The sequence below is a fragment of the Anopheles ziemanni genome, chromosome 3 (assembly GCF_943734765.1).
Source record: "Anopheles ziemanni chromosome 3, idAnoZiCoDA_A2_x.2, whole genome shotgun sequence".
NCBI lineage: Eukaryota > Metazoa > Arthropoda > Insecta > Diptera > Culicidae > Anopheles > Anopheles ziemanni.
In genome coordinates this window covers 2,411,203-2,478,040 of record NC_080706.1, presented here as the reverse complement: position 1 = coordinate 2,478,040, position 66,838 = coordinate 2,411,203, and the positions used below count along the sequence as shown (strand labels likewise).

The following is a 66,838-nucleotide window of genomic DNA, read 5'->3' as shown; positions in this document are numbered from 1 at the left end:
CCGATAACTTTTCCAAAAAAAGAAGAAAAGAAAAGAGCGTGTGGTTCGGTGGGAGCTTCCTCACTCCGTGCTACCTTCTCTTGTCGTAATTAATATGGTAGCCAAATGCATGCTGTTTCTCCCACCGGCTGCCACCGCCGGAAATTATTTTCCGTTCTGTTTTTCCCGCGTGGTTGGATAACCGGAACGAAAGCACACCACGATCGCACCACGATCGACAGGGTGCTTCTCACTTTCGTGGCTTCCGAAGTCGAGCCGAGTTTTCCACCCCGCGCTGAGTGGAATCTGGGAACATGGCCCCTAAAACCTTCCGGATGAGCTTTCGAATGCAACGCCATTGCTTCCACCGGTCCATATGTTGGGGAAGGTTTCCCGTACAAGCGAACGAATGCCCTCGCCACGAGACGGGACGAGGTAAATTCATCTCTCACATTTGTCATAATGCGACACTCATTATGGTTACAATATAGCCACTAATGAGACCGTTTCATCCGATAAGCAAACAACGATTTACTATTGGTCTCCGTCAATTTCAGTCCTTTTCTTCTGCCTTGCATCACATCCTCCAACAAGCTTCGGTTTGCGATTTTCCGGAGGACGCGAAGAATGTGATAAATTGATTGATATAATCAAGTTATTTTTGTTTAATTTTTATTCACATTCACGAGACGATGGCAATCGTCCGCACCGTCGTCGTTGACGTCGTTTCTCCGTAGTGGTTGGACATTTTCCTCCTTACGTTACTGCATTCACCGGATCCAGGCCCGAGGATGAATATTACGCCTGCTTGATGATGATGTCGACGACGATTGTAACGATTAGGGTGTATGAGCCGAGTTGTCACAACGGCTATCTCCGCATCTTCCTGCTGGCGTCTCGGATCGGAGGGATTAAGATGTCACCGAGTTCTGCGTGGCCCTTTCTGGTGAGATTTCGATCTTACGGTGGGAAATTGGTATCATTTCCGGATGCTTCGGACATATTTCCACCCATGGACCGTGGAAGTAAGACTCGTGGAGACGTTCTCAACGTTTTGGGACTCGACGACTCGCGGCGAAGATCTTCTCGCGCTGATAAAATTCCCCAATCCCATCGAGAAATGATTTGTGGATGTTCACCGTTTTGACTTCAGCTTCCTACTGGAGAGATTATTAGAGTTTTCGGTTATGATTATGTGTGTACGATTTCCTTTGAATTTTTAACAGACCTCATCTGCCGTTACTGAACGAACGCTGGCCATCGAATGCACATTCCGTCACAACGGGAAAAAAGGGTGTAAAAGGCACGCCGTCACAATCGGCACGTGCTGTGCACGGAGTCCTCGTACTCGTAGAGGGAGCTCGTGCTCGGCGACGGAGGGCATTTGGATGCTGAAGTAGTCACTTAGCCGCAGCGCCTCCCTCGATCACCCGCACTTCGCCTACCCCGAATCCGAACCCGTACCCGAAAACCCCCAGCTGTGGAAACCCTTTTGTTTTGCGCCGGGTAGCCTACGCCCCGGGAAGGCCATCGCAAGCTGGCCGACTTTTGGAACCGTTTTACCGCCGCCCCAAGCCCGCTGTGAGGACACGTCAATTTTTCGCAATATCCGTGGCCATTGAGAGGTTTTTGAATCCTTTCCCCCTTTTTTTCGGGACGCGACGGCGAACTCACTCTCTTGCTCGTCAAAAACAAAACAACAAATGGCCTACATTGGCGCGCTGTCACATTTGACTGTCGGAGTAGTTAGTGGCGTTCCCGTTTCCTTCCTTTTGCTGTTCGGCCGATCTCTGCAGTGACGGGCGTTGTGTTCCACACAGTCTTCATGTTGTTCATCACAAACCCTTGTGTTTTTCGTTTCAGATTCATCAACGAACATGACTTCCATCCGTCGTTTGGCAGTAATAACATTAGCGGGAACCGTGCGCTATGTTCTGGCAGCGTCCCGGTGGACGTTTCCCGCCACTGTTTATCGAGAGCCAAGGGTCTCGGATTCGGCCTGAGACCTCACCCCGGGCGCGGCTGAGGAGCGTCCTTTGAGATCATTATACTTTGCGTAATTTTTCGGTTAGACCTCCCTGGACGAATGCTTCCGGGGGGTGTGTAACCTCCCGGCAGGAGGGTGTACGGCGTGACGGAGTGTGTGCACCTTCCGGGGGGGGAGAGACAGAATCTGTGTCGTGTTGGCCCGCTCTTGGGGTGATGTCAATGGTGCAATAAACCATTGTTAGAAGTCGATTCTCGCGTTGGTCGGGAGATTTTTCCCGACTCGACATCACGCGGCTAACGACCTCCCAGTGATAATAAAATAAATACGTTACATGATGATATAATAATCATAATCAAAGTCCCGCGCGTACTATGATGATGATTGCGCAAAAAAAAAAAAAACAAGCGAAAACCCACCGCGAGGAAGAAATTGGAGGCCTTTCCTCGCAGCGAGTGGCGGCGCAAGTAACAATCGATAATTGTTCGCAGTTCGGTAGCCCGCTGATAGGCCGGACGGATTTGCCGCTGGCGGACCAGATGGCCCCGATGGGTTTTGGAGTTGTACCGTATTTGCGAAAGGCCAAACCGAGGTTAAATGGCGGCTTCAAAGGTACAATCGAAGCGCCAACGGTAACGTTTCTTCCACGTGAAGTATTTTTGGCGCTAAATCATACTCCGGAGTAAAGGTCAGAGAGGTGGTTTGAAACGCATCCGAGGCCAATGGAAGGTCGTGACCACTATTGAACTGGAGTGTACCTCCATGCAGCATCACCGAATTTGGTCGCATATAAATCCATTGGTCCACCGCATTCACATTTAATTAAAAATACCACTTCTGTTTATTCATTTCCATTTACATACATATAACGCCACTAGAGAAATCGCGAGCTCGACTCGACTGGTCAGTATTTCGCGTGGCCTGCTAGATCAAAGAAATTCGTACAAACGAATGAACTGGTTTCAGAAAATCCCAGCACACGAGAAGATGAAAAGAGGTTGTTGTGCTAAACAACATCACGACCAACTTCAATCAACTGCGGGGTATTGGAATCGAATTTTCCTACACGAATTTTCCAATGGGAAATATTAGGGGACGTTCTTCAACGGAAATATTTATCGCATCGGAAAATGGGATTTACCAAGTTGCGTGATGCAATAAAAGGGAAGAATATGTCGTTCCGCAAGTGTGAGCTTCCTATACGAAAGGTGCGCACATTGATTGTCGGATGTTCTCAATTCAAAACAGCTCTGTTGTGTAGGGCTATTTTATTCTAATTAAACATTCCTTACCAATAGTTCATGAAAATGTTCGGTAGAGAAGAATAGAGTGTGAGAATTTGATTTTCGATCCCTCAAAAAAGATCCTTTTTCCTGGAGTTCTACATATACGGATCTTTGAAAAACTCCAAAATTACATCACAGGCAAGGAAAATCAACTCCGAGGGCGGGCAGTACTTGGTTCTATAATTGAATTGGATTCAACAATTCAACAAGAAACAAATTTCAATAGGCTCAAAAAACTTTCGGCTACGCGTAAAGGATGAATGAGGGTTTTCATTTCGCTTTGAAGTGGTTTTCGGCTCCTTGAACCGAATGTTCGAATCACGCTTAGAATCACATTGTGGGAGTTCTGATGGAAGAAAATGGAGGAATCGACAATACCCGAATACAGAAAAAAAATATATACACCCGAGATGTACAGAGCCACCGTTTGGCAGGGCGGACAATGGTGGAAATTAAAATGGTGTCCGACCGGGGGGCCAATTGCGCACTTGCCGCTTGCGTACTTTTCTGGAGGCTTCCGAACTCCGAAAGCCAACGGGGCCGGAAAGTTATAAGTTACGCAGTACGAAACAAATTATCTTCTTTCGAAAGTAAATGCTCCGATGGGCTGTTTGATCGATGGAGCGCTTCGGAAATCGGGAGCACGCTGTTGGACAACTTGCGGTAGGCCGCACGGTGTTTTGGTTCACGGTTCGGTGATAGGAAAATGAAGAAATCTATGCCTAATTCGCAGGGCACGAAATTCTGGGACACCATGCGGCGACGATTGAAAGTGTGCTTCCGGCGATGCACGTCTTCCACGTCGAAAACTCTGGAGTACTCGAAACCGTATTTCTTGGGTTGATTATTAGGCGTAAAGATAGAGAGAGAAATCGGTAATTGCGTTCAGCCTTGGTAAAGCGAAGGACCTTGGTATAGAGCGTCCCGAAAAACGGATCTTCCTTTGCCTTCCATGAATCGACTTTTAGTGACTTTCGAGACTTTCGCCTAAATAGTGGCCAATAAAAGCCGTAACCCATAAAAGTCCCAATACACAGCTCACACACAGCGGCACAAACACCCTGGTGGTGCGGTGTGGTCTGTTGGTTTTTGCGAGAAGTTGTGGGAAGGATCCTGTTCCGAGACGTAGGAGGTCAATTACTTCCCATCCGCTCGGAGCGGATCGTCGGAGACGGGTTCTCGGGTGTATGATATTGTTTTACAACACTGCCGGGGTTATTAGGGTTCTCTCGGGGGTCGCATTCGTTTCGGCTGGCAATGTAGGAATGTGTCAAAAGTCAAGTAACAAGTTTGTTTTGGGCGTTCGCGCCTTTCGGCCTTACGGTTGTTCGTTCTTCTCCCTATCCAAATCTTTAGCAGCAGAAACAATAAGAGGATCCGGAATCGGGTGTACGAAGACCTCAAGCAGAAGATGGGAGAGAAATAAACAGGGCCAGAAAAAGGCCTGCAAAGATTGATTTGTGACGAAGATTTGTGAACATGCCCAAAATTTTCCCTCACTTCTTGGGTCGATAATTTACAACCCATTATGCAGTTGTTAGTCCTTTGCTGAGATTGCATAGGAAAAGGGGCTTAGGGGTCTACAGGAGGCTGACGTACAATGTTTCTGTACATAAAATTTGTACCTCTTTGGAGCTTGTCCTTGAAAGGCTCTTGTATACTCCATGATCGTACTGTCGTTAAGTTCATTTCATTATGCAAACATTTATTTTTGTGTTATTTAAACTTCAACCACCCTGTTTGAATGATGCTTTTCTTTGCAAGATAAACGTTTTTATTATCAAATCCGAATGAAACTGTAAGTTTTCTTTCCTTTCGCTCCCCAGAAAGTGTCAAAGAAGGTGTCGATACGAATTATGGAACAAATTAACAAACACCGCCACTGAGGTGGACGAGGGTGTCCAGAAGAATAATACCACCACCATTGGGGAGCATTGCCGGTGGCAAACTTGGGCGTCATTTGCTCGCATTTAGTGTCCAACATGAATCGCGAACGGGGTTCAACGAGGTCCCGACGGTAAGACAGCGCTAAGTGAACATAATGAGTTGGCACCTACCGATCGCAACGCCGAAGAAATGAAACAAACAAGGCCAACAGTTCGCGGACATCAGTGGCATCGAGCAAAACAACCCCCGGGGGCCAGATTTCGCCAGACTCCGGTCGAGCTGCCCAGTGTTTGCCAATCAACCTAGCTGGTAGTAAAGTTTTCGCACAGCCAGCTGTGTTCGCTCCGGATCGGAAAAGGGTATAAGAAGTACATGGTAAGGCTTTAATTGATAAAATGCGTACTCCTGGAGTAGGCGTGGGTAGCGTGTGCAGGCACAGCAGGAACTTGCCTCTGGTGCGGTGGAAAGTGTGGGACAATTCAGTGCCCTTGGGGCGATTCATTTCCGTTATAGCGATAGCTCATCAACGATCAAGTTTTGTTTTCAGCATTTTGTAAAGTTGTGCATCTCCTCATAGACATTGACAATGAGTTTTTAGTTGGTTTACCTTAAGGTTAATTAGTAAAATTGATCAATTCTAAAAATTTCCATCCTATCGTGCCTTGAAAATGAAACCTGCGACTCATAGATTTTAACGTAGAAGGTATGAGGGCAAATATTTCTTATAACTGCATCGCAACTCTTTGGAATATTTACAAATGATTTACTGTTGCACTCGGGTTTGCGGACGAAACAGGACGGTTTCATTATTAAATTTTAATTATTATTTGTTGTTGGCGCACGCAACACGGGGCCGTCGTCTAGGGCCGCCTCGGTGGGCGGTTGGGGGAAATGAGAAAAGAATTCCTTTTGTGTACCCCTTGTGTGTCGTCTTTTTCACCGCACGAAAGTCAAAGAGGAATCTCTTCAGCCTTTGGTTTCTTTTCTCACTCTCAGAACGGCGTTTTTAACCGGGAGGAATTAACAATATTTTAATTAAAAAACAACTTACAGCTACCCCATACGGAGTTTTCGGTTCATGGGCCCGGTTTCTCACCTGCAGTAAACAACCGTGTCTCTCGGTCGGAATGTCTTGAGAAACTGTCTTACGTTTCACGGCGGTAGGGTTTCGGCTTTTGTTGATGAAAGTTTTTAATCAGGAAACCACCCACGACCGTATTAATAACAATTAGCACAAAGAGACCCATCCTTGGAATAAATGAAATGCACAACTCATTTCGTTCCCTGATTTGCTCGCCATTCTCTGTTTGCCTCCAAAGCACGGACGGAGTCGGACTCCTGCGACGGGGACATATTATGCCGATCTCCTTTCAAGTACCTTCCCTTGGAGATGAGCGTGAAATGTGTATATCAAAATGGTTACATCAATTGGCCGATGAAAAGATGATGAATTTCCGAAAGTGTACACAAACATTTGAACGACGACCGGGAAGCGCGTGTGTGTTCCAGTTTTTTCCGATTGTTTGCGGACTACTGCCTCCATTTCGGGTCAGAAAGGAAACTATTTCGGTTGATGCTCTTCAGAGGCAAAAATGGTTCCATTGTACGGGAGGTTGAGCAAATGGGTCCTAGTTCCAAAGGTGAACCCAATTTCGCCTACACCACTTCGTTCTAGGACTCGTCAGCCATCATTTATCACCACACCATTCTTTTCGGGACCAGGGTTCGTCCTGATGACGCAGCTGTTTTGCTTCCCTCTGGAAGGTGGAACCTAGCGAAAGGTGTTCGTGTCATTGGTGAGATGCTCATTTGAAGGCGATTCCAGTTTGGTTCTTGGTCAAGCGTTATCTCTCTATTATCGGGCCGAGTCCTAAATGTCGGTACAAACATTTTGGAATGGAGTTCGTCCCGAACCCGAAGTCACAAAATGGGAGATTGATGACGCGCTTTTAGCATATGACAAATGATGGTTTTATGTGATGTGTGTGGATGTCAGAATGGAACACTTGAAACATTTTCAATTAGTCCGTTTAGAAAATGTTTGACATTTATTCATTTTCTCAAAAAATTGTAGGAAAAATTAAAAGTAGAAGCAAATAAGGTCTCTCTAAACATGGTTTAAAATTATGCTGCAACTCTGTTTTCTCAGAATATATTATATAAACTTGTTGTACGTGGTTTCACTTCCATCTCCAATTCAGGAAAAAATGACGCTTGCATTCATGCGACCAGGAAAAAATCTGGAACCGGGCAGCAAAACGAAGCTTCCGACCGGAGTGGAGTGAATAAATCATTTTCTGGAATAAATCAACTCAAATGCGACCGGGTGGGTGTGGTGTTTGCTGAATTACGTTCCCGAATGCAACCGTTCAGCCCGGTCCTAATGGTGCAAGGTTCGTTGCGTGAATGGAGGCGAACCACAAGACCCATTTGCCATCGAGATCGTAAGCAGACGATCGCCGAAGAAAGATCTCCACTTCGCGGCCGAGACGTTCTTGTTCGGCTGCTACTCGCGAAACACCTCGGGACGGTTGATATGATTTAGCGCAGGTTTATTTACCCATTAAGATTAAATATATTACGAGCTTTTGCATGGCAAAAGAGTTGTGGTCAAAAATAAAGCAACGTGAACAGCGAGATCCATAATTCAGACGAGCGACTTCGAGCCGAGGGGCTTGGACTTGGGAATGCAAGGGATGAGATGACAAAAAGGTGAGCTCCCCGAGGTACATGGATTCACGCTGGAGTTGTTTATACCGTATAAAGTGTATCCATTCTCAATATTTATGGTAATCACTCTCGCTAATATGGGTTCGCAGAGGTAGCCGCGAGTATTTGATTTTATGTTTCCGTGAAAAGGTTAGAAACTATCTTTAAAGCGTAGGAGTAAACTGTCATAGATCGATGATAGATGCAGTAATTGCAACTCTAAAGACAATTCTCCTCACAGAGAATCCTTTGTTCTTTTGATAAACCAACGATCGCTATTAGTCGCAACACAAAGAACTTTTTCCGTACACGATGACGTCTCGGAAGATGTACCATTCCTTCATTGATGATTTCATTCTGGTCGGAATTCTGGAAAGGATACCCTCAGATGTCTCCGGGGCCGGGTGGAGAGAAAAGTAGTAAAGTAAATTATTTCGTTTACTCCCTCCCTCTGGCATGGCTGCACCCGGCAAAGTGGTGTGGTGTTTTATTTATTGTTACGTATATCCGGCCAATATTGCACGCGCCTCCTGGCGGGAGATCACCAGCGGCGTTGGCATCTGCCTCCCTTCTTAAACGTCCCATCCCTTCTTCCGTTCCGGAGTTCCGTTGCTTCCAGTTCCGAGGGCCGTGTTGATACATTGTACAACATGGTAGTGTACACGACCTGGTCGAACATTTCGAGAACAGGGCCATCATGTCACACACGCTCACATCTCTTTGGCTCATCGTGGATTGGTTTGTGCCGGTGTATATACCAGTCCACGGGTTGGGTCTGTGATTTGTTCAACTTGTCGAGAGAGTAATTACCTCGAAGCACTGGTTCAACATCTGCATTCGGTACCGGTTTGGACAACCTTGGGAGGAACTTGCTGCCAGATCATCCCAAGCACAGACAAAGAATCCCTCCGAGCAACACAAAACGATTCACGGAATATGCAATAATGTGCAATGTGAGTTCAATCTTGGCTGCGTTATTTATAACAGGGCGGTTTATTAGGTCCACGAGAGGGACACAAATGACTCCCAGACCCTTTCGATGTGATGGCGCAAGGGACTGTCGGCCACCTTTACGCCTTCTTTTCTACGAACGAATTGCCAACGAATCGGTCAATTGTCTCCTTTTATTCGCTCCAGACTTTCTTGCACCGTCGATCATCTTCGAATTGATCTATTTGCCTTCTCCCCGCATTGACAATCCTAAATGTTCGATGTCCTGGCGTGCCTACACAAACCGCCCGTGCCGCCAAAGTGTTCCTCCGTCGCCCATTGTCGACCTCGGAGTCATTTACCAGCAATATATTGATGCGTTTCCTTGCGACGGGTTTGGCACAAGGTGTGAATTGGCCGGAAAAGGTGGACGCCGTCTGCAATGCACAGGTCGTTTCTTGCCCTCCCGGTGCGCTGCGAAGACAAAAGGGAACACTTTTCCACAAAACCAAACGTTAGAAGGTGGAAGAAAATTAAAAGACAATAAAAGAGCCTTCGCAAATCGGCCAAAGTACCGGACGATATGTTTGCACAAAATCTTCAGCTGTCCTGCCCATTTGTAAGTTCTTTCTGAGGGCATGTGCCGTTGAATGAAACTCAGGTATGGTAACGGTCGTATGGACAACAGTTTCGTCTAACCTACGAGAAAATAGAAATAACCGAGTTCCCGGTAAGAAATGAGGCAAACACTTGCGGGTCGCGTAGATCGTCTGGTTAATGGAGGTCCCAAAGACCAACCGGGAATTAAGGAATGCTGGAAGGGAGGAATGATACCGATCCGGTAGTTTTCGCCTGCGCAGCCAGTTTCGCTTCTCCAGCAGCCTCCAGCTTCGTTAATTAATCATTTAATTAGAAGGAAAACAAACACCACGTGTAAATGCCACACCACAGTGGATCGATGGCGAGTTTCCCAAACCACGGACAGGTTGCACGATTCCTCCCCGATACTTTGGTCAGCGTCTTAACACGCTCGAGCCCGGGACCTATCGTGACCGTTTGAGGTTGAGCTTCTTTCCATGTCGTGGCAAACTTGCTAAATGGTTCGAGAACTTCTTGTTCCAAAACACCCGATGATGATTTATTAGCTGGGAGCCTCCTAGAGGGATCTCGATCCCGATGTACCTGATCAGGGTGAGTCAGCCTCTGAAGCTTCGGAGCTTACCGATGCGCGCTTGCCCATCGGTGGGCTGGTTTCGTGATAATCCTTAATTAAAACACTAAGCGGACTGGGACGCGCTAACATATTTGTGTTCGCTCTTGGGCTCGGGGTCCAGGGTCCAAGACCGTTACTGGGTGTTACATTTTGTGCTCTCATCTTCCCTTTATCAAAGCCCTCTTGTTCGGGGCTTCGATCCTCGAAGTCCAACACCCTGACCTAAGGAAGGATAATTAATTGGCCTTCGAGTAGAGGAATGCTTTCCAAGAACTCGACCTCGAGGACGACCCACGGGCCAGGAATCGGGAAGGAATCGGGTAAGCAATCGAAATCCAACAATCCTTCCACCTTCAACCACCTTCGCCGAGCTCTCTTCAGGGTCTTGCATTCCACGTGTGCTTAATTTAAATGCAATTAATCATGCTCACAATGTAGGTCTCTAGGGTCGGCCTGCTGCAGGATCTCGTGGATTGTGTCCGAGCGGGCAATTAGTAACGGCCGGTCGACCAGTTCAGGGAGGGTCAATCGATCGAACGGCCAAGCGAATTGGCGATCGCAACCGTCGCAGTACTTCGTACCGTCGGATGACAGTTGAGATAAATCGACGAAACTCGATGAAATCCGATGATCCGCCGATCGACCCCATCTTTTCCCGGCAAACCGGGCGCCAGCTTGAAGTATTCTTATACGCATTAAGGCTTTGAAGGGAACTGGAAGGCCCGTTAGTGGTGGTAATTAATTCGGAATCCAAAATATCAGATTACGCAGTGTCTCGTACAGGTTGAAAGCTCAACACTTTGGCGCCATCGAGGCTACCGGCCCGGACTTACGGAAAAAGAACCGTTCATAAGCAGGTTGTCGTCGTTTCAGGACCGCGTCGCGACTAGTTGCTCGACTCGTCGAATAGTTTCTCCGGCTACCAACGTTGAGGGCGACCGCAAAAATGTGCATCGCCCCAAGTGCACTTCGCTGCACCGGCCCGGCGGTGTCAGTGCATGGACACAAGGCGAATTGTGTAAACAGGCATTAATCATGGGAGCGATATCTGGTCGCGCGGATCGGGACCGGAGCGAAGGTTGTTACGGTCGCGTAATGACCGTAATTAATAACAATATCTGTCCGGCGGAGTGATTGGAAATGCAGATTGCATCCGGATAGCGGAATGAGACAAACGTTGGGGTGGTTCCTCGAGGCTCTTTTATCTCTTCACGTAAAGGAGGTCTAGGAGACAAACGGAGTTTAAATTTAAATAAAATTCAAACTTTTCTTTGTCTTTCCTAATCCAATCCAAAACATTCACAAAGCTTTGCCAGAATCATTCGATACCATTTTTCACCAAGAAATGGAATTTTATTTCACGCTATTTTTACCCAAACAAATCCTTTTACACTCTTCTCTCGATATAAAAGGATAAAAGAAAGCGCTCACCCTTTTCCTTTCGAATCCTTTTCCACTTTGTTTTTGTTCCTTGAGTGCAGCTGCCAACCGTGCGGTCGGCTGGGCGAAAGAATGCGGGATGACGTCCTTCATTTTTCAACATGGCTCATCCTTGCTTTGTGAAATCGAGTGGCAGGACGAACCCGAACAAAATGGTCATTTGTCTCGATTAGATCCGTGGCCCCGAAAACCGCCTTCATTTCCATGGTTGGTGTGTTGTTTATCGATAACAACATGAAATAGAAAGGATAAAAGAAAAGGGAAAAGCGGTTCCGACTCCGGACAGTCGCAATGTGCCAAACCCCCAACGGTGTCGTAAAAGTGTTTTGTTCGTCTTCGATAGTTGATTGGTAACATTAATAATTCCGCCCGGCTGGCCCTTCGTGGTGTTTGAGTCCTTTTGTTTTTGTCCACCAGGATCAACGGAACATCCGAGTATCTTCTTTTGATCGTCGGGATCGATTCCTGTGATCGTAAAATGCAGCAGGACATGCGTCCTTGCCTTCTTTAAGATTGTTTTGGGACGGTGATGCTGGTACAAGTTACGGGAAGGAGTTACGTAGACCCGTTAGGTGACATCACGCGTCGTGTGCAGCTGGTGTGGGAACGTGACCCTTCCACTCACTCTCACAACTTTTTTCCTTCCCTCCCCTCCGCTGAGGGTATCCTCCTTTTTTTATGAAGACATCTCTCACGGCGAGTTGTCACTTTAATAGCGCTTCGATCCCATCAATAACCCGAACCCGTCTATGGCCGTTTAATGTGGGAGTGAGAGGCAATAGGTGTGCGATGCTCACCATAAAATTGTTTACAATCCTATTGCTGACTTCTAACAAATTTACGAGCTCGAGCACCAATTTGTGTCCGAAGGCGCGCCTTTCGGGCGCAATCGCGACGATTCCCATGCTAAAAATGCTAATCCCCGTGTGCGTACCGAGAGGCTCAAGATTGGTTACTCCTTTGAAGGCCACATCGCAATGTAAAAAAGCTAAAGTTTAAACGAAGAAAGAATATGGGGAAAACGCTAACGAAAAGGAGACAAAATAGCCCCGGAACGATATATTCCAATAAATTCGTTAAAACCTAACGTGTCTCGTACCAATAATCATATAAAGCGAGTTGTAAACAACGACGGCAAAGGCAACGGAAAAATGAAAAGTAAAGCTGCTAAACCCACACTCAACTGCTTCGCTCTCGGCTAGCTTTCCCCAAGGAAGGAACTTCCAACGTAGGCGCGAGACGAAGGCTCGTTTGACGGCTCGGCCTACCGTCGAAGGACATTGGTTTCGCCCGGGAGTGGAAGGAATGTTAGACGAAATAAAATTATATTGTTTTATTGCCTTATTGCGTGTTGTTGTCTCTGTTAGTGAAACCCCCGGTCTACGTGGAAAAAGGGGGATGTAAAAAAAGTAAATAAAAGACATCGAGTTGGCTGTGGACAAAAAAAACAAACACACACTTCTCGGCAGATTATTGCACGGGCAAAAATGGTGGTAAAAACCTTCGAAACATAAAACACGGAACGGAGTGATGGTACGTAACATAACAAACACTCACCCCCACTCAGCTGGCCGGTCGGCAAGGACATGGGACTTTGGGAAGGGAAATTAATAACAATAAAAACATGACCGAATGCATTGCAGCAGCCGTAAAAAAGGCAGCAAATATTTTCAAGACGTGCAAAACAAATATTTTCATAACCACCGAATCTGCCTCCCAGGGTTTCCCATTAATCCCCCATCCGGGCGCGATCGTGAAGGTGATACGTCGGTAGTAATTGTTAGCATGGCGTGTGTTTGCCCGTTTGCCCGTTAATGACACTTGCCGGCGTCCTTGCGTTACCTGAACCTTCTCATTAAGCCGAAGGTGTGCGTCGGTGAGGAAGAGGTCAGCACAACTCCTTCGAACAATGTTGGCCTTTTTTGTGAAAAGAAAACGCCGCATGGCACCGGGCATTAAGGGGTGTCAAGCGAGCGGAAGAATCATCGATCGATCGATCGATCGTGAGGAGTTTCAAAGAAAAAGAAGTGTATCGAAGAAAAATGAACGTCGAAAAAGGAACAAAATTCGAACACAATAATGAAAGTCACAGTCATCTTTCCACAGCCGATTTTGTTCGAGTGTTTCGTTGCCGTCGAAAATCGTCCACCCTCGATGCGCTGGCGACGTCCAGAAGAAAGAACACTTCAAATGAACAAAACTGAAATAAAAATAAAAATTAAATAAATCCAATCCCTCGCGCGGTCCCGAAACGATTTTTGGGGGGATGATATATAAAGTTGAAATATGAATAAAATTATCATAAAAATTATGCTGATCGGTTCGGTTCCGAAGCATGCCGGAATGGGTGTTTCGATCATCTGCGGAATCATCCTCGGGAAGCGGGCCGAGATCATTCGTTTTTTTATTCTTCTCCGCGGTGCGATGCGTTCGTACGTTTTCTCAAACCCTCATTTAACCATTTATCGTTGTCCCGGCGATCGTTCTTGTCATATTGCTCCGAGTCGTTGGTTTCAGCGAAGTTTTTTTTTTAGTTCTGTTTTGGATCATCTTGTCGGTTTCGAAGGCCTGGAAGGACGACTTTGCCTTGTCTGCCGAACCACCGACACTCGGAAAGACGGGTTCCAATAATTTCCGTAATCCAAACCATCGGGGCTGATCGCGCCAAACTCGGTCCAGATTTGACAAACTTTTCTTGTTCTACATCTTCCTCTCTTTCTCGTCCATTGGTCGATTTGCTTGAAATTTATGATTGCTCCGGCGATGATGCAGGTTTCGACGCTTCTCGCGCTCTCGGAGGATCTCGTCGGGCTCGTTAAAGTTATGTGGCATTTTTGTCGTTGTTGTTCGCCCCGAAAGCCGGTCAGCCGGTGTTTGGTTTGTTGGATTGCTGTGAAGAATTTTAAACGGTCACCCCCTGGAAATCGTAACGATCTGTTGGCTATGAGCGGCCGGATTGTTTGCGGATCGTTTCTCTCCCCGACACAAAACCGATCACCATTTCGCGTCCACCAACCCTCCGCCGGGTGGAAAATAATCTTCCCGAAGCGCAGCGACAACAACGAATCGATTACGGCGGTGTTGATGATGATCCGAAGGCGAGCCATTCTTTTGCCCAAGCTGGCCAAGAGTAAGCCATGATGCTGAGAGAGAGGGCCCCGAGATTGAGCTGCTTAAATTGTCAGCGTAAAAGTGGAAGCGGCACGAGTACCACTTCCCTGGTCCAGTTTGATCCCAATTTATGGACTTCCGTGGGGGAAACTCGCGCGGTCAAAGTGTAAGCCGTATGTTGTCAAACGTTTGGATGGACTTAAACGACCGCCATAAACGGAGCCCCAATGTTATGGGCCAGTTAAAGTGCCATTAAATGTGAAGCTGCTCTCTCCGCCTTCCGTGGGATGGTGGGTGTGTGTCACCATCCAGAAAGCGATCCGCTTTTGGCTCTGTGTTACGCGGATTTGTTTCGCAAATGACTGTTGTTGAGGCCTTTTGCCTTTTACCAGCCGAAGTTCACGTCGTTAAAGGAGGTTCATACACAATGACGACAATCATGACAATCAAAGAGCAATTGGTTTACAGAGAAGGCTCACCCTTCGTTTGGATTATGGGTTTCCATGCTGGAGAACCACAACAGGGCAAAGGGAAATTGGTTATTACAAAACGGGACCTTGCCTATTTGTTGACAAATTTGTTCGACCATCAACAATTGTGTCCATTGATTCAAGTTGATTATTTAGGGTGAGGTAATGAGTGACTTTGTATGAACTTTGATTGGGATTAGAGATTGGACTTAAGTTGAACTAGGAGAGGGAAATAAAAGTCAATGTATTCCAAGTATATCTTTCTTCAAATTGGCGTGAAAGTGTAATCTCTTCCTCAAGGTGATAAATGTAAATCCTGGGATACAATTACTTTGGCAAAACAGGATAAAACTCATTGCACAAAGTCTGTGAACGCTAAGCCTCGAGGTTTTACAATCTTTGCCAATAAATCAAATCGTTACGGTAGACAACTCAATAAAAGGATTAAAAGAAGACAGCAGTACAAATTGATAGCTTTCGTTCGAACCATCCTGAAAATGGTTGTTTGGAAGGTTTCCCTGCTCTGAGGACTTGCTTGTTTGTCGTTCCGGTCCGAATTCGTCACACTGGCTTAGAACGTGCGACCTGGCGACCAGGCGACGACAGGTTCGGCAACGAGGGGTACGATGGGTCAACGATCGATCGTTCGGTTCCGCCGGTTCGGGTCGACCCCATGCTACGTTCCTAACAGGATTTGCCGGATCGTCCCGCGTCGAGAAAGGGTTAAAACAACAAATATGTCTGTACCAATATTTGCAAACTACGGTTGCCCGCTCGCTGGGTTCTTCCCATTGTCGCACCGATCTGTTTTCCCTCGGTACTGCGACGAGGATCGGTGGCTTCAACCCCCGAGCGAGGGGTTGAAATATCGGTGTCGGCCGATTGTAGGTGCGCCCATAAATAGATTAAGTGTTAATCCTTTCGCCTTTTGTTCGAACCCGGGGTTTACCCTCGATCGAATGGCTTAACCCTTTAACTCTCTCCGAGGATGGGAAAATTGTGCGAACCAGCCAGCGTACCTACCCTCACGGGCTCATTCGTTACACCGCCCACCAAGCACGCCTCCGGACGGGAAAACTTCGGACGACTCGGTTGGTCAACACACATTCGCCAACCGCTCCCACCGAATTGCCTGCGATCCTAAAGTGTTTGACTTTTAAATGCTCCCATAAACGTGTCCGTGCCCTAAAATCGCCAAAAATGCTTGTGTATAATGTCCCACTCTCTCACGAACTCGAACTCTGACTACCTCCCGCGAGATCCTCCGACTTCCTAATGGCTTCATTGACGCACGTTGACTTTCATCTTAAGTCTGGAGGCTTGAGAAGGTAATGGGGCATTAGCATGTAGACTTTACAACCCATAAGGGTAAGACCCTAGGTCTGTGCGCTTGCTTACAGACGGGGACGACCTGTTCCATTTGTCAGATCTTTCCGGGCACCCCCAAATTGAAGTAATTTGCCCTCTCCGAGCTAATTATACAGGACAGTTTTTGTTGCAGGTTGATTCCTCTGGAAAGGAACGATTTGGATTTTATAGAACCTTCAAAAATTGGTTTGAGCATTGATGAGTAAAGATATGAATAAATTCCAGCTTTTCATGCACAAAGAACGTGACTTTCGTTCGGTGTTTATTGAACAAAGATGAAAGTATGAAAGCCACATATTTGGAGAGCACACCTAGACGCGTACACAAACTCAAGGGTATCATTTCATGCGTGCCTCTCCCAGAATGTCTTCCTCTAGTTCATGTCCTACCACATTTCCTGCCCAGTACCTTCGACTTGCCAGTTTAACCAGACTCACAAACCACGTTGCCTTCGAAGTGCATATATTTCACCATTTTATGAGCATTTCGGAACGGTTTTAACATTTTATCAAATATGTTTATTGCCATGGCGTTCACTACCTTCCGTTTCTTCCTCCTAACCACTCAGATACCAAGTTCCAACGTTTAAATAAACTGTCTTTACATTGCCAGAACCTAGTCGTAGTTTGGTAGGGTAAAAATAATGAAATGTAGAAACTGCTTCCACCTCAGGGCTTGTGGTTCGAGGGCTACACATACATACATGCACACACACACACACGCTCCAGAAGTAATGCTAAGATGGCGAGACAAGCAATAATGATAATAATTGGCGTGCTTTGTAATTATTAACGTAGCAAGCAATGCCACAGTCACACATACAATTTGTACGTTTCCTTCGTTTACAAATGGCGTTTTATTTGTTACCGACCAGCCTCGGCTTTTCTGGAGTCTGGTTTTGGTTTTTTCCTTCCAACCGATACCCAGAAGGGGGGTTGGAAAAAAATTAAACATATTTATTATGGCCACTTCGGCCACATTGCCCAACGCGCCGAACGGTGAAAATGTGCGTATAAAAATACCATTTATCCATTCGCTGCGGATTGCGAGCGAATCAAAATATAATTAAAATTCGGTATTAATGGCCACCGAAAGAATTGCGGCGTCTTCTTAATGTTGCTCTATCCCTCTTTTGCTTATTTGAGCAGAAGAAGACGTGCCTTTGCATTTGCTTGCAACTAAGTCAGGTTTAACTCAGGCCGAAATACTCCAATCCGCTTATGACGCCAGGTTTGGCTTTAATCCAATCCAAGCCGAAAACTCTCGTCGTACTCCGCTTGGTGAACAAACTCCCGGAGCCCTTACTTGCGCCGGCGCATATTACGAAATGATTAAGCAGCAGCTCCCTCCTGTCGGCAGTCGGTATCCCCATCCCCTCCCCCCTCCCTTATCCTACCCTTCTTTCGCGTGACGTTTTGTGGAGGAGTCTTGGGGGCAGCCGATGTTAAAGACCTACCAAAAGAATGAGTGAGAAGCTCGTAAAAAATACATATAACCGAGCCTCCATGCGGTTTAATGGATGCTCGTTCCATAATTTCTGTGTAAACACGACACAAAAGCGAACGAACCAGCGATCATCATCTCGTCGTTTGTTTTGTATCCCCGCTCTGCTCTGGGAAGATGGCTCTTGGCCATCTTGGATACAGCGTCAAGTCAAGTGTCCCAAAGGGAAAGAAAAGAAAAGTCGGCGCTCGGGTGGACTAAGCATGTTTAAGTAGGCTATGATTTACTGGCCGTTCGTCGAGCGACTTTCGTGAGGGGGGACGCGTCGCTTGGGCCGAAAAGCTGACAATTTAGAACGCGGCCATCCCGAACGAAACAAAACCGAGATGATTAGAAATTAAATGGATTAAAAATGGACAAGATTTTTATCAGTTGATTATGGGCTGGAAACGATAAATTATCCAAACACCAGACACTTGCTCGAGACTGACCGGTGGCGTCAGTGGCGGCGACTCCTTTCGAGCCCAGAAGAAAAAAGCGGTTGTTTTATGGGGCCTTTTCCATTGGGGCGTTGCGCATGCGACAAATCGTCTCTAGGAGTGGCCCCCGGGCCAGGAAGTGGAGGATCATCTTTCGTCTAAATTTCCTGCGTATTCGATTTCGACTTCTTCTACGATCTTATTTGGCATCAGGCAGCGGCTTCTTTGAGCAGCACAATCAATTCGTATTCAACGAAGCGGCCAATCAGAAGAGTATAGGATTTCATAAGCTTCATAATTGATTGCGTAGGAAAAATGTCATCGTGCAACAGAGAAATGAAAGATAAATTTGGAGCACCAGAAAAACAAGAAAGGATGCTCAGATACAGAAATGATTAATATTTGTTGTCTATTGATGTATATTCTTCAGCTATTTGCAGCAGTTATCTTAAATAAAATTATACCATAACGAGTGGTATGCTTAAACTAATATTTCCTACGCTAGAATGGTGCAAATAAAATACGAAATATTTCAGGCAATAAATAAGGCAACACATCCAATTAGAAGTTGTGTAGAATTTATCAAATTTGACTCGCTGCAGTAAAACCCCCAGCCCAATCGAGATGCACGTTATCGCCAGTGATTGCCAATAAACCGATAAACATCAGCATCGATTGGCTCATCAGCATTTCACGCCGGCAAACTCCAGATCCTCGGACGGCAGGAACAACGTCGGTCTCTGACCATCGGTGGTAAAACGGAAAACAGCAGCAAAGGTTCGTCGGTCGCTCGCTGCCAAAAGAAGCAACAAACAGAGTAGCCCGGGCGATAAATATTTACATAAGCTCAATGTCAATCAACGGTATATTTTCCTTTCATGCATCTTTCGTCGTCTTCAGGTAGAAGGAAAAGGTAAAGAAGCCGATCGAGATCCTAAGGTACGGAACGGTGGAGGTAGAATTGTCTCGAGTACATCGGTATGTCCTTGGTGAAAGGGAATTTTCAAACTTCAATTGTAGATATTTCTGTAAACTAAACTTTCTAAACAAAACCGTTCAATATTTTCCGAAGGACATCGTGTTTCTTAGTTGCAGTTCGTTGTTTAAAGTCGCTTCTCGTTTCGAGTTCGTTCGGTATGCCGTAAAACAATAAACCGATCATAAAACACATCTTTTTGGCTAACTTCGTAGCGGTCTTTGATCAGATCTTTAGCTATTTTCAGATGCTTCTCTACCTCTACCTGAAGTACGCTCCAACAAATCAGCACGGTTGATCCTCGGCCCATAAAACGATTGACTTCGGGATTAACTTTACCGATAAAACGTCCAAGCCTCCAAAATGTTTGTCGAGCCGAGGGTAATTGACGGCGATGTATCCTAGAAGGACCCGGTTTGAACGACACTTGGTCATTTGGCAGGCGAAAGCTTCGTTGAGCCTTCATTTGAAGGTTTTATGACAGGTTCCGGGATGAAAACATAAATCCGAAAAGAATACAGCATGTAGGAGGAGAAAGATTCTTATCCTCTTCCAATGCCCTACGGATGACAATTTATTTTACTAACTTCCTACACTTCTTCGTTACCTTGGGACAAACTATGTCTGAATTATGGAAAAATATAGTTTTTATAGAACCATCTTCTAGCATATTTTCATAAACGAACCAGGAAATGCAAGTAACAAAAAGTTTAGTAGTAGAGAACCTCCAACCAGACCTTCACTAGATGAATAAAAAAAGCTGGAACGTTACCTATGTGTCTTATGAATGTGGCCCTTGTGTTTTCTTTTACAACATTATCTTTTTTGGGATGAAGTTATTGGATGGGAACGGAAGTATCGTTATGTCCACTAAAGTATGGCCGGAAGGAAAAGACATTTAGTCCCCCCTAGTACTCCTAGGGAAGCAACTACAACTTCCAGTTCGTTATATCATGGCGCCCTCTGCTCCCCCTCCCGCCATAAACTAAACCCTTCGCTGGAGGGATGTTGGGAGAAAGTTAATAAAATAATCTCCGGGGAAGCCGCGGCGCGTTCAGCTGACCACATCAAACGAGACATGTTTATGGGCGTTGCGGCAAGGCTCCCAATCGGACAATTTTTGCCCGTCCCCCGCTCCCAAAAGGCAAGAAGCCCGACTGTCGAAGAAAATGTCGGACATTTCCCACTTTACCGATCGGGTGGACCTTCATCGTCGGCTTGGTAGTTTTAATTACCTTTCACTCTATATCGATAGAATCTTTCCACCAGTGGAACCTCATGGTGATGGTTTGGTCACACTGGAGACGCGTAGAGGAGGGCCTTGTGGTTACGGTCGATAAACGATATCAAACTTGGAACATACTTTGGTCACACTAACCGGCCACAAACGTGCGGTCCGCCTCCCTTTATCGCCTTTGGGATTTGGACAGGGAGAGACAAGGAAATGGTCAGCCGACGCCCGTCGCTGGGGCAAAACTTTATTATTGATGAGTTACGACCATAAAACCTGCGGGAGATCTGTTCCACGCGGGTTCGACGATGCGCCTCTCGACTCGAGCTCGCCGCAGTTACGCAGTTTTGTTGTTCTGGGCGCAATTTTTATGATGCACAAAATTGGGAAGAAAATAAAGCGGGCCACTGAGAAGTTGGCGTAGTTCAGTGTCTTACGATAGTTTCTTTGTTCTTCGTACAAAGGCAACGAGTCCTTGTGACGTTCGTTTATTAAATTGGAAGCATGTTCCGAGAGAAACTTTATTAGAGAAATAGGGAAAGGGAATGATTCATTAGATCTGTTGTGTTTTATTATACGGTTAGAGTCTTTATTTACTCATTAAATATGAAGCACTTTCGAGAGTATTGAATTAATCCAAAAAAAAATGTAAGTAGCTTTCAATCATTTCTCCAAAAACAAGATCTGAAAATAGTTCTATCCATCATAACAGATAGATAGTTGGAGCAATTGTATCAAACATTTTGGGTAGAAAAAAGTTGAAGTATGTTAGAAGTGCAGTTTTAAGGATTTATCCTTTACTAATAGAACGGAATACATGCCGAGTCCTAAGGCTAAGCAATCGAATGGCGAAGGTTATCCTCACTGCAGCGGATCGCATTGTTGATTGATGGATATCGTCCCGGTGGAGATGTATTGACGACGAGTTTGAGCTGATCCGCGTAGTAGGCTGTGCTGAAGGTTCATTTTTCCAACCATAGCTTTCCATCCTTTCCATTTGATTGGAACCATATTGCGGTAGAAGCATTCCAACCAGATTCTCCTACTCGCTGGCGCTGGCTCGACAATCTAATTGGCCCAAAGCACGTCGAGCCAACTCACGATCACCACCACCACCACCATCATAATCGGCGTCTGATCTACGCGATCTTTCAGTCGGCAGCAGTCGCTTCCATGCTGGAGACAGAGACGGGGGAGAGAGACGATGGATGGTGGATTAGTTGGCTCCCGAGGCCAGCAAATACCAGCAGCTCCAAGATGCCGTACCATACTGGTCGCGGAGGTCCTGAGGGTGGTCGAACGGGTGATCATCTCGGGCATCATCGGGCGGGAGATTAATAGCAATCAGCGCGGAAAGCAATTTCTCATCATTTAGCTCCAGTGCGCGCGTTACGTTGGTAAAAGTCGCCCCGGAGTCTCGGCACGGAGAGAAGGGCTAATGCTTGGTAGCAAAATTAGTTTCCCATCCATCTCGCGACGCGACGGACGGCCATCGATCCCGGGACGGGAGGATTCCTGATCTATGATAAATTGGTATCGATCGCAGCTCGAAACGGGACGCAATCGCGAGGATCGATCGAATAGGGGAGCAAAAACAACAGAAAGCCACATTCCAACTCCACCGAAAAGCTTCCAGCCAAGACGGTTAGCGAAGGGTTCGGTGCGACTTTTCTTTTTTCCCTAAAGGAAGGAAAGGGGCAAAAGGGATCCTCGAACATCGGGCAGGGCGGGAGAAAAATCTGCGTGTGAGGTTGCATTCACGGCTTACGGAGTGAATAATAGTAAAATGTCGTAAGGCCAGAGATTGATAAATTAATCCTTTCGTCGCAGGAGCAGAAGCGACCAGTTTAGGGTCAGTACGCTCAGGGTGGCTTCGCTCGAGACGAGTGAAAGCTTATCTGAGCGGATTTATACAACGTAAATCTAAAAGTTTGTGCCCTCCGATACATAGTTTTGATCGATTGGACTGAGGAAGGGAGATTGGGTTTACTTAATTTAAACGATATTAGTTTCGAACACAACTCATTATTTCTTAATCTTGGAGTATTTTTAGATATGAGCATCGATTCAGCTTCCAAACGGAGAAACAGCTCAGCAGTGTAATTCCAAAAAGAACGGAAAAAATATATTTCCAGAATAAACTTTGTAATAAAAATGCAATCGGCAACGACATTAAAAGTTATTGATGTTGATCATGAACGTTTGGCAAAGGTATACAAACCGGCTCGGAAATGGACGTGTTGGCGAAATCGCTGCAAAGTACTCGAACCCGGTTCCGCTCCTTCAAGAACCAATAGAAAACCAATCGATCGCAAGTGGGGGTTCCTCAGCCGTCGGAGGCGGGCTGATTACAGGCCGGACGAGAAGGCTCCAAGATACAGACCCGCGTTCGGGATGGTAATTAATTATCGTTTTAATGTAAAATCATTTATATCATTCTGCTTATTTGTTTTCCGTTTTCCAGGACTCCCGTGGGGCTCGCAGGGTTTCCTAGCAGGGTTAACCGGGCAAGGATTCCTGGCAAGGAGGTGGTGGAGGTGTGCCGGCCAGTAGGAAGCTTCGGAAGCTCTTCCCGGTTGCCCGGAAAACAGGCGTATTGAAATGGGAGAGGTAGTCCAGCATTTCACTGATTCAACAATCAATTTATCAAAACATGCGCTTCGAAAATTATTTCTTCTGCCGGGTGGCTCGCGTCGGTGGCTTCATTAGGGAGGCTGGAAGGAGAACTGCTACCTTCTGGTTGTTTGTTTTTGTACTTTTTTTTCTCTCTCCCTTCTGCGTTAAGTCCGAAATGGGCAATCTCGGTGGAGAGCGCACATCGTTATCGAAAAGCAGAAGGAATGTACCACCTCCAAACGGAGCGAAGTGTGGAGGCAAGTACTCGAAGGGCGCTGGGGGAAGCGCCTTTCAGCTCGAAACCGTGCTCCAGAACCCGCAGACCGATAGGGGCGGAAGCCAACACGGGTGGAGGCGGCGGCAGCGAATGCGAATGCGCTCGAAAGATAATTGATTTCGTTCCCATAAAACCCTTCCATACGCGTGGAATATCGTTCGGGCGATGCGGATCGCCAGAGAAGGGTGTGTGCGAGGGGCGGGCTAGCGGTTGACCTCCGATCCTCGGACCGGGAGCAGAGTTCCAGGAGTTCCAGGACCCCTGGGCGGGCGCAAAAAAGGGGCAGAAATTGATTAGACAACCGGTGGTTCCTGGGAAACCTTCCTGGATCTGGATGACCGGGATGTGTGCCTCTGTATCCTGCGGGTGAAATGGACCACTCTAAGGGTGTATGTGTGTGTGTGTTTGTGTATGAGGACGGGTATATTTGGAGAACTCAGCAGCGCAGCCCGGACCGATCAAGTGAACCAAAATCGTAAATATGATTCTCCAGTTATGGAAGGCGAATGCGAATCGTGCAGACCGGTAGCAGGACGCCCCCGGGACGCCCGACACTGGGCCACTGGGCGAACATTGACTCCATTTTCTTTTGCCATCAATTTTCATCCCACCCACCCTCCGTCTCGTCCCTTTTTCCCCGCGAAGGAAGGGCGCACACGATCGATCGTACCCTAGATCGGCTGCAAACTACTGTACGACGCGTCGTTCGAAGCTCGAGGGCTCCACTCGGGGATCAAACTCAGTTGGAGCTACGCTGTTATGTTGTTTTTGCACATTTCTTCATGCCCTGCTGTGGGTCCGACATTCTGTGTGTGTGTGTGCGCGCGCGCAGGACTGTGACAGAGAGTGTGTTTGAATGGCTACAAGGCTAATCGATCAGTGGGGGTGGGCGATTGTGAAAATGCTACTGCAAAAGTGCTTTTTGCCCCTGTCGGGTTTGCTTCTTTATTGGGTCTTGCGAGCACCCACCGTCTGGTGTTGGTGCTTTTCCACACTCAACACGGAACACGCTGAATGTGGAAAGTGTCTGCCCGGGTTGGTGTTAGATTGACGGCTTATCGATTGGCTCGTAACGGGAAATGTGCCGTTGCCCTCAGAAGCCAGACGAAGTGTTTTGAAATGCACTTTTATCGCATGATGAAACATGTTTTATGAAAGGTTTGTGTTGTTCAAAGTGGAAAAATGATCAAACATGAACCGTAATAATAATTATTAACCTTTTAAAAACATATGTTAGAAATTCCTCACTTATGTTTTTGGACTCCAATCTCCAATTGAGATTTTTATACTCTAAATATGAAATCAGGTTAACGATGATTTGGACCCACAGATCCATATAAATTTCCGCACAATTTTATTGCTTAAAACACGATGAATGTTGCGGAAGTTCATTAAGGCTCCATCACAACGTTCATGAATCATTTAGGGATTCCTCTTAGTTGTATTTTGACAGCAGAATCAAAATCTCACTTCTTGTGTTCAAAACAACGTTATGTTTAATTCATAACGCATTAGGAAGGGTTTTTGTTTCTACTCTCTCCGATTAATAAATAATAAAGTATGCATTCGTTCTATGCTGCGTACAAACAATTATGAATACTTCATAAAATCAAATTAATCAACCTCCACGGTTTAACGACTTCCGCCTATCGCGGCCCACTTGCATAAACACTCGCCTGATGCGATCGTAAACGAGGGAGAAGGAAATTGTGCCTCAACAATAATAGCTGTACCACTTACGGGGGCCGAATGGTCATTTCGGTTTCCCCACTCCAATCCAAAGGGAACAACAGGGAAAATTCTTCATCCACCGCGTGAAGCTTTGTTTCATCCCATTTTCCACGAATTTTCCCTTTTCTGTTTGAGGGTTCCCTCCCGGGCGGAAAGTACTCCGGAGTGGACTAATTAATCATCGACCACAAAACCGGGACGTCCATTCTGGGACCCTTGTGATTCGCTTTTCCGCTTTCACGAGGCCATAGTTTGGGAGGTTTTCCTGGATTCCCAGAGACTAATTATGATGAGCTGGGAAGGTTGGAGCGCAAATGGTGTTGAGAGGCAGGAAATACTAATTGATTCGGCTAGAGGTAAGACGCCGAAATGGCGCAGAAAGTACTGGGAATTTGTTAGAAGATGTGATGTTTGAAGTATTTCAATAGTAATGTAAAATTTCATCGAGTTTTCATGGAAGTTATCTAAATAATGTATTATCTATAAGCTCTTGGTACGTTTGACCTCAAGTTCCTGATATCCCAAATATTCTCGAAACTCAAGGAAGTTTCCATATGCGGCCCGGAAAAAAACTCCCACCATGCCAACAATGGACCAAACAAGGTCGCAAAACCACTTATCGGAAGGGAAACCATAGGATTCGCCCCAAGGACTCTCGGTGGGGATTCTACCGACTCATGTCGGAAGGGATCATTTTCGCCCTTGTGTTTCACCGTTAGCGCAAGAAACCGAACTGAAAAAACCCTTTCATCCCAACAGGGTCTCCCTTGATTCGTACGTCCTTGGCATGGGAACATCCCTGCGGTAAGGGAAGGTCCTTCAGGAATCGGGAAAAGACAGGAGAAACCGCGAGATAATTACATCGATACAGTCCGCCTTCATTTCACACCGAACGCCACGAGCGCACTGCTTCGACAGGATGTCGCACGGTCGGGAGGCCCAACGCGCCAGGATTGGGGGAATCCCCCGGTGAGCAGGCGGGGAGGACCAAAGGCCGTCTTTTCTTTTCTCCCGGAGGGGGTGGTTGGGAAACGGAAAGCGAAGAAAACCGCGCCCACTGTGCGCGCTGTTCATGCGCTTGTCGCGGAGCACGCGTGGTTCGGGTCCGCGGGTGTTGGTTGGTTCTCGCGCCTTCATCCCTTGGTCCGCGGGGGTGTGTGTTGTGTGTGGTGCACGAGAGGAGCACCCCGCTGTTGTGGGTTGATGTTGGTACAACGCTTCCCCCGGTGCGAGTGAGAGGGAGGAGAAGCGAGCGAGAAAAAGATTGGATGCGCGTGAGTAAAACCGGGGAAACATTAATTCCCTCGCCACGGAAACGGAAAACCTGCTGCTGCCGCGAGGGATGTTTTGGACGCGTGCGCCGTTGAAGCGCGTGTGCGAGTGGGAAGGCAAGCAATCGTTCGCTTCTTGCGGTGGGAGTGAGCGAGCTGGAGCCAAAATAAAACCAGTTGTTAACTTTTCTGCTGGGGCGTGCTGCGTTTTTTTTCGTGCTTGTTTGTTTGTATCTTCGTTCGTGTGCCACGATCCCCGAACACTACGTCAGCTCTTTCGACCCTTTTGCTCTCAAAAGATCGCCTCGAAAACAGAACCACGCTTTTTTCTGGAATAGCTTAGGGTAGAATTATTTTCACTTGATAACGCTAGTTTTGTTTTAGTGTACTTAAGGAAATGTTACTTATACTAGTCTTTAACAAGTGGAATGAGGAAACAGGTTTTTAAATCCTTTTTGGAACTACATTGTCTTGAATAGAAAAGTATATTTCATTAAAAGTGCATGTATATCATTCTAAATGGTATGTAAATATACTGAGTATAATTCAAAAAGTAATTCAAGACAATCGGAATCAGCAAAAAAACCCAGAGAAAATAAAACCCAATTAAACGTTATCAATATTTCTTCATCCCTCGAGACCACCTTCGCCGTGTTCGTAATAATATGTGGAGCTTCTGTTGTGGCCACCACATGAGCCTTCAATTTATCGTTACATTCCAAACAGGCGGCCCCGGAGCCAGACGAAGGACGGGGGAAAACTAATTTTCCCTCTCGAAACTCACCTTGGATGCAAGCCCTCCAACCCCCGGGGGTTGAGTTTTCCTCACGGTCCCCGCGTCAATTTGCGCTGGGGCAACGAATTTGCTGAACGAAACAAATGATTTCCATTTGACCCGTTAATGGACATTATAAATTCGGCAGTGCGCCTCGAAATCGCACCAATTAATCAGGTCCCAGTTGTTGAGCTAAAAGAGCGCCGGACGCAGCATGTCTTCTCCGTTTTGATGCGCGGGAGTACTTGTTGGGGTTGTGGATCGTCCCGGAATGGGAAAAACACGGCCGAAACAATAGGGGGATGTGGAAGAGAATCGTAAAATTAAAACAAAACATAACAACGAAAAATGGCCCCTCTGCTCTGAAATGACCAACGCAGCCGATTCTGTTTGGGGCTCAAGAACTCTCGAAAAACAAACCACTGTCAAAAAAGAAGGAAACACAAAGCCACAACATCGGGCGTTCATAATTTTGAACATTATTTTTTCTCGCTTTAATAATGTTTCTTTTTTTGCCTCTCCCCTCTCCCCCCCACTTATTCATTCGATGGAACAAGCCAACACAAATGCCCCCAATCCATCACCTCCCACGTTCTGCAACCGTAATCAAATGATCGCTGTGGGCGAATGGGTGGAATTGTGCTGAAAAATCTTTTTGTTTCCATGGAGAACCAAACCACGGGGCGAGGAACCGGAGGGAGGGAGGCCAAAAATTAACAACAATCACGGTTGTTGTTTGCTTGTACTCGCAATAAAAATGTGATGTCGGTTGTGCCTGTTATGTGTAAAGACAGAAAAGAACCAAAACCGGAGAAATATAGAATGAAATTACTCGGACCTCCGGAAGGGGGGAAAACACATCGTTTTTTCTTTCCCCTCTCGATGTTGTAGTTTAACCGAAACAACAAGAAGGTGCTTTCGCGCATGTACACACACAAGCTGCGAAAACGATGTAAAAATATGTAAATTGAATTATATGTTAATTTATGTGTTGTACAACCGCGCCCGGATTTGGAGTATGCGAAGGAGGTAAAGGGTCGCTAAAAATGGTTCCAAAGAAGATTGCTTCTTGCAGTGGGAGGACTAATGGTAGCAATATGGAAACGGTGGAAAAATGGTAGCAGAGCAAATGTTGTTAAATTGTTGGAAGTCGTGGGGTTGGGATGAGAAATGAGTTTATATTTAGTTTCTGACGAGCCATTACTACGGCTAATTGAATGGGGAAAATTGCGGAAAACCTACGGAATTTTCTCGAAGGAACAAGTTGTATGTTTTTATTTAAAAATAAACCAACTTTTAATTTTTAATCCTTGTTCAGATTGTGCTTTAGAGCAAAAGAAAAGTAGAAATATTGAAACCAATGACTACGAATGGCTTATACTCTCCGATACCTGCAGGAATATCTGTTGTCAAAACTAGTTCCCCTGATGACCATAATTAGGAGCAACTTAGGCATCCCAGCGCGTGCCTATGTTGGTTTTGAATTCTGTTTGGGGTCTAGTTTTATGTCTCCGAAACGATATGTCGATGGTTTTTTTAATTCTATTCTCCCGGATTAACAAACATCGATAGTATCTGCAGGCATTCTAAACGAAATATGAATATATTAGCCACTTACATGTTAATCGCATTGACAGATGCCTTTAGATTTAAGCATCTTTTAGCTAGGTTTAGACAACTTCCTGTTTGATTCGGGTGGCTAGAACGTATTAGTCTGAAGCAAACGATATTCATCAGGCGGATATAAATCGCTGCTATAAATTAAGCGAACCTGCCCGTCTGCTGTCATTCTCGTCCCGAGTGCTGACTGACCATCGAGTGAAGAAAGCTGACCTCCTCTGCGCTCCTCTGCGGCTCCTTATTCCGTCCTCCGTGGCGGGAAGCGACATTTATCATATTTTTAATTAACATCTTTAATGATTGTTGATCGTTTTTCTGTCCGTCATGGTGCAGAAAGCAGCGCCCTGAGATTGTCGATCTCCTTTGGGAGTCGCGTCGGCTTTGGGGCAAACAAGTGCTGCAAACGTAACAAAACGAAGCAAAACAACGCATGCGATAATAAGGTAATGTTTGTTTCCCGCCCGGCAGCGCTTTGACGCGAGCAAACGGATCGGTATCGTTTATGGTGTGCAAATCGCAAAAGGAAAGGAGTCTTCTGCTTTGGGGCCCCCATCGGACATTATTTTCCACTTCTTTCCCGGCCGTATTTGGACCCGACGACAGTAGGAAGGAAAGGCAGCGGGGAGGACGGGCGGCGACTCAACGGAGGTCCCTTATTTGGCATCATTAAGTGGACTGTTTTTAATTGCTCCATGGAGAGTAGTTTCACATCTTGCTTGTCGCTTATTGCCACGCTGGTGTCGTAAAAGTACAATACCAATTAAAAGCGCTGAAACTTGATCCCGATCGGCACCTCCACCACCAACAGCACCACCTCACGAGCTCACGATCGTCGCTATCGCCGGTCGATGATCGACGCCATTTGCTTTTCCTGGGCTGGCTTACGGAAGATGCATCGTAACCCCTTCGCCGAGCAGCGGTTCCGAAACGTGTTACCACTCAATTATCAAATTTACGCGAACAAAACGAGAAGAATGACACGACCGAGCGCAGGGCGAGAGGAACGGGTTGGGGGGAAGAAAGAAGTGGGCGCGGGAGGTGAATGGGATCAAACTGTCAACGCTGCTTAAAGGAAGATTATCGTAACCCCGAAGACGACAACGGACCGGCCGAAGCTCGACAAAACGGAGCGAAGAATCCTGCGCGTTCCGCTCAGTTGGAGACGGAGTGGAACACATACACGCACTGCACACATACACACACGGAAGCGACGGCAAAAACGGCACGCCAGGGATCGAAAAATTCCCCCCGACCGGGAATATTTGACTAAGGTTGACAAATTTGACAAATATTTTAACAATAACAATTTTTGGTTTAATTAATAATAAAGTATCCTTCCCTTTTTGCCACGTGCGATCGTGTATTACCGCAAGCGCATCCTGACTGCGACGTGAGTGAGATGGCGAGAAGGGCCGAATTTCTCACGACGGTGAGAAAGAGTCAAACATCACGGTGTGTCAACAATCGCTACTCATTTCACTCTGACTCACAATGGCATGAGAACGCACGAGAGAGAAAGAGAAAAGCCGCATTCACTCTCTCCTTCGAACACTCGAAAGGATAACGACCAATACAAAGATGCAGTCAGTGGGCGTGACGTTCTCCATCGCCTTCGCCACCAACCGGTGAGCTGTGATTGGCTGGTGAACCGGTAATTATGATTACCGTACCGGTAGTTTGACATTGTCAGCTCCAGGACTTCTTCGTGTTAAGGTCATAGAACCGGTAATAACCGGTAATGGTAGAGCCGTGGGTCGACGTCTCGTGTTGGGTTTCGGTTGCTGCTGGCAGCGATGTTGTCGCTCAGTATGCTACCAACGTTCCTCGCAATAGGTGTCCACGCAGTGTGTCCGGGATTCCCGTAGCGCGAGGTCAAGAGATCTCTTCTTTTTCGATCCTTACCCAGCAAAACCGAACCGAACCGTCTGCCGTTCGCACGTCAGTAGTGGAAAGATTCACAAAATAACACGAACACGCACGCACGCCCGTCGTTAGTGGATTGCGCTGCGTGTGGGTGGAAGGCAAGGCGAGTGCAAGGCGCGTGTATTGTCCGGGGAAAACTGTGCAGGAAGTGTGTGCATCCTCGGAAGGGATGTTAATGTGTTTCTGGTGATACTTTAAGTCGACGGAGTGTTGTGTATAAGTGTGACGTGAAGCGAGTGCTCTCCAAACCATAGATTAACGCAAATAAAGTGAAAAGAAGGAAAAGCATAAAAATTCAAACAGTTGCACGTGAATTTCAAGTGAAGTGAACTCCGCAATGAATCAATGGTTTCGCTCGTTCAGTTGCCGTGAGTGATCGAAACAAAACAGTTTGCACTTTGCAAGGAGTAGAAACATAGGAACAGCCAACATTTGGCCCAATTTAGTTGTGTAAAGCGATCGTTCCACAGTGGTTTGGGTAAGATGATGATGAACGCTTTCATGGACGGTGGTTCGTCGGCGGCCCACCATTCGCACCTGGCGACGTTCGGCATTAAAATGTCGCCGGACCATCTGGAGCAGAGCAGTGAGATCGAGTCGTCGGCCAGTTCGGTGGCGAGCGCCAGTTTGGCGGCTGCTGCTGCGGCCGCCGCCGCCGGAATGCTTCCACCCGGGGCCGGTTCTGTTTCCGGTTCCGGCTCCAGTGGGTCCGGTTCGTCCAACGCGAACGCCGGAGATGCCACGATGTTCTACCACCATCATCCGCACGCTCACCACCACCATCAGCAGGGAAGCGGCTCAGGCAATGGGTCGGGTGGAGGCGGTAGTGGTGGTGGAGCTGGTGGGGCAGGTGGTGGTGGGGCATACAACTCGCACCACCTTTCGCCACCCTCCCACATGTCGTCGCACGCCATGGCGCCGTACCATTCGCGGGATTTCCTTTCCCTCAAGCGCGACAACGACTACTTCAGCTCGGCGGCGGTGGCGTCGAGTGCGGCGGTGGCGGCAGCGGCAACCGGGGCCACTGACCCCGCATCCCTGTTCGCCCATGAGAGCCCCCTCAATGCGCACCACACCGCCGCCATCGGACACCATCCGTTCCACGCCGGAGCGCACTCGATGAGGGCGATGGCCGCGGCCGGGTTGGCGTCCGCCGGGGACTACACACACCCGTACGCACACCACGCCGCACACCATGCCGCCCACCACCAGGGTCAGTACGCGTCGGCCATGCACCATCACCACCAGCACCACCCGCTCGCCAACCTGCCCGTCAACCCGGGCACATCCGGGGCCTTCTTCCGGTACATGCGCCACCCGCCGGCCATCAAGCAGGAGATGCAGTGCCTCTGGGTCGAACCGGAACTGCCCCCGCACCATCCGCATCATCCGCATCACCACCACCACCACCACCTCGGGCTCGGACTGACGGCGCTGGCGGCGGGACTCGGCGGTGGCGGGACCGGTGGGGCCGACGGCGGCAGTCGCAAGACGTGCAACAAGATCTTCAGCTCGATGCAGGAGATCGTGACGCACCTGACGGTGGACCACGTCGGCGGGCCGGAGTGCACGACCCACGCCTGCTTCTGGCTCGGCTGCACGCGTAACGGACGCCCCTTCAAGGCGAAGTACAAGCTGGTCAACCACATCCGCGTACACACGGGCGAAAAGCCCTTCCCGTGCCCGTTTCCGGCCTGCGGCAAGGTCTTTGCCCGCTCCGAGAACCTCAAGATCCACAAACGAACGCACACCGGTAAGTACCCAGTGCCAGTGCCAAAAATCCCGTGGAGATCCTTGGTTCCTTCTCGGAACGGCAGGACCTCACACAAGGACGAGGACGACGACGACGACGACGACGAAAAACTTTACCGACTGCAAATGCACACTTATTCTTACTCTCTTGTTTTCTTTTTGCCGACGGAAACCAAACGAACCTTTTGTTTTGCGCTCCGGCGACTTCTTGGGACTTTCCACCAGGAGGTCCTTTTTTACGGCCTTCAAGAAGTGGTGGAAGCGTGAAGAAGTGTTTTTCACTTCCTAGTAATTTCTTGTTTTTGTATATTTGTTTGTTTGGTTTCTTGCACGCGTAAAATTATATCATTATTCACTCACATCCTTGCGTTTACTTGCGCCACTTTCTGCCTCACAGCGGAGATTTTTATTGTGTTTCGAACGGGCTCGACATTCCGTTGAGCTTCAAGTGGCAGAAGGGTTTATTATATTTTGAAAACCAACAATTTAATGAACAATCCTCTGTGCTTGACACAACAGACACTTCAGCTTAATTTTAAGATGTTCGATGTTGAATAACGATTGTTTGTGGGCACACTCCGCGACTAAAACTGTCGGGGCTTTAATGGGTCCAGCATAAAATGTGTAATAAGCGCGAGGAACCATTTTCAGTTCGTAAAAAAAGACCATCTTTGCTGCGATCAATCTTCCAACCGTTGATTAAGGGATTGAGACATTTGGCTATCGCTACCGATGTTGATGGTTCACTTTCGTAAAACAAACCATTGGCCGGAAAATTCGTTCCACGAAAATCCGTTCCCGGTGCGGAAAAACAAATCTAATTAAACACGTATCGATCGAAGCACGCGCTCGATCGTACGCGATCGAGGCAGGTTGAGGTGGTTCTGCTTCCCTAAATCCGTTTCGTTCCATTTGCTGTCGAGTGGGTTTCTCGGTTCCTTCCTTCCTTCGTTCCACGAATGTTTCTCTCGATCTACTCCGGACTCGAGATTGATCTTAATTAATTTTTAAACGCTACATAAGAACTCTTTTGGAAGCGATTTGTTTCGATGTTTGGCTGATTAGTTAGGGTAAGTGTAGTTTTCTTTTCTTTTCTGTGGTCGCTTCCACTATCGTTGTTGGAGGTTTTCTTCGGAAGTGCGTTTTTCATCGTATCCTTCTCTCTCTCGTGTTTGGTTTCTGGATGGTTGAAGTGTTTTTTTCCCCCCGAAAAGTGATCGAATAAACAATCTCTGCCGAGCAAGAAGTTTAGAGCCGCGTAACCACCGACTAATAGGCAAAGAATGATGGGAACACCATCAGCTCAGTTTTCTTAGGCAGTGGAGAGAAAGGCAAAAAAAAAAAGGAGTAATTAATCTCCATTTTCGATCGTTCATCACGCGGGCCAAATGGAACGGAAAAAAACGAGTAAAGAAACGCGTGCGCCGGCTCCGTCCGAAATTGATTTCCTTCGTCCATCAGTTCACACCTCCTCCGGGATGATTTGGTTGTTTGTTGTTTATGAAGACGTGCTCCGGTGGTGGGTTTCTCTATCCATCGTGTGTAAATATTAGGGGCACTTCGTCTTCGACCGGCAGCTCCGGGAACGTCACCGGTGATGAGAGACGACCAGGGGAAAAAGTGGTTCACCTTTTGGATGCACCTCATTAGCAGCCACCAATTCACTTTTCCAACCATTAACCTCAAAGATCTTGACCTCGGGGTGGTAAATGTTTGCTCCCCAAAAACAATGCCAGTAATTGAGGTGAATCCTTTCGTTTTGGCGAGAAATTAATAAATGAGCTTGGGGACGCTCGCTAGGATGAAACAGATATACCAACCTCTCACTCCCATTTCCGTTGTCCTCGGGGGGGATCGAAAGCCAGGAACAAAGTGTCGCCGAAAGGCGATGTCCCTTTTGGAGCGGCGAGTATCGATTTTTCAATCATACTAAAGCGGACTATGGCTAACTCTCACAACAGCACAAACCACAACGTAAAACATCGTTGCGTGCGTGCGGTACAGTAGTGTGTGGATGTGTGTCCTACTTCTCTACCCTTGGACATTGGGGGGAACACATACACACACGTATACTGCCATTAGGGGTGACACAAACAGAAGCTGTTGTGAAACACCATCCCCCATCTAGGAAAGAGAAAGAGAAATGAAGCGATAGATATCAGAAAGAAAGGGAAATGAATTTTCCACTGTGTCCACAACGAAAGGCAGCTTGCCCGACCCCTCCTCTCCCCCCCCCCCACGCATACAAGGGTGCAACACAAACACAGCGCTGCGTAGAGGTCGAATAGGTTGATCCCAAAACCCCTCCCTTTCCCCATCGAGGCACTTCCGGCGGTTGTTGTGGTGGTGTTTGTGCCCAAGACGACGCTGATAGTGGGTGAGGGGGTTTCCTGCCGTTGTCCTGCTGTCATTGGCATATGCTGCCGCTGTTTGGTAGCTACGATCACCACTAAACAACCGGGAACTGTGGAACGTAAGCGTATCGCTTGAAGGCGAGGACATTTTCATCCTGGCCAGCTTGGGGAGCAGTTCAGGGGTGAGGATTTAGTTTATGGAAATTACAATACGCCCTCTCTTCGTCCTAAGCGCTGGCCAGAAGTTTTGAACACAACGAGGAAAAGGAGAGCTGGAAACGAAGATGAACGAAAGACAAACAATTAAATCGAAATCATAACACAGTCATTTTAAACAAACCCACACAACGCTGGGTTGCCTGCTATGCTATTCATGGAATGCTGGAAATGGAGCTTTTCCGGAATACATTTCAAAGCGATTGCGAGAGGAAAATAGGACAGGAAAACGCGTGCTTTCACAATATGGCCCGGTTGTTGGAGCAAGTGTAAATGTTGACCAACATAAAAAAAAGGGAAAAGAAAAGCTTGACCACAATCTGTTAACTTTCCTTGCACTTCATGAATGTCGGACGATCATCCTTTTACTCCGGTTGACATTCATTTAGGTTGTACTTTTTTCCACTTACAACCAACCATACGTTGATTGCAGCAAAACGAATGGATGCACATTCCTCTACAATGTTGTGTCGAGTTTTGTAGTCTTTTCCCTTGTTTTTGTGGTTCGTTGAATGTTCTCCGTCGAATCCTGTCCCCGAAACGGTTCCGTACGAGCTATCATTCACTTATTGGACGAGTCGCCTTCGTCATCTCTACCTCGTCGAGAGATCAAAACCGCCATTACCGGGTTGACAGGTTGCGGTTTCGCCCCTTAAAGAGCCTACTAGATGATGATGAGAGAAAAACGTAAAACAACCAATGTGTGAGGCCAACACCTCCAAAATGGCATATCCTTTAGAATCATGTTGCGTTTCGTTTCTTGTTTGTTTTTGAGCGCTTCTCTCACACTTCAAGTTCTAGCGTGACATGTTTGAAGGCCAATTTCATCGAATCATTACGATTTATGGACAGGTTTGAAAAAAAAAACACAGTTTGTAGGTTCACTTCAGAGGATCAAAATGATTCGTTTGGAAAAGATTCTAGAGACTTTTAAAGGAAAAAAAAAAAGGAAACCCTCACCTATCCGCCATTTTGAACCGAACGAAGCGGGCATTTTCTCACGCTTTTCGTGATGGCAAAAATGGAAACAAAAAGTTTGCTTGCGCCTAACTCTTCTCCCGTTTCGGATCCGAGATTGAATGTCGTTTGCTACCCGTCTTGGTTTAGTGGCAGATTGGCTCTCGGACTCCCGCATTATTTGTGCCCCTTCTCGCCGGAACGTCTTAATTTCCCAATCGTCTCGATTTGCTTTCGTCCATTTTTTTTTCCTTTTTGTTTGACCCCCCAACAACCAAAAGGGGAAAGGGAGTAGGCGAAGGGTGATTGGATAAAATTGCAACAGTCAAGTGGTGGTTTTTCTTCAAGGTGTCTTTCTTTCTCATCCGTTTTCGCGCAAAAACCTTGTGTACATCTAATTCGCACCGTGATTCGAGACGTATAATTTTGAGTGTTCATTTTCACAGCATGAGGGCCCATCTCCCTGTCTCTCTCTCTCTCTCGCTCTCCTTGGGATCCCCATTTTCCCTCAATCGTTTGGAGCGCACAGATGGATGCGCTTTTGTGGTAAACTAAGTTGCAGAAGATCTTTTGGTTCTTACTGAAGCCTTGAAAACCCTCGGGGCATTGTCTGATGGTGGTCAATGAAAGAAATCCTCCCGAAACGAAGCACTTCCAGCAACATATGGGGTCCTGCTCGTTCCTCTCAATCCCTGTGTTGTCTTCACCTTTTTCGGACCGTCGATTGGTGTAAGCGTATAATAACCGTGTGTGTTCGGTGTATAATTTAGCCCGCCTACTTGAAAACGCCCTTTTTTCGCGCGCCGACCGAACAAACGAACGAAGCCTTACCTTTGCCCGGTGGAAATTGATTATTTGTTTCCACGCGTGTTTCGCCTTCCGAACGCGAACCGGGCCAGATGCTCTTTCAACGCCGTCAAATGAGCTGTTAAAACAAAGCCCTAATCACTTTCCACGTCATTGCCGAGACGTTGCTGCTTCTTCTCCTGTGGTCCCGTGGAGGAGAAGAAAATGGAGATCAAATTACGACTTGGACCGCCTGAGAACGGCTACTTCTCTTTTTGGTTGTTTTGGAAGAGACGATTTTAACGATCGCCTACCGTCCGTAGCTGTCGTTTCCGATATCCTCGTTGACCTTCGGAGTGATAAGATGCTTGTTGTGTCTCACTGTTCCCTATCGCGATCAACTTTCCAAACCGATGTCAAACACGAGCTTAAGTGACCACTTGAGATAAGATTGAGGGTCTTCTACGAGATCTGTGTGAGTCCTTGAAGTCCTTTTTCCGTGTTCTTTGTTTTGGAGGGTTTGTTTTGTCGTTTTCTTCGTATCGCTCTCGATGACACATCTGGTCCCGATCCCAAAGGCGAGCTTAAGCTTCCACTTCAAGCCATGAACATATTGAACACTTTAAAGCCGTCGATTCGTCACTCTCCACCCCGACGTTCTTGGTTGTGTCATTTATTTTGCTATCAAACATTCCGCCGCAAATCAAAACAAACCAATTTACGCCACACAAAAGGGTCGCTCATTGGACGATGGCAGTCTCCGGTTTCCATTCCAGTGTTTCGATTCGTTCTCGGTGATTCGATTCCGATTCGCTTCACGTCAAACAATGTAATGTGCGCACTTCGGGGACGGTTTGCTGTGGCCCGGGCACAAACAATAGTCGTGGTCTAGGCCAAACGGCAGAGGGTGGCAGAATGGCCGACCGAGGGGGTTGAGAGAGGGCGCACATAATTTATCGATTCTTTCGGGTGCCATTTTGCCCCGTCCAGGGGCAATGGATCTTTCCGCCTGTCCGCGGGAGTGAGGTTCTTTTTTCTCCCATTCGTCGTTTTCCGCTCCGCTTTAACAGTTTTCTTTATTTTTCCTCTCACCGGTCTTTTTTTTATATTTTCCTATTATTTCTCGGCCCTTTGGCCGGCTCATTCGCGACGGGTCTCGGGTGCCATTAAAAATCTATCATCAACATTAATATCAAAATAATAAATAGCGGAACTGGAAACGAAGGCTAGCAGGAAGAGATAAGCGGGCGGCTAGGTGGTGGATCGCTGTCTCCAACTTCGTTGTTGGAGAGAAGAAATATCTTGAACAAAAAATCCATCCAAAAGAAAGAAAAATCCTTCTACCCGTCCCCGGGACGGCCTTTTCCTTATCACGATTTCTTGTCCAGCAGTTTGTGGGACGACAGGAAAAACGTAAAAATAACACACAAAAACACCCAGCTCTGGGTGGAAAGTAAAAAAGAAAAGGCTGTCCCAACATTTTCGGCCCCTCCGGTTGGATTTTCTCGAATGTGTCAAAGTTTTTCCGAACGCTTGGGTTTGAACCCACCCCAAAACACACCATCATGATCATCCTCTGACTTTTTTGTGGGGGAGAGTTGGATGCCTTTTTTCTATTTATTCTATCTTTTGCCCTCGTCCTATTGATTGTACAAAAGATCGACATGGGTCGAAGGGAAACTTTGTCGATTTTTTTCCCCTCGGCTCCAAGTTCAAGTAAAGATCTCTTCGCGCATTTCCCGAAAAAACCCGAATCGCACCGTGTTTTTCCACTGGCTCGGGTGGTGGCCAAACGGGAGGAAGGAAAACTGACAGAAACATACGGTTCTACGATGAAAAATGACCAGGACTATGTTCCACTCCCTGTCTCCTCCTTCTCTCCGTTTCTCGTTCTATGGTGAAATGTGTGTGTGTGTGTTTATGCTCGGATGCGGTTTTCGTTTAGCCTACCTTTCCTGGCGCTTCGATCGATGTCGCCAAACGTGTCGGGGAACGTTCAACTGCCGGCTTAAAGGAAGGTTAAAGATGTCGGCCGAGTCCTTCCTTCAATCTCCGGCCGTTCGTTGTGTGCGTGTGCTTGTCGGTGTGGTATTGAGATTGCACTTTAAACTGTGTTTAAACAGTAGTTTTTCCGAACTTGGCGCAATTTCTGTTCACCCTATGTTCAAAGCGTTTCTTTGAAGCGAGACGCTCAAGGACGGAGCATTCAGGATGAATGTCCTTTTTTCTCCTCTTGCCACAGGACAATAGAATCCGGTCGGACTAAGAGGTCTAAGGACACCCGAAAGGCATTCAAACTATGCTGACAAAACGCACAAACAATACACGCACTGTTTGGTAGTGTAAGCGTCCGAACCGAGGACATTAGGATTCCTGGCTTACGTTTATCAGTGGCCTTCCGCAAGGGATGGCATTTTCTTTATCTTCACAGGCCATTTCAGTTTCTTTCCCATTGCTACGAACAGTTCATCATCGATGAAGGCTTTGTGTGTTTGAGTACTAAGTTAAACTGAGGGTTTTCCTCTGTTCGAGTGATCGAAGAACTCTGAACTCAGCTGATTTCGGCCCACAACTAAAGCTGTAAAACATGTTTAGTTTGTGTGCACATCAACAAACCGATAGCATAGTCTTCTATCGCTTAGAAAAGGCGTGTTTTGTGTGACCGTAACGGGTTCCTAACATGGTTGAGTCGATTCGAGTTGACCATGATTACTATCTACAACTTCGGCGATGGGAAACGCTCGTGGCTTGCTTTGGCCAATTTTAACAAGCCCGAGCTTGAGAGCTTCAACGTCAGCAACAGTTACAGCATCAGAAGCAGCACCGTCTCGGATTGGATTGAGAAAAATTATCCGAGATTCAGTCCGTCCGAGCCATCGGAGAAACAAATTTATTTCCCCTTCATGTTCGCCTTCCATGTTGGTATTTCTTGTTTGCCCCGTCGCTCAATTGAAGGTAAGGTTGATATGGTCCTACATCATCATCATCATCATCATCATCAACAGCGCCATGGACGTTTGGTTCGGGGGTTTTTGTTCGACGTCACCATCCGTTGTGCCGTGCGTTTGAGTTTCGTGGTAACTGTCATAAACATCAGAGCATCGAATCGATTTCGAATGGCGCTCGTTCGGGCGGGAGAAATGGGCAGAAAACTTATTTCAGCTCCAGCGTTCATTTCTATATCGGAAAAGAAAACGCTAGAAGATATATACGCGTATATACGATTAATGTGTGTCTCAACATCAAATAAATACACACACACACACAATCAGAGAATCGGAATGCCCCCCCAAAACGACCCGCCTGGAAAATGCTCGTCGTTCCAGAAAAAAAAATTGGATTCGAAGCCAGTGATGGAAGAAACCACCGTTGTGTACATCAAGATATGACAGTTCAGAAGATGTTTTTGTTATTTGACAAGGGTGAAGAAGAAGGTGGTCATGGGGTCGGGAGGAGTGAAGGTGGGTCGGCAGCGGCGCCAAGTAGAGCACGGAAGCGAAAAAATATAAAATCCTACTCTCACTTCGGAGCAGGTCGAGAGGGAAGAGGGTGAAGAAAATCACGCACATCAAAAACAGTCAAATCAAGGAAAAGAAAAGAAGGAAAAAAAACCCTGTCCAAAAATTGACTTCTTAGGTAATTTCAATTTGAAGCTACCTTTCCTTTCGTCCCGATTTTGTGGAAAGGTAGATTTTCTCTGGTACTTCAAATGAGGCTTCAGCAAACCGAGTTCGTTAATCTGTGGCTTTTTCCAAACCTTCGATCGGAGCCTTTTGATAATGGATTGTGTTTCAAAATTATGTGCATGGGCGTAACAATCCTGTTAGTTCTCATAATTTTATCTAAATTTTGCAATATTTTTCTCTCTCGCTGATAACAATCTAGAACCTCATGCTTTGGTTTATGCAATTCGTAACAAAAAGGAACAAAGAATGAGCCAAAGAACTGTTTAAAAAAGGCTTCCAGGATTCCTTGTTTTTCCTTCACCTTTGGACTGAGAACCACAATTTTCGCACTCTCGAGAAAGTTCAGTTTGCCCCGGACTGATTATCCTGTGTGTGAGTGGCTTGCAGAGGGCGTATCAGAGGGATCAGAAAGGATAAACGGAGCGCTGGAACGGAATTCAATAACTAATCAAGCGGCCTGCCACAAAGTTTTCTACCCAAAGTTCATCGGACTTCGAAGTCCTTTCCCGTCCTCGGCAAAATCTCGCATAGGTCGAAGGATTAACCGGTGTTAGGGCGGTGTTGTTCTGGAAGTTCTTAGTCGGATCCGTTTCAGTTTTGTTGTTTTTCCTGCTCTCTACTTCTCTTGCTCCTACTTTGGGTTCCTTTCGAAGGACGTCTTTCGTCTTTGTGTTTGCGTTTGCGAACGAAGAGTTTGTTTGTTGTTACTCCCACCTTCCGAAGCCATCCGATGATGTTGGGTCGAGTGGTTAGAAGAAAGAAAAACTTGCTTCGAATAAATAAACATGCACGAGCCGGAGCTACCTGAGCTGCAGCAACCTCTTGCATCGCCTTGTCACGCCGGCATATTGTGGATTATGAGAGCGGAATCGATCCTTGTTGAAAGATTGTGTGTGTGTGTGTTTCGAGCATCTCCTTGACATTCGTGAAATTGTTTCGTTTCCCCCGCACTCGAAGTCGAAAGTGTGTAAAGCTACTTAGAAACTGGATTAGATCATTCAAGCTTGTTCCGAGAGGCGGGGAATGGGGGTAAGGATTAGCCAAGGACATTGTGTAAGGTGTGTGACGTGTCGGAAAGTTGGAGAAAAGCGTGTGAAATGGGTCGATTATGAGCTACGGTCCAGAGTTGTCACGCTCTTCGAAAAGAACTGGCTTACCGGCTTACAATGTTCTGAATCAAGATATGGGTTTGCAGCAAGTGGGATAAACGTGACGACGGAACACGCTATGATACGTGTTGATCTGCTCGATAAACCAACTGAAATCCGTTTTAATTTTTTTTACTACGGAAAGGGAAAGCTTTTTAACGTTGATTCAGAGAAGAAAAATCGCAAACCAAACAATAATCAAACACGCGACAATAAAAGAACGATTTCAATCATTTTTCAAATATGCGTCAACGGAAATGGTCAGAGTTTTTATTTAATGACTGTTTTGACTGTTGCCACATCCATCTTGGGACGTCGCAGCGTTCGAACGATAGCGTGGAGTGAGTTTCGAAGAACTACAACATCGGTGCATATAAAAGAGTGGAAAAAAAACGGAATCATCCAAACGATTTCGAAGGGGTGTGTCGTCCGAACAAGATGGCGGCGTACCGGGCGACGCCAATTTCAAACGTCAGTAAAAAATACGAACAGATGATCGAATTGTTATTAAAATATAAATCCTTCACAGGTTACCCCCGGCTTTACCATTTGGGTTTCATCCTTCGACCCCTTCTTCGCCTTATGTTTAAGCGAAAATCCATCCACCGGGATGGTTTATTTCGAGTACTTTATTTCCGTACTTTTTTTTTTTTGAAGCTCGCTTTAGCACTCGGTCTGTTCTGTGTTTGGTGTTGGCTTCATTGTTTCCCTCTTTTTTTATTTCGTACGAAGCCGCGTGCCCGTCGAGAAGCTTATAAACCCGTTTGGGACCCGAACAGACATGGCAGACTGGACTGGATGATGATGTTGACGACGACGACGATGATGATGATGCTGTTGATGTTGTTGTTATTGTTGTTGCCCAAAACACACAGAGACACAGCAACGACGATGATACTTATCGTCGTCATTACGTTTCACGCTTCATAACCAGCCTAATCACGATGATCTTTCACGTTTTTGGCTGCCGGTCGGCCGTGGCCGATCCCTCCCCTAAAATTTTCCCTCATTTCCTCATGCGATACGGCAGGTATGCGTGCATCGGTGCGATTCGTCCGTTTTTCCCCTCGGCGGAGGGGATTTGCGCTTCGCTGCGCATCAAAAGGGATGGAGGACACCCTGGAAAAACGCTGCGGTTGAGGACGAAGAGGACCTTCCCTGTTGCATCATCATTCGTTTGTCACTGGTGTGTTTCTTTCTTGCTCTTTAATCGCACGTGGTGTCTTTTTTCCTCCTCATTTCTTTTCCCTTTGAACCTCCTTTCCTCCGCACGTTAACGATGTGCTAAGCTAATAGCAAATATATAACCCAATATTTCATCTGCCTTTGTCGTCGCAATTCACGCATCTTTTCTCATCTCGGTGTGGTGGTTCGATATCCTGTTCTAGGGGTTTCCGAGCCTTTAAACAGAATGTTTTGACAAACCATATTTTGGAACGAGTTAATTTTCCCCCCGGCATGTTGTAGAAAGCAGAGGAAGACTGTTCTTTTTCGAAACATCGCTGAACGCTTGGGGGTGAATAAATCTTCGAACGGCGACGACCAAAAATGTTGGAGCTTTTAATTGTTCGGCCCCGTTTTCCGTTTTCCGAGTCGCCTTGGCCTTACCATTAAATCATAGCAGGCTCTGAAGGCTTGTTCAATCGCGAGCCTCATGCTCGAATTTCCATAATAATACGATAAATTATTAAAAAGAATATATTCACTCCTGCCGCCGCGCTCAAGACGACGTCGAGATGTGAAGGCGCCTCGAAGAGCAAGAAGAAAGTTCTCCATTTCATTACCACGTCATAAATTAGATGAGCATAAAAATGGGAGCAAAATCGAACTGTGCGTCTAACGTGTATGAATCATTAGGAGGCGAGAAAAACACACACAACCACCTCCACCAGAGCCGGGGGAAAGGGTAAAGCTTCCAAGGTGTCAAAAAGGAGATACAATATAGCTCCACTCAAATCCCGCTGAGCCTTTTCCCATGGAGGGCTTTCGGAGAAGAAAAAAAGGGTCCTCCAGAATGAAAAGCAACAAAACTTTGGGAAAAAAGAGCCCGTGGCGGTAAAAAGTACATTCGAACGGCAAGAAACAGGAATGAGAAGGAAAGAGTTATGTTTGTTTTATGTAAATGCGTCACAGCATTTATGAACAAAATGTGAAGAAAGAAACAAAAAGCGATCGGTGGGAGGGGGTAGTAGGCCCCAGGGATGTTGCTAAAATGACATTTCAATACGCGAATCGCATCCGTCGGAGAATGGAACGACTGCTTCGTTGTGAGCTGTTACCGGTGAGATGAGCTGCACCGCGTGAGATGAGCAAGGATCTTGCAGGACTCATGGATGTTCTCTCGGTGTAAAAGAAAAAGAGCGAAAGGCGTAGGTGTGATGATTGGAGCATAATGAAACAGAAGATTGTCACGACAACTCAATATGTTGAAAACGAAAAAAAAAACCCACCCAAAACCCACACATTCAAGGGGTTGCTGCACGTTTCGTGTTGGTCGCTGGGGCTTGTCTCACTCTTGGTGAGAAGAAGTGAGAGAAAAACATCATGCAAGGTGCTTACAGACAAGTAAACACAAAAACTAGGGGTGAGTTAATCACCTGCCGCTTGGGGCGATTTAAGCATCTTGTGCTTGTTTAATGTTTACTTTCATTCTGAACGACACGAAATGAAAAGAACGATCATTCGTGGACGCGAAACGACGCGACGCTGAGAACATTTTCCTCCAGCACTGAAAACCGTACCACGGACGAGGCGCGCGAGTCGCGAACGTGAGGATGTAATAAAACTGAAAACATTTCCCTGCCTTTCAAGACCCATTCCTGGGTTTTTCTTCCTTTTGACCGTCCGGGACGATCGGGTTAATATTTGCCGCGAGGCCGAACGCGCACCGAACTGATATAGCGATAATAAAATAAATGATTTACTTTTACGATGTAATTTGATATCGATGACAGAGAGTGGTGAAAGGGGTAGGAAAAACCTCCTCCCCAAACCGAAAACTCGCTTCTTCCAACGCTGCGAATGGCAAGCGTTTTCATCGTTTCGTGAAGATGGCGCTTGTTCCGTCCGGAGCGCAATTAACTGCTATTGGTTTTAACTGCTCTGCCACGGCCAATTAAACTGCTCCGTTTGGTATCAGATCGTAGTGTTCCGGTCTTTGGATTGGTCCCAACCAATGCAGGAAAGTGTTATTGTCCCGCATCCTGGTCATACTGTTGCCTGCTAAAGCAAGGATAATGTCGTGCGTTTTATTAGACATTTGTTATGATACAAAAATAATCAAATTTAGCATATTTTGCTGTAATTTCTTAATGACACTCATGAAGGAAGTTGAACTTTTGATTCTTTCCGTTAAATTTAGAAGAAGGCTGACATGTTTGTGTCCGTAAATTGGCATACTTTTCATATGACACAAATAGGTTAATCGTTACTTCCATCGGAGCAGCTGCAAGCTTTCCGAAAGCAAAAGGACCCAAAGTTGAACGTATGCACGTCATTTTTGGGGGTCAATCATGTTAAACGTGCCACAAAGCAGTGGCAACCCAATATACTCCAACTAGAAGCTAAGCACTAATCCACCCCGAATGAAACACAACGAAACGTCAGCAATCTCGCAACAAGGGACACGGACTGAAAGCAGGTTTCAAAAATTCTGACAACATAACACACTTTTGATGGCGATAAGAAAAGAAAAAAAGGGAAGGTAAAAAACACATCCGAAACATACTCACATACCTCTGCGCGCCTACGAAAAGGTAATCCCGTCCCGAGGAGAATTTCGTTTATTTTGTTTCAACCGAACACAGTTTTGAATTCCATACCGAAATCAGTTTGCGTACGTTCCGTACGCTGGCCGCGTGGTGGACCGATGGTGGAGCTCGAGCTCTCACGATTTGCTGATCGTTTTGACAGTTGAGTTATCTTGTTATTTCCCTATCACGAACCCCACTTCTCCGAGCGAGCGGAGGCCTGCGGGGAAGGCCATTCCGTGCGAACAAATTTTCCAACGCTTCTATTGTTTCAGTTTCGACACGTTCCATTCCCATGGATGCTTCTGCTTCAGCATCAGGCATCCCGGCCTTGCGGTCGCTTCCCTCTCCGTTGGCCTTTTTTGCTGTCCGTTTGTTTTGTGAAGAAAATTTCGGCACTCCGACACAGAATCGCATTTTCAAAACGAGGCCTTGGTGAATTTAATATTGTCAAAAAGTTTAATTTATGGTTGAGTAGATGGGAAAATAAAATAAAACATGCTGCTGTTGTGGGAGTGTATGTGTGTGTAAGCCTTCGGGGGGGATTTTTATCCTTTGATTTTCTGAGCTAAAGTTGCTTACGAATAGTGTTTTCTTGCAGAAACATCTTGCTCGGTATTTTTCATGCTCCGCATGAGTTCACATTTCGCTACCATTTCTTGGTGGTTGGAAAAACATTTGACTGAACCAGAGGGGACTGGGAAAAGATCCCTTAAACTGAGGAAAAACAAAAAGGCGAGAACGAAACCCAAGAATGTAATGATCCGACCACCTTCAATCTCGCGAGTGCTTGCGCGTAATTCGACACCCTGGGAAACGGCGTCATCTAATCCGCCAACACGGGCTCCCGGCTGGGAGTGTGAAAGAGAGCGCCAGCTCCAGATCGTTCCGAGGCGAAGTGTGCCGACGAAATCGAATCTGACATTTGCGCACAATGCTCCTCCGCGCACAGGAGTTTCGATTCCCGATTGCCGAAGGATTTCTTCCCGAGATCCGTTAACGGAGCGGTAGGAAAAGCGATAGGGTCTTACCTTTTCTCAGTCGGGAAGGATCGCATTTTTCAACGGACGATCTTGCACTCGATCCGACTCGAAAGCTGAAGGATGGTGCGCGGACGTCAGACTTCCATTCCCATTGTGCGCCTACTGTTCTTTTGCGCATTGTGTTGTGTTGGTGTCCTTCTCGTAGGTTTCTCTTTTTCAAGGGTGCACATCTGTAGGATGTGACGTCAAAACCAACGTGCAACCTCACCCTCTTCTTGAGCACCGATCATCGGGGTCTCAAGGCAAACAAATAGACACATAAGAGCGAAATCCTTCACGGGGATTGTGTTGCCGGGATTGTTGGTGCGAAGCTTCTTTTCCACAAAGTACGATCGTATACGCGTCCGGGATTTTACTTCTCTCGATGAAAACATCTTCGTTTTTACCTGCGGGGAACGGGAAGGAGGTTGCTGTGGAGGAAACCAAAAAAGGAAATAAAGTATCTATTCGTAACCTCCTCTCGGTTCCCTTCCCCTTCCGTCGCTTCCCGGTGCAGCGAAGTGTAGCGGAAATATTCGGCTAATAACCACTGAATGTTAAATACTCTCTTTCTCCGCTCGGTGACCTTTGCGAGTCTCTCCGTTCGACCGTCAGCCCTCTTCATGGCCCACTGTCAGCACCATCGGGGTGGGTTTTCCTTTCTTTGTCTGTGTGTTTGTGTGTGCATTATCTACCCCTAGGATAGCAAATGCGGATAGAACTTCTCTTCCTTCCGCTTTCAGAACGCACGGGTACCAGAACTCCTCCAGGTTGGAAGGTAAAGCGAGGCAAATGCAGGAAATGAGGGGTATTTTTCACCCCCCGGGACAATGAAAATGTGTATTTACCGTCATCGTCGAAGGCACCAAAAACGTGAGGAGATGTCTCGCCCCGGAGAAGGCAGATCACTTGCAGTAGGAACGCGAACGAGCAAAAGCGAGACAAACGAGGACGGGATTAAAACCGCCATTGTTTTCGTCAGTTCATTCATCATCCTAATCATGGCCGGTGTCGCGTCAATACCGGGGCACAAACAAAAACAAATAAACAACCGACGAGCGGTGTCGAGAGGGACGGAGAAAGGATCACTCAAGAACAGACAACAGACACACACAAACATAGATATGGCAGTTTATCCCGCAAAAACGGTAGCTGGGGTGGTGGAAAATGAATCTGCTTAAATTGGCTTGCACGTTTTCCGCAGACAAATGAGGGCAAAAGATTGAGCAAGAATGGTACTAAGGGGTTGCCTGTTTCGACGACAGATGTCATCTATGTGGATGGTTCTCGGCGATGGCCAAGGTATCACTTCCAACTGAAACAAGTTGCTAAATAAGGTAAGGTCGAGTTTACAGCTTCGCGTTCTTCTCTCATCGGAACCGCCTAATGACTCTCTGATCGATTAGTTGAGTCGTCAGGAAACTCCAATGGTTCTATTTGGCCTTACCCTGATCGGGAACTATGAAGGACATCGTCTATAATTGTAGCCAACCGTTTGCGAAGTCTTTATTATTCTGCAATCAGACTTATAGGGCCCTAGTATTAGTTGTTTGAAGGGTTAGCGTCATACTTTAAAGGGCTATCGCTCACAAAGTCATCATCAGACACTCCACTCGAACTCCACGTTATTAATCATCTTGATTCGACATTGCCTTCGCTGAATGCCAATTGTCGTTGTGTAGTTGAAAGTCTTCAGCCTTGCGCGGGGGAAACTCTTCGACACGATAGAATCCCACCACGCCATACGGGATCGGACTGTTCGCTTAGTTAGTCGGTGCAGTTGGAATGTGAAGGAACGTGAGCTTGGAATCTGCAAACAAAAATAAAAAGGGCGAATGGATGCTCGCTTACTCCTCGTTGGGGCAAATTGTGCGGGTACTTCAAGGCCCCCTTTTCTTGAATGGAGTGGCCGTCCAGCATATTAGAAGCGCGGTATGCATCGGCCGGGCTGGAAAGCGTGCCTCGGTAAGGTTTGCAAATTCGTGACGAGCAGCATTAAAATCACGAAATACATTATTTAATATCTCATGGGCAGCGAATAAAAAAAACGACACATCTGATTGCTTTGTAATGGCAATAATCGTATGCAAATATTTGGCTTTCGGTTCGGTCTTGTACAAATTCTGCACCACCGACCAGGGAAAGGCAGGAGGGTAAAAGTAAAAAATAAATAAAGCTAAATCCATCTGACTCCCTGAAGATAAGGGCGGAGGACTGAAAAGCCTGTAGTAAAATCCCATGCGCCGTATGGTGGTCGAACAATATCGTTGTATACCACCATGCGGAAGGCTTGCGGTTCGCCCTTTACCGGTGGTGCATTCTTATGCGACTGATGATTATCATCGCCATCATCTTCGTCATGCATCAAACCCGGCGAATGTGCAGCAAATGGTAAGATTGCTCAAGCGACACACGAATGGAACTTGGAAAGCTTTAATAGTAAATATTAATATACCTTAACCTTCCGAAACCATCCAAATGTCGCTCGAAAGAATGTGCAGAGCTTAGCAAGTGTCAACCTATGGTACCATAAGGTGCAGGACAACCATCGGACTCGGTTGATCGGAATGTAGCCCACAAAAATGGTTGGTATAGCGCGTTCGGAGATGCAAAGATTCTCCTTGCAAAGGAAACCGAAACGCTCGACTCGATTTGTCCACAAAGACGTTAGACACTCGGAAGGGTGCCCCGAGAACGAGACGGACACTGACGGAGTTTTACCCTGGCGAGAGGAGGCGTGGCGGTAACCATGCAGGGCGGCCGTTTTGCGGAATGGCACGATTTTCCAATGAAAACACGAACGCGCTACACGGAAAAGGGTTCAGACCAAACGATCCGTTCGGACATGGAGTTGGGAGCAACGGCACCGAGGTGGATCCCGCCGAAGCCGAAGACAATAGATCGAGATTGTTAATTTTTTACACATATTCATTCGGCCCTCCCCTTCGCACTCCAATCCCTCCCCCCTCCCAGACCCAAGGCAATATCCTTCCACATGTGCCAAAGATTACGAGCAGTCGTTCGGAAGAGAACGACTCTCTTTTGGATTGGGACAACACTTTCGGGGTGGGTCGTTGGGTCTCGCAGCTGGTGGTGCCCTCGGTGGTGTACCGGAATACGATGGGACACCAATCCCCCAAACGCACGCTTCCTTCCCTCCCCCGTTTCGGCCGGGAGGAAGGACAAAGGTCGTGAGTAGAGTCGTGCAATTTGATTTAAGGGAGTGTTATATATTTTTATTGATTTCACCCGATAGCACCGTGCACATTTCTGAGGCCGCTTGTGGTTTTGTGGTGGATTTTCCACGAATCACACTAACGCAAAGCCCATCGGGACTCACCCCTTCGAGGGTTCGAGGCACCAACACCAACACACCTGACCCACGGTCCACGGCGGTGGTGTGTACATAAATTTAGTTTCCTATGGATATAAATTATTTGCTTTACAATTGCGATCTCCATCCCGGCCAGACAGATGCATCTGCAAGTAGTCCCGATATTCCGCTGCCTGAGTCCTCTCCCCGACCCCCCTGTTCTTACGTTTGCATGGCCATATGTGTACAATATCGCTGCTGGGAGTTGAGACCGGCACAACGACGCAAATTGTTATTTTCTCTAAAAAGGAAGATACCAATTGACTAGCCGGTCACGTATTATGGCAGGCGGAAAATATGAAGTGCCATCGAAATAATGCAGGCTTGCAGGTCCCCCAATTGACTTACGATCTCTCCAGCATCCAGCGTGGCTGGAGTTGAATGAATTATTTTTTCATAGTCCATCTTATTCTGCAGTTGTCGGAAAAGTGATACTTCGTAGTCGATTGAATTTTAGCGAGTACCAAACCGAGAGCTATCAGCAAATAGCTCCAAACCTAAGGAAGTCCGAACGACGTTTTGCTTGATGATTCACCGTACCAACCCCAACTTTACCAACCTACCCAAAATAGGACTGTCAATGAGGTAGGAAATTTAATCGTCGTCTCGCGCACCCATTCTTCGATTCCTCCCGGCCGGCCGTAGCGTCGCGATTATCTTGTAAAACATCTTCCCATTCCAATAACAAAGGCACTAATGGCATGAAATATAATCCTTTACGATGTGCTTTTTGTTGTCATTCAGGTCTCGGGTCCATACATTCCTCGCGTGGTTTGCGTGTATGTCCAACAACAAAAAAAAAGCACCCAACAAGATGAGTCTCTGAGGAGAGGCCTATGGACATGAATATAAGAAAATGCGATTGAAGCGCGTGCGGCTTCTCCCGTGGCACGCATCGGAGGACGCGCCCATCGGTGGGCATTATCTGCGGGCAGCGATCTAAATGAGGATCGCTAAATAACGCCGCAACCGTTAGGAGATAAATGGTGAGGCCCTCGGAACGCAGCAGCCGGAGCCATCTGTCCCGAGGCCGCGGGTCTTTGCAAGTGCAATTATTATCCTATCGGAAGCCTTTTCCGTTTGGCGTGAGAGGCCTATCATCTTTCAGTGGAAGAACGGTGTCTTTTTCATGAGCATTGTACGCGTGTCCTATAGTTTGAGATTTATGAACTACCGACGTACAGTTTTGGCAAAGAAATTCTACTTCGGAACTATCTCTAGTTTTTTTTTACAACAGAGAAATAAGTGCGTACGAAGTACAGACTGTACGGTCTACGGTCAGAATATGGTTAAAACACAAATAAACAACGAGAGACGGTTTACTCGCGCTCCTTTTTCCTCCAGAAACGATATTATTCCCTTGAGCGTTCCGGCGTTCACATGCACCTCATTTGAACGAAACGGTGTAGAAGAACAGGCGAGTGTATGAAAATGAAGCCACAGTTTCAAGCGAGGTGATTAATTTACACGCGATTTGTTTGTTTGAACATCATTCAGCCACGCTCGAGAGCGGAAGAACACGTGGCGTTTCGGTGGAGTTGCGCAGCGCAGACACCTTGGAACCTCGGGCACTTTCCAGGTGCGTCCGAAGGGGAGGGATGGGGAGGAGAAGAGGGGCTTAATGCACACGATCTTACGTACTCCTACGTTGGAGCGATGCATCTTGCCCCTCAGAGAGCGAGTGAATGACAAATAGTTTACGTAAGAATCGACCATTTGGGGAGTCCTGGAGTAGGGTCAGCTTCTTAGGTCCTGAGTTGTCATTCCGTTAGTCTCCGAATGTTAGTTCCAAATGCGTTTTGACAGGCCCCTTTGGTGAAACGTTTTGTTTGGCGAGCCGCAACATATTTGGGTCAGATTGTGAGTTCGCAGTTCGCTTGTACGCACTGGGAAACTACTCTCTCAGCTGAACTCGGAGTCTGGTCTTAGTCGTGCGTCACTAGACGACTATGACGAAACCGCTTCAAGATGACTGCTGATCGATCGAAGCGTACAACATCTGACCGACCGGTCAGCTCTAGGTCTGTTTGACAGCCGTGACGTAGATGATAGAGTTGAGATAATTTCTTAATTAGTTTCATGACTTCGTCTTCGCCGTAGTCTCGACGTTGGGTCCTTAATCCTAGGCCTAGAGCACGTGATATTCCTTTCTGGTGCCGGTTGCTTCCAGTCCTGGTGTATACCATATTTTGACTCCGACGACTTGGACCATAGATGACCTGGTATAATTTTGGTAGCGCAAAAACGGACTTCCAATCAAACACGATTTTCATGCAAACTTCGTATCGAAGAAATTAACGTACCCAGCATCAGCTCAAGCACACACTCACACCTGAACGACAGGCCGCAGCGAAGGGAATGAACACATTCCCGCAAAAGATCAACATTGATCCACGTTCCATATCTGGTTTCCAGATACATGTGCTCTGTTATGTTTTTGTTTATGTTGTTTGTACATATCGTTTCGTTTCGTTTTCCTTTTCTCTACTGCTGCTGTTGTTGTTCCGCGGTTGTTGAATTGTGTTTGCTCCCCACCCACCCACATCCTCACCACCTTGAAGAGACCTTTCGATTCCGGGGTCGCAAGAACAGCGGTCATGTACGGCCGAAGAAACGGAACGGAAACTCTGGTGGTTCTCCACTCATTTTTACGGCGAGATCACGCGTCGCGCGTTCCGCGCTGGGCTTGGCCCAGCCTTTGGGAACCATTGTTTAAGGAGAATTTGAAAAATCTCCATCAATACCTTCCATCGGGCCCCCGCTCTCTGTCTCACGAGGTCCTAACCGGACACCTTCTCGGGAATCGGGAAACCATTAATCATAAACCTGAGCGGGTGAGGTCGGAGTTTTCGCGTGGTGGCATCTTGAAGCTGAAGCTGAAGACAAGGTGGAGGCAATATGTTCTGTCTGTATGTTCTCGGTGTTTTTTTTATACTTCCATGAAGAATGGCCAGGCATCAGGTATCGCTGGCTCTGGATAGATGAGTTGTAGGCAGCCGCAGACAAGATGGGACCTCCGAATGTGCTCTGAGCCTCCCGAAAATAGAAGTAATTTGTTAATTAATATTTGACCTACCTGTCTGCTAATGGTTTTTCGTGGTTGGATCTTCTAAAAGAATCGCCCTATGGAGGTTGTTGAAAAAAATGGTGGAACACAAATGTTCAGCCGAAAATCGAGCTTGAAATCAATTTCTATCTCCCGTTTCCCAAAAGTCGCTACGCAGAGGATCGGAGATTTTCAATTTCTCCGTGCCATTGTGGCATTGTCAGTTCACGCCAAACCTTAAAAAAGTCCCCCTCGGAGAGCCGGCACTCGCTCATGCGTGCATTAACTTTGCGTCCATTCCTGGCGATGCGCTTCGAAGGCCGAATTCCGTGGCCGCGCGAGCAGTTGTTCTTTATTTTCTGTTATTATTACTCCACGCCAGCCGGCTTAAACGATCTATCAACATGTCAATTAACTGTGAATGATTCATCGTGCGAGTATTTACTGGTGCACGAAGTCTGAACCAACCGAGCCAGGCTTGGTCGTCTGAAATTCCGGGTGCAATGTTCAACTCGTGCGCTGAGATCCCGCGCAATCGAACAGTGGAATTCGGTATTCGCAAAACCAATCGACTGACCGGGAGAAGTTTTGACTTTAGGTTCACGTTTCGATAGACAAACGAAAGGGATATGTCGCTGATGAAAAGCACCCCATTCCACATTAAGGACAACGGTCACGCAACAGCTATCTCTTTGTGGGCGTGCTTCAAATGTGACATCTAAATCTTTAATAGAACAATCGGGATTTCGGAAGGAGAACTGTTAACCTAAATACAACCATTTATATACCACGGCACGATGTCGTGGTGGAGATTAAAGGCAAAAAAGCACACCGGGAGAACTCAAAGCGGGGCCATTTTTGGTACCAGCAGCTCTTCTGACTCACAATCACGTAATGAAAAGGGAAAGGATCTATCGGAATGGGTGTCGTGTGCTTGCTTTACTTTGCAAACTTATCGTCTGGTGATATCATCATCCGCAGAAAGACCTAAAGCAACTCAGCTACAAACAAACCCATCATTGTGTTTCCTCCACGCCCGCGAGTTGTGTCACCCCATTTTCCACCTTGTCGCAGGAAAATCCTTTCGGTAGTTGCCGTAAGCCGTAAGGATGGTTGCTTGCGTGACACCAAACACAACGACTTACTCCGGCTAGGGTTCGGAAACACATCACCCAACCCCGAAACGAAAGGGAGAGCTAATGGAGAAAATGGCCGGGTCTGTTGTGTGTTCCTTCCCTCCAGCTCCAGCTCCAGCTCCGGTCTACCACAAACAACCAACGGCGGCGTGGATCTGCTAGTGACACCAACATTTGTGTGCGACACGTGTGCGGGCGTGTATGTGCGATGCGTTCTCCCGAGGGGGTGGAGTTGGCATCCTGCCGCCAGTAACCCTTCTGTGTATCGGGTGGATTCGCGTGTGCTGTTTATTGTCCCCGTTCCACGCGGTCGTCCTGCTTATGGGTTTAATGGAGTGGAGTCATTCGAGAGCTCCAAGCTCTTGTGGCAACCTCTTCGTTCTTGGCTTTGAGTTTCGGCACAGAAGTCGACGCAAGCCATCACTAAGCACTGTGACTTTGAACTTTTGACAACCGAAAGCGTCAAGTTTTCCTTTTGTCTTTGCGCGAGTCCTTCTTGCTGCAAGGAGAAATGGTAAGAAACTCCACTCCAATGGCTATCATTAAAGTTGATAGTCTAATTCATTTCCCGGATTACATGCTTTCGTCGGGCGTCATGCCCCCTCCGACCACGAGGTCGTAATTCATTTACATTAAATTAATAATGTCTATTGTGACAAAGTTTTCATTAAGACACCCATTTCGCGCAGGGCTTCGGCAAAGGAACTCCGGCTCCCGGTCTGGAGGTAAAGGTGAATAATTTAATTTCAATATCAAAAGCCAACATAATCACGGTCATAATCATTTTTCGGAACCCTCCAGGAACCCGGGGCGTCCGGTCTTTCTCTCTGACGTTTCTACCGTCAAAACCAACACTCTTGTGTCCTTCGCACAGGCATTTTCGCATTTTCCGAGCAGTCGCTGGTGATGGTGTATGTTTGCAATTAAAACAAGCCCACAGGTTTCCGCAGGCTGCAGTTTTACGATTATGACGCTGGACGATCGAACCGTACCAGCCAGCTTTGGATCGAATTCATCGCGTAATGAGATGAATGATTTAAAATCATATTTTACTACCGTAGCCTTTCTTCATCCAGCGTCCCCCCACATCCGCTGGTTAGCATTTGCCAAATTTATGATACTTTTACGAGCCTCCCTCTCCGGAGAATGGCTTTTTTGGCAACAGGGTAAACAATCAAAATTGCGCTGGCCTGGCGTCTGCCAACCACGCCGAGAACTCCGTTCGGGGTGGTTGTAAATTATGGCAAATCATGAAAAACAAAACCAGCTCAACATAGGCTCCCGAAGCTTTGTCGCTTGGGCTCCGGTGATGGTAATGCAGTTTAAAGCCCTTTTCCGTCAAGGTTAGAGGACGGGAGAGAAGAGGGCCATGTTTAAAACGGCCCAACAATGCCACTCTGGTGGTATGGTTCCCTTAAACAAATATCTCTGATGTTGTCAGGTTTCGTTAAAGCTGGTTTAAAATTGTTTTAAAGCCAGCCTTTCCCATCCATAAATCACTGTCAATTTAAACTGGCCAAGCTGGAATGTGGTTGAAAGAAGCGTAAGCTTTGACGGCATGGAATTTTTGTTCTAAAAAAAAATGACATTACATCCTAGTTTCGGGTTACTCCTATTCGGAAGCACGGATCAATGTTTGGTGTTTGGCAACGAGCACATGCCTTGTTGGAATGGCAGTTGAATTCTGGAATGTGTGTCCCATGGGGTTGCACACAAACACGCACACTTTATAGTGTGTTGTCACACGCTGGAATGGAAATAACTTCCGCCACGTTAAATTCCTCAATAAAATAACGATCCCCTTGCGGAGCGCCATGTCCCCGAGGGGAAAGGGAATGCATCCCGAGGGAGCTTATCGCCGTCCCCGATCGATCCGGTTTCGCTCCTGCCCGCGCGGTCATTTGTAATAATTAACGCACACTCATTAATTAACCGCTATCTGGTGCCACTCATCGCGATCGATCGCGAGTTGACTCTCGGGTGACTTTGCGAGCTTCGAGCTCTTATCGATCAATCGCGCCTTCCTGGTCCAGTTCCCTTCGGGGAGCGCCGAGGAAAACGGTGAGGAGAGAAAAACGTATTCCCAGATCTCGACGACACGATAGCGGGAACGCCAGGTTCCGTTGACGCCACACTTCATCTTCCCCCCCCGGAGTCCGGCCACTCCTTTCCGAGGCGCCACCGTGCACGCGTGGAAAATCGAACCACCGACTCCGAGGGCTGCCCCGTCCGATTACGGGAAGATGAATCCCGTCAAATTAAGATGAAGATTACGCATTTCGTTCGAATATTAAGAGACAATAATTTCGGAAACGGTTAATTTGTTCGTCTTTTCCGCTCTGCGCTTTAGGAGACGCACGGGTTTATTCGGTCGCTCCACCTTCAGGGCCCGTTCTCGAATCTCTCGAGTCTCGTCTTTATGTCTTTCGGACGCAGCGCAAGAATCTTCGGTCCAAGAAATTGTAATGAGTCCCATACGCGAGTCCGTGTCGATGTTCTACAGCCGAGGGCAGGGTTCTGGTCATTTTTTGGTTTCGTTTTTATTTTACGACGGCGTCAAATATTCAAATGAGGCACACGGGTTTTGGTTCAGCTTTCGGGAGGGACGTTTCCACCATCCCGTGGCTGTTGGTGTAAGGGATTAATTGCTACAAAGCGCTCGATGTTCGATGGTGTATCATTTTACAAGCGTATCCAACATCGAGGATTTACTCTTTTTCGGTCGATCCAGGCTTTTGGCCTCGGGAAAGAATCCCATCGGAAATGTAAAGCACACTTGGCCCCCAGGAATACGTAGTTTGGCTTGAGGGATGATTTAATTAAAAATATTCAAATACATCGATCATTGTTTGAACCGAATTTAAGGAAGGATCCCGGAAGGGCATTCCTGCGATTTATATCAATATATGCAAAAACCAATGTGTCATCCGATAATCCTTCCGAAACCCGGAAGGGAGTTGTAATTCTTCGACCATTCGACTTATGCTTCTCTCGAGGTCAACTTAAAGTCGATCGATCCCTTTCACTCTGGCGAAGAAATACTTACTCGCTTCATCATTGTGTTGTGTTGTGTTTCATCTGGAAGCGGAAAATGTGCCTCATGAATCTTCCTGCACGTGCACGGATTTGGGATTCGTGGGTTGAAAGAAAGGAAAACACATCCTTCCTCGAAGTGTGTTTCACACCCCTTCCGGGGTGGAAAACCCAACCGACGCGTATGCATGCTTGAGAAAATAAAGCAAAAGGAAGTAAAAAAGTGATTCGAAAATGCAATGAGGGGAAAGCCCGTGGCACGCGTGAGCGACAAAAAGAGATCATTTATTCTTGTATGCGTTGGTTGGGGAAAAGCCGGTGGCAAATCTGAATCTGAATACATAATAAACGGTTTTCGGTTCATTTCACATCCCTCGCACGCTTTTTCTGTCCTTCGTCCCGCGGCATGTTTACGTCGCTTTGGCAAGTGTCATTCCGTCGTTGAAACCATAGTGTCATTTATTCGTCCTTGCGCCTTGTACGTCGACGGGCGATTTTCCGAGTGCTCCTCGTCGGACGGAGACGGGTGGAAATTCCGCGCCACACAAAGGAGGGATCGGAAAGAGGTTGTGACTTTAATAAAAACGTTTATGCGGATGATATATAATCATAACGCGGAGTCCATGAAAGGCGAGCTCTGGAATGGGGGGATGGAATTTTCACTTGAATTTTCCCGACCGACCGGTGGCCCAAAAAGACGTCAACGACGAGTGACGACGGGGAATATAAAGTGATCATTTGGGAGAAAGTTTATTGACTGTAACGGCGATGGCCATGGCGATGACAATGTCACGTTGGCTTGACGAAGTTGCACGCTTTTTCGTATGCGGGTGGCTTTCGCGTCGTTTCGGGAAACTATTAAACGGATCAACGGAGCAAGCCATGCGCAGCTTTCGTAAATCCGGTTAACGGTCAAAGGCAGCGTAGAGTAGTTGGGAAGCAGAGAGCATATATAAAAAAAGAATACACTAACGACGAGTGAATAGTGCTTACTTGTCAAATCATTCGAAAAATATTTATTACCTTAATCGTCTTCAAGCGCGAGGTCCCAAAGGATGTCGTAGCGGGGTAAACGCTAGGAGAAGGATAGAAGGATGACGATCTTTGGTAAACTTTTCTGCCTGGTTCGGATTTGGATTTTCCCTCACCCAGTTCTGGCCGTTTTAACCGTCGCCATCGTCCTCCACGGGAAAAAAAGACCCTCACCTTTTCATTTAGTATGGCATTATAATTTATTTGAGAACCAAACCGGGCCTTGACCGGCCTTCGTAAAATTGGGCAAACATATTAAACCGATCATTTATTACCCAGTGCTCGGTCCCAATCGCATCCCGGATCGATTTTGACCGCGGGTTTGGCTTTTATTTCATTTCCCATCTCGTATCGGGGGCTTTTTGTTTGGGAGAGAAGGTTAAGTATTTTATATTTTGGTAACAATTTCTTTTGTACGCGCTCGTGGAATGAAAGAAACACCTTTTTCGATGTGGTTTCGAATGATTTTTCTGCTCCTCCCTCCGTGGTAAAGGGACACAAAAGAAGCATGGGTTACAGAGACTGGGATATAAAAAGCGCACGATTGTAGGTTAAGTATCCGGGTAGGAGCGTATCGTGGAAAAAGGATAATGTTGCGTTGACGTTTTATTACAATCCCGATTATTATTACGTTTACGAAAAATAATCCTTACATCGAGCTTGACTCCAGCGTGGACAGGTTCATTCCCAGGACATGGATTTCTAACTTCGTGTAGGTCTTAAAAGGCAGATGTAGACCGGAATAGTGTCCAAGATGGACTGAGAATGTATCCTTTTCGAGGAATCCCTCAGTAATTTCCATACACACATCTTACAGCATGTTGCAACGCTTGAAGGACTCAAAACTTGGTACCTGGCCATAGTGACCTTCAGCGCAGGAGAAGAGAGAATCTGAGCCGTTTTTTGAGTGACTAATTTTCCCTTCCAGAGGCTCATAAATCCATTAACAGCGAAGTATGCAAACCCTACGCAAAGGAACCAATCCTCGGGGGAAGGTCACATTCCTGGCGAACATTGCGAAAAAGGTACTCAGGAAAAAAAAAACATGCTGAAAACATGCTCATGCAAGCCAAAATCAGGGAGTCATCATAAATATCATCGCAGACTCAACAACGCACCAGGTTTCCTTCCCTTTCCAGGTTCCTTCGATCGTAAATTCTGTCCTCGTCCTTCGTACAACCAGGTTTCTCCAAGGCTCTACTGTATGTGTGTTTGGGTTTGGGTTTTGGGTTTTATCTTTATATGTGGCTCTATTTTTGAGTCCTCCGAGTACTTCCTCGAATGGCATCCGAAGTATGTTCGGACGATTCGCTTTGGTCGAGCCTTCGCCATTTGCGAGTCGAGAGTTTTGGTCTCATATCCGCCAAAATCCGGCGTTCGCTGGGCATTTGTTCTCACTTCTCCATGGGCTCGTGTTTTTTGTTGCTAAATTTATGATTTATGGACGCTGTTTGGGCTTTTGCCAGGTTTCTCTATTTCTTCGCTTCGTACCACAAATCGAATTGGCACACAAATTTGAATATTGCCAATGATGGAGAGGAGTGTTGAGCAAAAAAAAAAAACGCAGCATTCAAGCGCAGACATGGGAACCGGACACGGGAAATGGGCCTCGTGGTCGGGCCGACCTTCGATCTGATAGTGCGTGATGAATTTTCTTGAAACCGAAAGGCTGGAATTGAAAAGGAGAGTTTATGGTAACCGCTATCGCTATTGTCCGCTAGGAAGACTACTACGTCACTCCTGCGCTGACGATGACGAACGACGCCCCCGGACGCGGACCAACGTTTGTGGAAAGTCCACTTTTCCAACTGTCACTACGCTTTCCTTCCCGGCTCCGTTGCGCTCATCTCTTAATTCTTCTTCTCTTCTCGCTGTGATTTACAGGTGAAAAGCCGTTCAAGTGCGAGCATGAAGGATGCGATAGGCGATTCGCTAATTCCTCCGATCGAAAGAAACATTCACACGTCCATACATCTGATAAGCCGTATAACTGTCGTGTTAATGGTTGTGATAAATCTTACACTCATCCATCATCGCTGCGGAAACACATGAAGGTAAGTGTCAGCCGTCTCAGCCACAGGCCCTTTCCCCCCGTCTCCAAAGGCGCTCGGACGAGTGTCGGCGCAAAAGGGAGTCGCGGGTTTGTTATGCTCGTGTCCCATTCGTCAGATTTCCTGGCCCTTTTTTTCCGCATTCCCTTCCCTACCACGTGGGTGCCCCCACTAAATACATGGGTTCGGTTTGTATGTAAACGAGTGGTACCCCGAGGCGGACAAGAAACGTTGCGCGAGTGGGAAAATAAATTGTTCGAGATCCAACCGGTCCGATAGGGACGCTGATTTTTTCAACTTGCGCACGCATCTTGTCGGCCATTTTTTCCTTTTTCCGTTTAGTTGTATTTCAACTGAACACCTCGTCCATGTTCCCTCCGAAACCCACAAGTTCTTTCACAATTCAATCTGCGCGTATTTGATTCCGCATAGCGCTAAAGTTATTAACTGAAATCTTTTCCTCCTTCTTCCTGCTTGCTCTCTATCATAGGTCCACGGAAGTTTGGGTGAGAAGTCTCCATCGCACAACTTCGACAGCGATGGCGAGGAGTCCGACTCGGAGAGTGTCATCTCGGGCGGCACGCAGACACCTCCATCGATCGGTCGGTTGCACGAAGGCCAGCATAATGGTCACAGCGTGAGTAAGCTGAGCGCCAGCGCCTCCGACTCCCTGCACGGCAACAACAACAACAACAACAACAGCAGTAGCAACAACAACAACAACACCAGCTCGAGCAACGGGAATGGAAGCAGTAGCGGCAACAACGTGAACAATAGCAGCTCCTCGAAGTCCACGTCTTCCAGCCTCCTCTCGCCGGTCAGTGGAAGCGGCGGTGGTGGTGGTGGTGGAGGTAGTGGAGGCGGTGGCGGAAGTGGTGGCACATCCTCGTCCGGCTCGTCCTCCCTGCTGAGCCAAAGTCAGCATCATAATCTGCACTCATCGTCGGCGCATCACTCACACCAACATCACCTGGCGTCGCTGCAGAACCATGCGACCAGTCTGGCCCCGCCGCCGCCCCAGCTCCCGCTCACCCCGGCCTCCTCCGTGTCCCCGCAGGCGACCACCCCCTCGTCGATGCTCGTCGGCCATCACCACAACCCGCACCACCTGCTGTACCACCACCCGCAGCATCATCCCAACGAATGGTACTCGCCGACGCCACCCGCCGGTCCGGACACGATGAATCATCTGAACCACTTCAGCCACCACCACCACCATCACCACCTGGTGCACCACGGGCCCACGACGGCCTATTGAGACTAGCTGCTGCTGGAGGAGCTGTGCTTTAATTACTAGCCGACTGTTTCTATTTGCAAGTGAGATCTCAGTAGCAGCCAAATGTCAAACGTCATCAGCTCCTCATGAATCCATCCTTGAAGTCACAACGCAACCAACGACGACGATCACGAAGCACGAGGTGGGATCAATCCATTTACTCTGCTTGATCGTCCATCGTCGAACGCTGTGTTTGATGCCCATCCCTATGTTAAACCACCAAGCATTGCATACCAAAAACCAAATACAAACACTCGATCCAGCATCGCGAGTTCGAAGTATGGCGATCATACGAATCCGATACCATTTGTGCCTACAGCATAACTTCCCCAATTAGTGTGCGTCGGGCGCTAACGTGTGTGTGTGTGTTAGTAAGAAGAACCGTTGATTGTTTCTCCAATCAATTGCTTCGATTCTTACTTCGTTGTTCGAACGAATGTTTTGAAACGAACGATGTTTCTATTGTGAATATTGTAAATGTTTTCGATCGAGCAAGTGGATCATTTTCCTTCTCGTAAGTAGATACAAACGAACGAAGTGCAAAACAAGTTGCATAACATCCGAGGAATCAAACTCACCAAAAGCGAATAGGCAAACAAAGCCTCCTACGATGGCTTCGATAGGTTTCTCGATATTAGGAAGTAAAGAATACTATATAATACACGTTATATGTGTGATATATTCATCCCCGGTTAAAGTGTGTTGTACATAGGAAAAAATATGGAAGTAATCAGTTGGAAAGCAGTGTGCTGCTCGGATGGTTGATCCAGACACAGATGTAGGTTTGGTAGTAAATTTAAGTTATTCCACCAATTCGCGCAACAAATAGCCCCTTCCGTACGAAAAGAAAAGAGTAAGCGATAGAGCAACGGAGAAGGTCTATCGATGTTTTAAACAAAGATGAATGTACTTACACGGTGTACAGCTGTTTAAGAAGGTAGTACTTAAGGATATTTAAACGATGACTAGTAAATGCTCGACCGGGGACAAAACGGAAACACAAAGCTAGTGGATAGTTTGTGGTAGTGTTGTAGGAAGGACCAAATAAACATACCGGAAGTTGTTTTCAGGGGCGAAAACAGTTTGTTGCTGTGGCGATGGAAAAGCGAGTAGGAAATGTATGTAAGCAACGGTATGTGGCACGCAGCTAAGTAGGCTGGAATGTATTTAAAATAAAAATTGGTGCAGATAAAAGATAGATCTGCTTAGAGTTTATTCAGAGGTTTAAACAATCTATTAACTATTACAAGCAGAAGGCGAAGGAGAGCAAACTAAAATGGAAAATAAAATACATGAAAACTATAGTTGAAAATCTCCCGTTTGTAACACGCTCTCTTCCGAATCCGAAATGGCGACTAGGTTGTCCAAGGTGGTGGCGGCTGTAATGAGTGCCGAAGAAGTCTTCCCGATTTTGGAAAATGGCTGCTACTTGCAATCGAAACGTGCTCCCCTTTACAATGCGGAATGTACCGGCTTGATTGTACGCCCAATCGGATCTCTATTTAAACTGTGCCACGCTTCGTGAGCTGTTCCACTCGACCACGTTCTGTCCACTTCGACTCGTTTGGGGCACAAAAAATGGAGTTATGGTCTTGTTTTATGAATATTTAATTAATTATATGCTCATATTCATAAATATTAATTCCATTTTTCTTTCTTCCACTCGTTGACTCTCCTTGCTGCGAACATTTTCTCGGTTCTTCAACGCGCGTTCTTGATGCTTAAAATTCTCCGTCGATCGAAAAGAGGCCACAAATAGAAGAAAACAGAACACGGGTAGAAGTAAAAAAAAGCTGACTCTCTGTTCTTGGGTTTATGATTAACCAAAGAAAAAAGCTTACCAGTTGCTTTATGATTTTATATTATTTTTATCAATAAATTAGTTGACTTTTCGAGGCTCGAGTTTTGGTTACTTCGCCGACCCCAGACGTCCGACATTCCTCGGTCGACTTCTGAACGGGACAGCCTTCACCGTCTTCCCGCGCCGAGGAAAGGTTTGTTGCGGGAGTGTTTGAGGATTTTCCACCCAGTTATAATTTTTTAATCATCCGACCAGTTAGCACAAACCCCACGGTGGCTCAAGAGGGTGGTAGCGTGAAGGGATCGAGGGGTTTAGAAGAAGTTTTTTTTTAATATGAAACCGAATAAACAAAGATTCATTGGCGCAGCGCGCATTGGTTCGAAAAACGAGAACGAGATGAGGTCGTTGGGTAGAAAACTTGAAATCTCGAATCCAAATCCAGCGAGTGTCCAGGAGATTTTTTCGGGACGAACGACTTCGCACCCGTTGAAACGCGCCGTTGTGGTTGAAAGGGGTGAGGGATGAGGGTGGTGGATGATAGGAGAGGGAGAGCTGAGCCTGACAGGCTGGCGCGCGGTGAAGAGCACGACCGGGCCGACCAGTTCGGACCCCAAAACGAATTATGACAGATAAAATATTTATAATTATAGAGTGTTCGTTTTATGATGTTTGTTTGTGACCGTTTACGTTTTTCTCTCTCTCTCTCTTTCTGTATCCCCTTTTTTCTATCTGTCTCCCTTTCTCACTCTTTAGTTTACTCGATCTTCTCGTGTTGTCATTTGATTGCGCCGTATTCCACCCCCATGTTCGATGTGTTTCTCGCCGGTTCTGGTTCCTTTATGCTTCTCGTTGTCGTTGTGTTGTCGTGATCCTCGAACGCCGTGGATGACAAACGGATAATCTCACCGAGCGGAGAGGGTAGACGCGGACACCTGGACGGGCGGGCGACTGGATGAAACGAATTCCCGAAATGAAATATTTAAATCGTTTTGCATCGTCTCCACAAGGAATGGGGCTTGAATCGGTCGAGTTCGGAAGGTAAGGGAAGATGCGACGGGGCGGTCGATCGTAAGCAAAACAACAAATCTTATGTTCCCCCCCCTTTGCAAAACGGTGGTTTTTGCTAATTTTGGTGCACCGGCGATAGAAGCGGCTGCGTGTTGCAATCACGAGCCATGGATGGCCAAGGCCAAGGCGACCTCGGGTTAAAATACAACACGGAACTAAATCATCCCAAAGCCGAACCGGGTAAAGTTATGCAGTTTATTGGGGGGAGAAAAAACTTCTAAATGCTACCCCAAATGGCAGAAGATTATTCATCTTTGGACAAATTTATTATGAGTAAATCGAGAGGAACAAACAGACATAAACAAAAAAACAAATCCCAATCCCAAGGAGGAAAATGATTCGAACAACAAAGTTAATACCGGCCTTAGATCATCCGAGAATGAGGCTATAACAGAAGCGGTATGGCACAACGAACAGTATGGCACAAATAGTAAGTTGCAGTAATTGCTCGCCATAAAGAGACTAGAGAGTTGCCAGAGAAACTAGAGACTCGCTGGAACATGGAGCTGAACCGCCTTCAGCGAGTCTTAAACATTAATTGACCCAAACGCTGACTTTATGCACCTTGCGCGTGCGGTAATGATCACCGATGGAAAGCAGAGAGATCGTGGCAGGGTCGCTCGGTTCGGCTCGACGCAGATTAAGCATTTATCTCCGGTTTCATCGATGAAACCAGAACCGTTCGATTGATTTCAGGCTCTCGGGCTCCTATTCGAAGACTTTGGCGACATCCACTCACCAAGCCACCATTCGGTAGAAGGCAAGCCAACCTTCGTTTGCCTCTTTCCGTTAGCGAGAAAAGGATGTGGAGATGCTGAACCACATTAACATAAATATGAATATAAAATATAATTTATGAAAATTATCTTTGTCATAACCTGTTCCTTCACTACGTTCATTCAGAGATTCGGTGTGTGTGCTGCTTTTATTATCTATGAAATGTCTCTTCCCTTTCCCGGTGACAGCCTTGCGTATTGGTTGCTTTTGCGGAAAATAAAAGGCACCAACGATCCACGGCCCTGTTCTCAACACTCCTTCCTTTCCTCACAACTATGCCTTCTAAGCTAGCGAGGCTCTGTAGCTGATTCTAGTTGACAAGCCTTTCTTCAGCCTCCACAAACACTCAGAGTGGTAAAACACTTTATGTGACATGTTAGCCCGCAGCCCATAACGTGGAACCGACTCGGCAAACATTGTGTTGATCTTCATCCCAAAACGTAGATCGCCGATCGACGAAGCACTCTTCGAAGCCAATCCAATTTTGCTAATGAGGTGTTTGACATCGGGACGAGAGCTAAAGACGATGGGAGATGCTCGGTGGGTGGAGGAAATTATGACGAAGAGAGGAAATAGTAAACGTAGACTTTCGATCGTGTCCAAGTGATTAGATCGAATCGATTAGGAAATGTTTGGGATGCCAGAGAGATGAACTTCGCGAATTGTTTCATCCATTTATACGTTAAATGCAAAGGGAGACATATGTTGGTAGGCTTGTAATTATTTTAACGTAAGCAGTAATATAACGTATTTTATCGAGAAACCATACAGATTATCGTAAATTTCTCTAGTTAATTTTTATTTTTCTTTAATTGATCATCTAGTTGGAGATTAAATTGGATTTAAATCTTGATCATGGTCGAAACATAGGTTCATTGCTATATTGCAAATACATTATTAAACATTTTCAAATCAGTGTTTGCTCTTCTGTACTTTTTTTGGTTGGAACATGATTCTAGTGGCTCAGTTTTTGCCCTAACACAATTAATTAAGCTTAAAACAGTTGTAGACAGCTTGCTTCCGGTTCCGGTTTCATCGTACGTCTTACATATTTAACCTGCATTACAAAATTGAGAACGAGCTATGTTTCAATTGAAGGAAGGTTGAGCCCGTATCGTTTCCCCCTATGTTGGTGATTGTTGAACCCAATCGACGAAGTGGCGACGGGTCACTTCAGAACTTCACAAAAAAAGGGCAGCGAAACAAAAGCCTTTCCTCGAGGGCCACCACACTTAATTTAATCAGTTTTTATCATAATCGTTAATGTTGAAACCGACCTCGCTTGAACAAATTGCTGCTCGTGTGTAGCCCGGTCAAGATAAACGGAAAGAAGGTCATCGTCAATCGGTCCTGGTATAGGCTGCATCTTTCCCCTGACGTCGGAGGCCCGGAAGAAATGAGGCGAAGCGCAATGCACATTCGCGATAAAACAATTAGCATACAAAAAAGTCCGCGGATCGTAAACGGGCCTATGAATTCCGTGGTTATGCCGGGGCGGAAACAATTGCTGGGCTGGAAAGCAGAGTAATGAAATTCGTACCACGGGGTGAGTCGGGTTACCGAAGGGAAGGCTCATCACGTTTTGAGGTTGTTTTGTTTTGCTTTATTGCCGTTTATTGCTATCAGCGGAACGTGCAGTGAATTTTAAATATTGATGGAACCGTTGAGGAAACAAACCGAGGAAGTTCTTATTTTTCGTAGGAAAAGGTCAAAGAAACTCTGCCTTAATGCGTGTTGTCAGTGTTTTATGCTCTAGAAACATATCGTCAAAGTTGTAAATGTTTCTTTGAACTTTGAAACAAGGGAACTTTATTGGCTAACTTTGGAAGCTTTGCTGAGTTTCAAATCGAACT

The 66,838-nt window shown here is 46.7% G+C and overlaps 1 protein-coding gene across 1 annotated transcript; it reads left to right on the top strand.

Annotated features, from left to right (window-relative positions):
• The first annotated feature begins 31,205 nt into the window (after window positions 1-31,205).
• LOC131287302 (pair-rule protein odd-paired) lies at window positions 31,206-61,321 on the top strand. Its single transcript, XM_058316336.1, has 3 exons — window positions 31,206-32,475; window positions 59,897-60,066; window positions 60,554-61,321. The coding sequence occupies exons 1-3, from the start codon at window positions 31,206-31,208 to the stop codon at window positions 61,319-61,321; spliced, it is 2,208 nt and encodes a 735-aa protein (XP_058172319.1).
• The last annotated feature ends 5,517 nt before the right edge of the window (window positions 61,322-66,838 follow it).

Excerpts from the sequence above, each read along its gene's own strand:
- LOC131287302 (XM_058316336.1), top strand. The coding sequence starts at position 31,206 with ATGATGATGAACGCTTTCATGGACGGTGGTTCGTCGGCGGCCCACCAT. Across the intron at positions 32,476-59,896 it reads CCACAAACGAACGCACACCG|GTGAAAAGCCGTTCAAGTGC; the intron begins GTAAGTACCCAG and ends TGTGATTTACAG. Across the intron at positions 60,067-60,553 it reads CGCTGCGGAAACACATGAAG|GTCCACGGAAGTTTGGGTGA; the intron begins GTAAGTGTCAGC and ends TCTCTATCATAG.